This window comes from Fundulus heteroclitus, chromosome 20, assembly GCF_011125445.2.
Source record: "Fundulus heteroclitus isolate FHET01 chromosome 20, MU-UCD_Fhet_4.1, whole genome shotgun sequence".
NCBI lineage: Eukaryota > Metazoa > Chordata > Actinopteri > Cyprinodontiformes > Fundulidae > Fundulus > Fundulus heteroclitus.
Window position 1 is genome coordinate 33,866,974 of NC_046380.1, and position 72,089 is coordinate 33,939,062.

General features: G+C 41.5%; 2 protein-coding genes across 5 annotated transcripts; both read left to right on the top strand.

The window, feature by feature from the left end:
• The first annotated feature begins 20,612 nt into the window (after positions 1 to 20,612).
• Positions 20,613 to 27,911, top strand: kbtbd8 (kelch repeat and BTB (POZ) domain containing 8). The gene is made up of 5 exons (XM_012862221.3): positions 20,613 to 20,628; positions 22,733 to 22,940; positions 23,031 to 23,337; positions 23,429 to 24,248; positions 24,332 to 27,911. Exons 1-5 carry the CDS (start codon positions 20,613 to 20,615, stop codon positions 24,793 to 24,795), a joined length of 1,815 nt encoding a protein of 604 aa, XP_012717675.2. The 3' UTR covers positions 24,796 to 27,911.
• A 928-nt stretch (positions 27,912 to 28,839) lies between these two features.
• LOC105926049 (monocarboxylate transporter 2) lies at positions 28,840 to 51,760 on the top strand. 4 transcript variants are annotated; one of them, XM_012862217.3, is made up of 5 exons: positions 28,840 to 28,941; positions 31,879 to 32,099; positions 44,178 to 44,321; positions 46,945 to 47,751; positions 51,217 to 51,760. In XM_012862217.3, exons 2-5 carry the CDS (start codon positions 31,883 to 31,885, stop codon positions 51,492 to 51,494), a joined length of 1,446 nt encoding a protein of 481 aa, XP_012717671.2. In that variant the 5' UTR covers positions 28,840 to 28,941; positions 31,879 to 31,882; the 3' UTR covers positions 51,495 to 51,760. The 4 variants fall into 4 exon arrangements, with proteins under 4 accessions (XP_012717671.2, XP_012717672.2, XP_036007343.1 ...); XM_012862218.3 differs by having other exon boundaries at positions 28,867 to 28,941; positions 31,883 to 32,099; XM_036151450.1 differs by lacking the exon at positions 28,840 to 28,941 and adding an exon at positions 28,969 to 29,241.
• The last annotated feature ends 20,329 nt before the right edge of the window (positions 51,761 to 72,089 follow it).

A 72,089-nucleotide genomic window follows, 5' to 3' on the forward strand; every position in this document is an offset into this window, starting at 1 on the left:
AGTTCATGCAGTCACTCACAAAATCTAGACAGAAATAATTGTGTTTTGATTTTCTTTTCGGTCAAACATGTATTAAAATGTAATTTATAATCTACATCAGCTCTAACACCATGTCAGATTGTCCAGGTTTTCTCTTTCAAACTAAAATCTACCACTGTTGGTAAAACAACCTCTTTTTTTAAGGGTTTTGTCTGCGTGCTCCTGCAGTTCCGTGACTCACTGATAGATGGCAATGTTGCACTTTCATTAAAAGAAATGCTCATTTAGTGCCTTTGATGGGTTCAGGTATTTCCAAATAACTGCTTGTTGCAAGCATTTTTCTCCCAGTAATTGTTCAATCTAAGCCAATCAGAAGGCATTTTTAGCAAATTTACTGTTATATGAGAGCACAAATGAGGGAAATTCTGGTAGTTATGAAGGCTGGAAATTAGTGTTGGTGGAAAGTGAGACTTTGTGATCAGGGAGTTAGGAACAAGAGATCCGGTGCACCAGAGCTGCCACCATAAATGAAACTGTGATTTGGTTGCATGTCTGATTATTATGAATCACAACAGTGTCATTCAGGTCATTGACTGTACCTTTTCTGGTAAAAAAAATATCCGATTTGTCTTTATTTTCTTTCACAAACAACCATTATTGGTAATTTGCTTTAATTTCATACTGAAAGGAAAACTTTGCCTCATGCATCAAATAAGAACAAACCTACTGAGTCGTTTTGGTAAAGCTCAGGTTAAAGACCCAACTTTATACTAACTGGCAGAGTGTCAGAAATATTCACTTGAAGGCAGAGTCGGCCCACGGCACAAGAAAACTAAGCAGCTGTTTATGGCCTCCAAACCAACAGGGGGAACCCAAGGTCACCTAAAGTTTCATTTTGTTTTTCTCTTGAACCTTTTCTAAGTACAAAACTCTTTTCATTGTTTTAAATTGAGTTTAAACAACTTACTGCTTGCAAACAAAGAAAAGCATTTCCTTTGAGAGTTAATAATCTAAACTGAATGCTATAAACGTCATCTTATCTGCTGCCTGTGTCACGTTTTACGCACACTGTAACCGTTTTAAAAATAGATACAAACAAGACAAAGGTCTTGCAAATGTATTTTAACCCTTTGGACCTTTTATTACATTACAACCTAAAACTTTGATGAATGTTATGGGGGTTTTATGTGACCAACATAAATCAGTGCATTGTTTTAAAGTGGAAGGAAATGAACCAGGATCTTGTTTTGTTCTCCTTTAAAAAATCTTGAGCTCAGTCAGATTGAATGGAGACCCTCGAGTTTTCTGCCAGGACTGTCCTGTATTTATAGCGTCCTCAAACATCCCCTCCACACTGCAAAAAGGGAACTAAAAATAAGTGAAATTTTCTTTAAATGTGTGTGTTGGTTCTTAATTTGAGCAGGGAAATAATGTGATCTGCCAATGGAATGAGTATTTTGACCCCTAAAATAAGATAATTATTTTAGGGGTTTAAACTGCACTTGAAATAAGATGACAGAAATAAGTTGTTCCTATTTTAAGTGCAAAAATTATTCCACTGGCAGATAATCTTATTTACCTGCTCAAATCAAGGACAAACACACTGATTTTCAGAAAATCTTGCTTAGTTTTAGTTCAGTTTTGGCAGTGCACTCTGTCCCACCCTTTACATGCAGAGGATCCCCCCACTGTACAACCCTTCCACCAACATGTTTAACCACGGAGTTGGTGTCTTAAGGTTAATCTCAATAAATGCTAAGTCATGGTCTGATCTGTCCAGAGTTGCTTTTGCAAAGCTTTTTCATTTTTTAAGAAATGCCGTTCTTTTTGCAGCTCTTAGAGCAGAGTGTAAATGGACTGATCTCATTCACCCGACCGCACCCATGACATCTACACACTGCTACACAGATACCTTGTCAACTTAAGGGTTCAATGCCTTGCCTAAGGGCACATTGGCAGGTGGCAGGTTCGAAACTGAAATCAAATGGTAACTACACTTCCTACACACACACACACACACACACACACAAACACATTATAGAGTCCATGACGGTTATCCTGATGACACAGCTTTCCACCTGAGCAGTGATTCTCTGCACCTGCTCCAGAACTACTACGTACGTCTTGGCTGCTTCTCTGGGTTATGTCCTCCATACCCTGCCCCCTTTATTTTAGGAGCACTTTAACACTGTCTTCACTATTTTTCCAGTTACAGCTGTTATGTTTCAACACACTTCATCCCAGTTGATTTGGTAAACGATGTGACAGATCTGCATAGCTGTACCGTCAATTTAAGAAGTTTGTTTTTCGCTCTCTGGTGAGCTACAAAACAAGCTACATTAAATTCACAATGCAGCATGAGCGAGATATTAGTGTTGTGTTATAGCTGATATACTCAGGGGTCTGCAACCTGCAGCTCTGGAGCTACATGTGTCTCTTCATGGCTTGAATATAAAAGGTTGCAAAATGGCAATTTCACCCCTATATAATTTATCCCCTATAGAATGACCCTAATGGCACCATGATTTTGTTTTTAGTCTTTTCTTTTTGGCATGAGCCTGACAACTAGCTCTTTTCCTTTCTTAGTTTTTCCAATTTTCAATGGGGAACATTTTTTCCCTCTCTGCTAAGGCTGATATTTAGCTTTCTTATTGAACCTGAAGCTAGATATAAAATTGTAGGTACTTATTTATTTTACCTTTGAATAATCACAGTTTATATAATAGATGCTCATAGAATTTTATAGCATGTCTTTTTTCAAAGGTTCGTGCATGTTTTGTAGCTCTAAACAAACTTTGTTCAGTAGGAGTGAGGTCAAAATGGCTCTTTGGTTTGAAAACGTTGCCGACCCCTGGCTTAACTGTAAGTACCCAAATAAACTTCTGCTTAACGATTCATCAAAACCTTGTGTCCCCCCCCCTTTTTTCAAACGGTAAGGGCAAATGTAGAAAATGACATCAATCTTCTGAAAGTGATTGTCATATAGAAGTTGAACTGCGGGCCGCAGAGAGAGATTAGCATCATGGGGGGGCCAATTGCTCTCCGCATGACACAAATGAAGCAGCGGCCATTATCTCCCGCCTCATGAATAGTCTTTGCTTATGACAGAGAGGCTTTCAGTTGCCAGGAGAAACCACGTTAATTGCCTGCAAAGCTAAGCCCAACCTTGTTCATTTAAAGCTGTGAGGAGGAGAAAAAGGGAGTTCTGACTTTCCTTTGGTTTCTGGTTGGTTGTCGTCCCCCCCCCCCCCCCCCCCCCCCCTGAAGTCTTCACTTGAGGAGAGATTGTGAAAGAGGGTGGGAGCGAGGTGGAACAGAATGAGAATGAAGCTGGAAAAGATGCTTGGAGTATACGGAGAAAGATATGTCCCATATGGATATAGTTCCATAATGACTCCAAACAGCGTGAGAAAAAAAGAGGACAACTACAGAACGAGATGAAGTATAGCGCCGATAGAGAGGTTGCTTCCATAGGATGTTCAAATCCTCCCTCCTCCACTGATCCTCCCTCATTTTAGGTGCAAGTCAGCTTCTGGACTGAGAAACCCAACTTTTGAGTCCCTCAGAGAATGCAACATATCTAACAAATACAAGTCCTTGTTTGATGAGATATGATTAAAGATGTTGTGCCTCTTTTGCATTGCATTTCAGTGTAAAAACGCAAATCTTGATCCTTCTTTCCCTCATCTCCCAATATAACAACACAAAACCTCAAAAAAAAAATCAGCCGCAACCCTTAAAGCACTGACCAAGGCCAGTGGTAATACGCTGACCTTTCCGGTCTTGCTGCGGCAGACTGTTTTTGGGCTGCACACTCGGCCCTACAACTCCTCGGCCCGTGCTCCATCTTTGCACCTCAGGTCAGTAACTTTGACTCACTAACCACCCTCATTAGTATTCCAGAAAGCTCCGTGGCAGACATCCAGCTTCTGTGTGTGGGGAAAACAAAGGCCGGCGGTGTGTACTCACAGCACTGGATCCCGCGTACTCCAAAGTACTCTGATATTATTGCTATAGTGCTGAGGGTGGACAGGAGGAACACTGTGGAGCCCTGAAAATAAAACAAACAACCTGGCAAAAGTATTTTTACTCCTTGTGCTTTCTCCGTTTTTGTCAGGGTGCAAGCTCAAAATTCAATGTATTTAATTGTGATTAATTTAATATTTGCACATAATTTTGAAGTGAATGGAAAATAATACAGCGGTTTGCAATATTACCCCTTGCTGCTATTACAGGTGCAAGTATTTTGGTGTGTCTCTACCAGATTTTTTTACTCCCACACGTTTTCCATTAAAATTGTCTGGACTTTGACTAGGCCATTCTAATACATAACTATGCTTTGATCTAAGCAACTCAATTATTGCTTTGAATCAAGGTTTAAGGTTGTTTTGCAGCTGGAGGGGGAACCCCACCGCACCTTTTGCCACGGTTGTTTCCAGGCTGCCCTGTATTATGCATGCGTTCCATTTGTCCTTGGAAGTCAGAACTTGGAGCTGTGAACAAAGTCACACTCGAGTTAACAGCGTTCCAGTTAACAAAGTCGGAGAAGTCGGGATTCGGATATGACGGCGGCCAGGAAAACTATTGTTTTCTCATGGTACCTCTTTCGAACATCGTTTAAAGCTGTACTCTCCACCTGCAATCCACACCACTTTATTTGTTTGGTTCAGAGTTGCTGCAGCTACATGTAACACTGATTTTAGATGTGCTCTTACAACTGTGTCTTGTAAAATAGACTGCTCATATTAGCTGCCATATTAGAACCGAAAACTGGGCTTTAAACATGTATCCGAAATTCTGAGTGTGAAGTCCGACTTTAGTTTTTTTTTTTCAGTTGATTCTATTGACCCGGAAGTCATAATTTCCTAGTTGCTGGAGTATCGGTCGGCCATCATGAACTTTGTGGACTGGTGTGAGAAGAACCACCTGTGTCTAAACACCAGTAAGACCAAGGAGATGGTGATTGACTTCAGGAGAAGACCCCCACCTCACTCCCCCATGAACATCCAGGGGCAGGACATAGAAACTGTAGAGAGTTTCAAATACCTGGGTGTTCATGTTGATAATAAACTGGACTGGACTCATAACACAGATGTCCACATCCATCATGGACAACACCTTTCCCCCCCTGCACCAGACTGTAGAGGAGCTGAGCAGCTCCTTTAGTGAAAGACTTAGGCATCCTGTGTGTAAAAAGGAGCTCTACCGCAGGTCATCACACTTTACAATGCTGCACTATAACTGCAATAACTTGTGCAATAACTAATGTGCAATTACTGTTTAATAATTAATGTGTAGTTACTATTTAATACCCTGTGCAATAACCTGAGCAATAAGAGACTTCAGCAACCTCACTGTTGTTCTTTGCCTGGTACCACTGTAATGCACAACGCCAAATCCATATGTATATAAGTCACCTTAAATGTACATAAGTCATCTTAAATCTCTGCCTTATTTCTTTTTTTCCCTCTCGATCCACAGTATATAAGTGGACGCACTATATATACCTCATGCACCTTTTCCTCCTTTTGGCACCTTCTTTTGATTATTGAGCTGATGTGACACGTGAATTTCTCCACTGTGAGATCAATAAAGTATATACAGTATCTTATCTTATCTTATCCTATCTTAAAACTTCAGTCTCTGGTATGTATTTTGGATTTTAGCTTGCTAATTTGGAAGAAAGTTGGAGCTTGGGCCCATAGGAGCTTGTTTTAAAGAAAGAAAAACAAATCCACATTTATGATTTTCCCTGTTGGTGGTTTATTTAACTAGTTTACACACTACTATTTAAGATTTTCTTCTGTCTTTGCACAAAAAATATGGAAGATGACCATAAGCCTAATTCAACGATTGTCTTCCCTTACAAATAAGAGGTTTGCAGCTTCAAATTTCAACATACCAGTAACTACCAGATCACAAAACATTTGTGTTTTTTTTAAATGAAATAATAATTTCAAAAGATGTCTTCATTGTGGGGCAGCTTTTAGCTAGAAGGCTTTGATTTTGAGTCCCAGCCATTCTACATAGATTTTGGAGACTTTGCCTGGGTACTCCCAAAAATCCAAAAATCCTAAAATGTGCAAGTTAGGTCAAGTGGTGAGTCTAAACTATTCTTAGTTGTGACTTTTATGTGTCCTCTTTTGTCTGTAATGTGTGATGGACCGATGGCCCATTCAGGTCTCAGCCAACAGTCTATTTCACTGCAGAAATATTGACTTAAATGGGTGGGGAAAACGAATGTGCTAAAATTGGCCGCTTTCCATTTAGATTAAGCATTATTTCCTAAAGCAGTGTAAAGCAGTGTATTGTTAAGTGAATGATATTTCACTGATTTTTACACTGCCTTAATTTTTTACTCTGTCTAAAACAGTATAGCAATAAGAATTGTTCTCCTAAGTCAATTGCGCTGACCAAAAACACATTAGATGATCTGCTGTCAGTATGTGTGTCACACAGGAATCATTGGTGGTGCACCATGTCCTACTTTTATTTCAAATAAAAAAAAAAACATCAATTCAATTCAATTCAATTTTGTTTATATAGCGTTAATTCATTAAACAAGTCATCTCAAGGCACTTTACAAAGTCAAATTCAAAAAGATTATACAGATTGGGTCAGATTATACAGATTGGTCAAAACATTTCCTATATAAGGGAACCCAGTTGATTGCATCAAGTCATGACAAGCAGCATTCACTCCTCCTGAAGAAGCGAGAGCTACAGAGACAGTCGTCTGCATTGTCCATGGGTTTGCAGCAATCCCCCATACTGAGCAAGCATGAAGCGACAGTGGAAAAAAAAAACTCCCCATTAGCGGGAAGGAAAACCTCCAGCAGAACCGGGCTCAGTATGAACGGTCATCTGCCTCGACCGACTGGGGGTTAGAGAAGACAGAGCAGAGACACAACAAGAGAGACAAAAATGCACAGAAGCACACATTGATCCAGTAATCTGTTCTACATTAGATGGTAATAGTGGGTGATCTGTCTTCCCTGGATGATCACAGCTAACAGAACGTCAGACCAGGTGTACCTACTTTGAGGAAAAAAGAGAGAGAACTTAAGGTTAAAAGCTGAAATGACAACAAGCAATGCAAAACTGGAGAACAGTAGAAATCAGTAGAGTGAGAAAAATAGGCCCTGATGTCCTCCAGCAGCCTAAGCCTATAGCAGCTTAACTACAGAGATAGCTCATGGTAACATGAGCCACTCTAACTGTAAGCTTTGTCAAAAAGGAAAGTTTTAACATTAGTCTTAAAAGTAGACAGGGTGTCTGCCTCACAGACCAAAACTGGGAGTTGGTTCCACAGGAGAGGAGCCTGATAGCTAAAGGATCTGCCTCCCATTCTACTTTTAGAGACTCTAGGAACCACCAGCAGACCTGCAGTCTGAGAGCGAAGTGCTCTGTTAGGAACATACGGGGTAATCAGAGCTCTGATGTATGATGGAGCTTGATTGTTAAGGGCTTTATACGTTAGAAGGAGAATTTTAAATTCTATTCTTGATTTAAGAGGAAGGCAATGAAGGGAAGCTAAATTGGAGAAATATGATCCCTCTTGTTGATTTTCATCAGAACTCTTGCTGCAGCGTTTTGGATCAGCTGAAGGCATTGAACTGCCCATCAGGGGCCCGTAATGGTTTATTAAAGCGGGGGTGTCCAAAGTGCAGCCTGGGGCCAATTTGCAGCCCTTGAAATAATTTTTTGTGCCCCTGACTACACTTAAAGAATGGTATAAATTTGGCCCTCCATCAACATGAGTTGATTAACTTAACTGACACTGGTATTTTTTTAAGTGTTGTTGTATCAAACATTAATTTATTTGTTTATCTATTTTGTTTCTATTTTAAAAGACATTAACATCCAGCTACTTTTTACTCAGAAAGAGACTTGGGCACACATTTATTGAACTTGGCAAAACACAGCAAGGGTTTTCAGAGATTTCTTGTTTTTGGTGACTAAAAATGTCTAGACCAACAAAATTAACCAAACAATTTTGAAAAGTGCACATATTTCTTTTATTACAGCAAATGTCTGAGACCATTTTTCGAGTCTACAACAATTAGTTCTGCCTACTTTATTTTAATGAATGCTACATGTTTAACCTATTAGTGAGCATGAGAAACAGAAAATGAAATCATTCACAGTGAAATTATTTAGCACTTTTAATTGGAAACAAAAATGTTGTGGCCCTTGAGAAATTAAAACTTGGTGACTTTGATCCGTGGTGCAAAATATCTGGATACTGTTGGTTTAAAGTGTCATAAAATAGCTTTGCATTAATGATATATGATGGAGCTTGATTTAATCAATACAGGGTTTTTCAGACTGGAGCTGATTTAAAATGATGAAATCTGGTTTGGATTTGGCCTCAATCTGCACATATAGATAATCTCAAGTTACATTAGATCTGTATGACAGAACTAACTTTGGATGACAATTACATGAGTCACTTCACACGATTTACCCAATTAATAGTGTTTGGAGTAAACTGCTTCTAATTTATTTTATTTTCAATATTTAACTTTAAAACCAGTGGTAATGAGTGCAATATGTTATATCATAAAGTGTAAAATATATTTTGTATGGGAAGGAGTGGACCACAGATATTCCTCGCTGATATCTGAAATCAATTTATCCAGGAATTAAGGATGGAGACTGAGGAAGGGAAACTAATTAACACAGACAAGCTGAAAAGAGATACAAATAAACTATTAAGTCATGGGAAAAGTCTAACAGAGATAATTCCCAGTGCAAAAAGAACATAACACAAACAGAAAAAATAAACCTAAAGGAGTGAACTAGTATGGACATACTGAGAGGTGATAATGAGCACAGAAAGGAACCAGATATGGCAAGAAATCTGGGTTTGGTTCGTTTGGAAGGGACAAAACATTAGCTGCTTTTCCACTACAGGGATTTTCAGCCATTACCTGAAATTTTGAAAGCCCTGCACATTTCAACACAATTTTCATTTCCACACTTTCCCAGATAAAAGGTCCTGATCTGGGGATAACGCCACCAGGGGTTATGGTGGCTATGAGCAACAATGACTGGTGAACCCTCTCTTACAGTGTTCTGACTTTCGCTCATCTGCCATATTTAACAATCGCGTGTTGTTGTTTTCTACTTTATTTCAAATTCATCTCTAAGCCTACTTTTTGTGACTGACAATGGACCAAAGGAGGAAGATGTGCCAGTTGCGCATTCTCAATCGTGTTTTGTTGCTGTTAACGGTATATAACCTGCTGCTCATCTCATGGACAGTCACCACGGTCTAGTTTGCTGGGTAACTCACCTCAGGGCTGTGCACTTTCACCACTTTTATTCATTTTATATGCCGAGTGCCAGAGTCAGACTGAGGGCAGAAGCATCCTAACATTACCCGGGACGCTGTATATTTAGGATTTTTTGCCAGGTGCTGATTTAGCGGATTTAAGAACCAAGCCTCCACCGTGGTCTCCAGTTTCTTTCCATGAACAGGCTGTTGAAACTGTACATTATAAATTTCTTGGCACAGTTATCGACAATCAGATGTAGTCTGTGCATAGGCTCACTGGCGCATGTATTTTTAATCGGTAATTGTACTTTTGCTCTTCTTACCTGGCTGCAAAAGCAGATTTCCCCTAGGGGACAATAAAGCTTATTTTGATCTCAATCTGTCAACACAATCATAAATGTTTTTTTTTTTTTTTTTTTTTTTTCCAGGATGTGGGTACCTGGTGCATTTGTCAACCTGTCCTGTGTAAACGTCCAGCTCTTGTGACGGCCCCCAGGCCAGCAGGGGTCCCTAAGCAGCTGCAAAATCCACTTATACCTCAGGCCCGACCTGAGGTAAAATAAATCTTTTAACAGAACTTCACTTCAGAATCCTGAACTATCCATTTAAACTGGTTTAGAAAATTTAGAGATGGATGGTTTAAAAATGTGCTATGAAACATGCTTGCAAAGTCGTCTATTTCTTTTGCTGTCACATAGATCATAAGCTACAGAGCAGAAGAAACATAAAGTAATTATTACAGAAAGCTACACAGTGTTCAGTTATAACTGGGGTTTTTTTTGCATTAAAATGTATGCATATGTATATGTCAGGAGAGAGTCACTTAATATTACCAAAATGATTTTAAAAAACAAACAGCTTTTGGATAATTCTCCCATTTAAGTAACCTTGCCCCTGCAGTCAATGTCTCGCTCACTAATTCAGTGACTCGGCTGGAGGTCATGGGATTAAATGAGATAAACCCTCTTGAATATTCCAAGAGCGGCGACAGAGCTCCTCTATTCATCAGCCAGTAAAACCAGTGAATAATACATGGGCTTGTCCAGTCTACTCACAGTAAAGCAAGGGCACTTGTGTTAAAGCAAAAAAATAAATAAATAAATGAAACTAAAAAGTATTGCCCTTGTCTAACCAGTTAGGCCTCCCTCAGGCTGATTCCGACAGGTCTATTTGGAACGGTCTTGTTTGACCTCTCTCTGTGTCTTCCCTTGAAGCCATGTGTTCGGACGATCAATCACTTGATAATACACACACACACACCCCTGTTCATTTTTAAATGCATGTACACACAGATTCCTCTTTTGGTCTTTTTCCTGTATCTGCGTGTCCCCGGGCCAGCCCATTCATCCTGTATTGTATTTGTGTCCCGCCCAAACGTGAACTCTGCAGCCTAAAAAAAAAACATGCACCAGTAAAGTCTGGTAAGTATGTAAGCGAATACCAATAAATAAAAAAATAAAAAAAGCCCCTTCATCTCTCTGCCTTGGCACGTGTGGTCTTCCTCAGCGGTGCAGCATTGATCACACTAGAATGACTCTGATTGCAGAGCAGCTCTCGGGGGGAGGAGATGAGATTCATGAATCCAAATGTTTCGTGGGGCGTCGGTGGGTAACGCCGCACCCAGCCGGGGTCTGTTTTTTTTTTTTTTTTCTCTAGTTGAAAGGGTTAGATTGACATACAAACAGAGGTCTGAGTCTGTTCGCTCACAGATCTTTAAATCGGAAGAGGGGGAATTAGCAGAGCGAAAAACGCCTAACCATGGGGGACGCGCAAAATCCTGGCCCCCATCGGGGGGATCCGGTCTCATATTGCGTTGAATACCTTCCCGTAGATGGGTGCAGCAGGTACGGGGTGAGATGATTAAGTGCTAAAGTTGCATTTTCTCCACTGAGCAGGCAGCCCTGAGGCCAGAAAGGCTGCATGATTGCCTCTGTGTGCTACATCACATTGACATGATGGAGAATACTCTCCTGGGGCCCGAAATAATGTACGAGGAAAGTGGGCGAGAGGTGGGGGGAAAAAAAGCCCATCCCAGCCCTTTCTGCCAGGTCCAAAGAATGTTCTCCAAGCGGTGGGATTTGCTGATAGATCTCCCCGTGTCACCGCCTCGACGCTGATGACAGGCAACTTTTTCCGCACACGGTCGCACGCCAACGCCCATCGGGGGAGCGCCTTAATCCGATTCTGCTGCTGGAGCCCCGGAGCTTCCTGCTGGGCGCACAAAACCTCCAGGCTACACGAGGCGCAGCAACACAGTGCGCTGTGCTCAGGCCTGTGAAGAACACCCGCAAGAGGACGATTTAGTTCGATTTTTTTTATTTTTTTTATTTATAAAGTAGGCTGGTCAAACTGGACTAAATGCAGGAGAGTGCATAATTTTCTCCCCAAACTAATTAGCAGGAGGCTATAAAAAGCCAAATTGCATAAAACCAAATCCATCAGCCAGACAAGTGGAACGAACGAGTCAAGCTCACAGTGGGAGGCGGTTCAGCGTTATTTGTTTGTTTTTACAATATGAAGGGCAGACGTTGAGTCGCCCAGTAGCGGCCTACTCAAACTGTCCGTATTATTTATTCGGCATCAAGACTAAATGGTCTTTTGGCTTCCCGTATAATGAATCAACTCAGGAACGGCTCCAGCTGTGACAGCGGATGGCCCAAATAAATGCAGCTAAAAACCTAATGGGTTTTACTGACAAATACACAGTTTGCATTACTTTGTGATGCATTTTATTGCCTTCATCATTTGGTGTTGATCAAAAGATGGCCACAGCACAATAAACAAAAGACAGAATGTCGTAGATCCCCCCCCTTCCCTGCAAAAAATAATAACAAAAATAAAAATATATGGTACCCTGAGTTATGTTTGACTTACAAAGTTAATTCTATAGCTTTTTTCATGTTCAACTCAACAACTTTTTCCCTTCTGTATGCAAAGCAATGCCTTCAACACTTCATGTTATCATTAAAATTCCTATGTGCAGCATTTAGTGAAGCCCTAAAACCAACTTTGAAATTGTTAAGTTATGCAGAGATGTAAATGTTTCAGTTTGCTGGTGAAGATTCTCAGTCATCCAGGTCATGATCGTTCCATAAAAGGTTAAAAAACAAAAGAACTGGACTTTTTTTCCAAAGTTTGAAGACATTTTGCTTCCCATCCAGAAAGCTTTCTCAATTCAAATGTCTGGAGTAGTGTGGAGTTCCAAGCTTTGGGCAATAATATAAAGCTTGGAACTCCACACTACTCCAGACATTTGAACAGAGAAAGCTTTCTGTATGGGAAGCGAAATGTCTTCAAACTTCAGAAAAAAGTCCAGTTGTTTTGTTTTTTTTCCTTTTTTAAGGAATAAATGTTTCACTATTCTTACCATAACTGTAGATTGAAGTAAACAATCTCCCGTTCCCTGGACTGTGCTCCCGAGACAGCCCAAATGTGATGTGTTATGTAGCTGTAACCGAAAACTCTTCCTCTGGCGCTACAGTTGCCCAGACTGCTTTATGATCTGCGACTGAAACCAGAAAAACTTGTACGGCTGGAGCTTCCCCTGAAAACGTCCTTCCACAACTCTGTCGGCAGGTTTGAGCCCTTGTGCCGGGTTTCGTTCGGAAATTAAAGTGCTTTTTTGGGGAACCTCAGACCATCTGTTTAGCTCCTCGGTGGGTGTTGGAGACAAAGAAAGAGTCCCCGGCTCTGTATTTACCGTAGCCTCCTATAGTGAGCTTGTTTGTCTCCTTTAGAGCGGTGGGGTGGAGGAGTCCATAGCTTGCAGCATCTGCAGGCATCTTTCCACAACCCCCAGAGCCATATAATAACCCATTACCTCCATCTCTGACAGAATAACACATTTGGAGAACAATTACACTCCCCTGGCCTCGTATTCCTCATCCGTTCCAACTCGCTTCCTTGTCTTCCTTTGTCTTGCTATTTAAAAAGATGCCAAATGGCTGACGACAGTGTGTGTTTATGTGTAACAGATCACAGATCGGAGACGCAAATATAATTAACTCATAGACGACTTAGCCTTTTAACAGTGAAGTCGTTGTCTTTTCTTGGGATCTAATATTAGGGAAAATATGAACGATGAAAGCAGAGAGCAGCAATTTCTGTGTGTGAGGGTAAGCAGCCATGGAGTATGTCATCTGTTTCTATACGTTCTGTGGATGATATATAAGGCCAGATGGAAAAATCCACCTCTAACTTATTTGTTTGTGGCCTTTCAGTTCTGTGGGATGAAATATTGTAAATGCACACACTGATAATGATAATAAATCTCTCGTTCAGCGTTCCATGACAAGAAGATTCTGTGCAAGACGGCGGGGGGGTGAGCAGAAAGTGGAGATATCAGGCGATGGGTTTCATTGTTTCAAAAAGGGACATCAGGGGGAATGGATAATCAGAAACCAGAGCTATCATCAAATAACACCAGCCCCAGGAAGGCTTTTTTTTTTCTTCTTCTTTGATTCAGCTGCAGCGTAGGCCCAATTTCACAGGCCACACTGTGGCTGAATGGGAAGAAATTGGCAAAAAAATGTGAAATCGATCGCTAAGATTGCGGCTGTACTTTTATTTGTCTCTTCTTCTGTCATTTTACAGTGCTACGCAGCGTTAGAGCACATTTCAAGCCTACACAGCACTGATGATAGAACTGCGAAAAAAAAAGCTGGTACTTTCTGGTTCGAAGCAACCTTTTTGCTGCGTGCTGAAATAGTAAATGGATGATGTGGAGTTAAACATAACGTTGACTGCTGATGGGTTTTTTTTTTTTGCTTCACGCTTGTCTATGCATTTCATACATTTAGCAAAGCGAAGACTTCAAAAACACAGCATTCACCATGTTTAATGGTGTTGCTGTCCTATATTTACAATTGCCAGGGAGAATTTACTCTTCATTTTTGAAGTTTCATGATAAATGTGAGTATTTGAATAATCATGCAAGATACAATTTCAATGAATGTAAAAAAAAAAAAAGCAATTGGTTGCACAAGTTTCTATGTTCTTGTGGAGTTTGTCTAATCCACAGAATGGTAGCGAGGTGCCGAGAAATGACACACTTTTTGTTGTCATCAACCATCTTCTGGTATAATATTTGCTCAATATTTGACAATTGTTAGATTTCATTTAAACTGGTTGGATTCCTCACACAAAATTAAAAAAAAAATCTTCATCTCTTATCTTTAGACGAAAGGTAGTTAGCTGGGATTTTAAAGGACCACCCAGGCACCATGGATCCTATCATGAACGTGAAGCTGCTGGAATAACAGAGGCCCTGTTCAAAAGTGTAAGCAAATAATGAAATGCCTATTCTAAACTCAGCATCTTCCACCTTGACGGAATTTTTTCACCGCTATTATAGACAAGCAATTTCCTTCAACAGAAAAGATTTTTAAAGGAGAACACTGAAGCCATTTGGACAGAAAATTTTTAATATTTTAGTAAAGTGTGTAGTAAAGTTTGGAGGAGTAGACACGAGACTTAACAGTGTATGAAATACAAAGCATTGCTGTGGCAACCTCATGCTGAGGGCCGGTTTTGCTGGCAGTGCGTTGAACAAAGGGAGTGGAGTAAGAGAGAAGGAGTACCTCCTCACTCCTCAGTTTCACCTGATCTCAGCAGCTTGGTGGTTGGAACTTGGAGACAGCTGGACGTTCCGACAGGATGGAGATGGTGATAAAGCAATCATGTTGGACATTTTAAAACTGTGCTTAAAAGATGGGGCAGTGCAGGAAGAGCGACTGGTTATAAATGTTTCTGGGTAAAACTACTCAGCCAGTATTTTGCCATAGCTTAATGACAGCTACAAACAGTTAATAGTTTCCCTGCGACTCCCTAAAGGACATTTATTATTATTACTACAGGGGTATGTTCATGTATGTTAATGTGCCCATATTTTAACAAAGCTTGGATTAGAGAAAGTCCGCAGTAAATAAAAATTCATGCACCAAATTCTTGCTTTTAAAAATCTCTGAAACTATGTCTTGTATCATCAGGTCACTGATAATAAAATAGAATGGTTAGAAGCATTGTAAAACATCCAAAATTAAAATGCCCATGATGAGTTAAACATGAACTTCTCCCAGGTGCTCCAAGTATTTAAACGACCAAACATTCTTTACTTGCATATTCGTCCTGTCTGAATTTATAAGGAGATATATGCAGGGGTCCTATACTAAAACAGATACTTGAAAAGTGTCTAATGTATGTTTACTGGGCAATTAGTTGAGGTAAATGTGCCAAAGTCAGTTTTAGGGTTTAAAGAACTTAAAAGTATATATATATATATATATATATATATATATATATATATATATATATATGCTATATATATATATATATGTAATTAGTCATTTTGTATTTATTTAAAATACATATTAACAAGAAACTGTGTCTCTCTTGTCCCCATTTGGAAGGGGAGCAGCACCGGTCACATCTCTTGACAACAAGCAGCTTGCCCATCAATCTGCTGGACTTCTTCCTCAACAATGTCTTTACATCATCCTGTGTTGAGTCTCTATGGTAACCAACAGCATCCATTACCACTTCGGGGGTTCAGCTCAGATGAGTGACATAGCGTCTGGATGCTCCTTCAACTTAAGGGCTCGTGTGGTGCAACTACTGCCACTCGTATCTGAGTATCCCTTGTTACATATTGCTTTAAACACTTAACATTCAATGGATGCCGTTAGCGCCGTGTTTGAACAATGCCATTGTCAGACAGGCCTTTGTAATTCTCCGACGAACCTATTAATGAATGAATTCTAATTACAAGCAAAAAGTGATTAAATAACAGTGCCTCAGCACCCGGGGATTACACCGCAATCAAAGTGTTCAATAAACAGCAATTAGTCCATTTCTCCTGACAGCCTGAGTTTTGCAGGTGTTGCCGCATGAATGTGAAATGACCCACTGCAGCAAAGTCCCACCTCAGACTGACAATTGAAATAGTGATGAATTATCATCTGCCTCCGCCACCAGGAGCGTAGGGTTGTTCCTGCAGGCTGTGTGGGAAGGAGAGCCTGACATGTGCAATCTAGACAATAACATTAATTTTAGATGCATTGATCCAGTCTAACTTTGTTGGCAGATGAACAACTCTGACAAAAGTTCCTTTAGATGGACAGAACTTGTGTTGTTTTTTTTTTTCTTTCAGAACAAAACAGGCCACTCAGTGTTGGAAATCTTTATGTTACACAGAGAGTTGTAGTGTTTAAAACAGGAGCCATCACTCTGACCACAAGTCATTACACAAAGCCACGGCTTGCAAAATGGGTGTCCATCCATCTCTCCTGCCGCACCCAGCAGTCCACCTATATGTACCGTCACTCCCCACCTTCTCCATTCGAATTAGCCTATCACATCACGGGAAGGAAAAAGAAATCAAAGCCGATCAAACAGCAGATTGACATTCATCAATAATGAAATATAGTGTAAATATATCATTTATAGACATAAAATCTGCAAATCATTTCATGCCTCTTTTTATTTCAATTTCTACACTCACATGCCCTCCCCATGGTCAACCAATCAAATTCTTGCTCTTGCCTGCTCACATCCTGTAAAACAGCACCACAAGATGGCTGCCATGGCAGACACACCCACTTGGTGATGCCTGGCCCGAGGGACTCAAACCAAACACCCCACCGGTACACAGACGCACAACGAAACGTTCAGCGACCAGTTTACAAAGTTTGTGAACCATCACAGAGTAGTTCAAAGAAGAACATGGTGATTCCTAACACTTTATGTCAAAATTCGATTATTTGATGTATTTTACAGAGTAAATGCATTTTGATTATATCTTCAACGCTGAATCGTCCTCAAGTGCAGAGCTGGCGACCCGTACAGGGTGCACACAGTGTGGATGAGATTCGTTAAGAAAAACAAGTCAACGGGAAGGATTTATCCTCACTCACAAGAACACGAAAGCCCTTCAATTGGAAACACATTTTGCCCCAGAATTATAAAACAAATACAATCTTAGTTTAAAAGGAAGGAACAACCCAAACTTGATTAAAGAGGACTCAACTCAACTGTTAGCAGACCTATAGAGTTTGAGTGGCTGACCGCTAGGGCGATTTTAGTAATGCTTTACATTTAAGAGTACAACAGACTAATTATTTGGAGAAAAACGACACCTCCACAATCACTGCATGGATCGCTAATATAAGGTAGGCTGTTTTCTTAAGGTGTTTAGAGGAATGCGAGGCATACTACTGCACATCACAGTGACAGTGTTGAGTTGGAATTGGAGCAGAATGAATGTCCTGAATAGTGAAGTGAGAGGCAACACTGTGGTAAGCATGGAGAAGCTGTCTGAGGCCTTCAACAATAGGATTTTAGCAGCTTATGAGTCTAAACAAATTTTAAATCAGCAAATCCACTGTCCATAAAACAATCTACAGGGGCAGCCAGGCCAGTCAATCGCCTCCCTTTACACCCAGGCCCAGGCAAGTTCAACCTGAATGCGATTGCGGACCGTAAAAGAGTTCTCAAAAAACTCTTCGATTTCAACACAGGCCACACAGAAGGCTATACTGCTGATTTGAAAGAGAATGGATTTCAAACAAAGGGGGTTAGATTAGCTTTCAGGGGGGGTAGGGTGTCTTAACTTTTTCATAGCTATAAAACCTTATTGTTATTTTTTTTTGTTTAGTAAAAGTAAAATAAGGACAATGTTAGGTGTTTCTCTATATAAAGGACTGCATGTACTGGAGTCCGCTGCAGGTAAAGTAAACTTGGCCAAAGCTTAAACCGCTAGAACAATGATGTTAGCAAAGTAAAAGCAAACGATCAAAGATAACTTTGCAGGGCTAAACGATTATTTCTATAATGTAGGATTGTGTCTGATGTCTTAAAACTGGGTACATAATAATAATAATAATAATAATAATAATAATAATAATAATAATAATAATAATAATAATAAATAGAATAATAAAAATAATAATAATAATAATAATAATAATAATAATAATATCTCCCTTTCTGCATAAATATGACTGAAAACTATTTTTGATCTTCACAAAAAGTCTTAAAAGTGAGCTGAAATTGTACCTGCTCTGTTGGGAATATAACATACATTAGTGGGAGAAAAAGCATGTGGGCATCTTCAGCTTAATATTGGGGTGACTAATTCTGTGCAGCTACATATTTTCAGTACTTTAATCAGCAGTTCACATTGGAATAGAGGATATTTTGATAGAGTAGAGGCTTCTAGTTTGTTTCTTCCCATATTAACTCAGCATTTTAGGTACATTCATAACATTCAGATAATTACTGCGGTGACATTTATTTGCTGACTTCAGAACACTCCTTTTTATTTTTTCACATCATTAAAAACGATTATCTGTGGTTACTGAGGCTGCTTCAATGCATTTTTTAAATTAATGAAAGAAGCAATTATGAAGACTGTCGCCTACCTAAATACTGCTTAAGCAAGGCAAGTGTAATACCCATACTGATGATGGCCATGGTTGAAATTATTCTTCGGTGCTGTCATCTCTAAATCTTGTTAATGATCCTTCTTTATTATCTCGGTATAAAGAAGCTTATGATAATGAGTTTTTTATTCAAAGGAAGAAAACAAACGGTGGGGGATAGACTAATACGGATCTGTAAATCCGGAGTGCTATGGCAGTATGTGCTGGTACCAGTGGACAGATATTAGATGGAACTGTCAGATGGCAAACAGAGAATGCTGGTTACGTTGGCATCAGGATTTAGAAGAGGGCTTTTAGCTGCAATATATATTTTTCATTCAGCTGAAAGAAAATACAGCTCTCAGATAATACCGTTTAGGATTACAGGGTGTACATGATCTGCAACAATAGCCCATAGTGCTTCCTGGTGTAACGTGTTCCCCAGCAATATAAAAGAAAACGCGATTCCTCAGGCTAAGCCATCTTCTGCCGTTGCTCTGTGGTCCGGTTCTGATACTCGTTATTGGCGCTAGTAGTGGACCAGGACCCACATTGGCTCCCTGACACGTCTGCAGTCATGCTGCTCGTGGCACAACAAACGGCAAAGCATTGTGTTTTTCTGTCAGAACCAGTCATCTTGGGCTGCAGCACCATGTGTGCTGGCTCAAACCACGCCGGCTGGCCTTCACACCAATTCGTGTGCATCGGAACTCAGATCTTCCAAAGACATCACACCCAACTTAACAAGTCTTGCAGGTCAGGAAACCAGTGGCATTTGCTCCACATTCTGTGCTCAGTTATTCAGTAAGAAAGATGTTCACAAACAGATGTGCCTGATTACTGCAAAGAAACACTAGGGGAAATACCGAATTTAATACCAATTAATGAAATTTATTAAAGTGATTTTTCTGACTCTCTTGAAATCCTCAGATTGTTGATAGAAAAATGTCAACCTTTGCTCTCCACATGCACCAATGAGCCTTCGGCACCCAGTCATCTGTTCACCACTGATTCTTCATTGGACCACTGCAGAAGAGCTAATGCTCGAAGATGCTTTGACCAAGTCACATAGCCATCAAAATTTGGCTCTTGTCAAACCCTCTCAAATCCTGAAGTTGTCCAGTCATTTTTCTTTCTAACAATTTCAGGGACAAGACATTCACTCAGTGCCTAAAGTTTCCCACCACACTTTACAGCACTTGGAACTGTCTTGTTACTGAAATGTGTTATACAAATAAAACTTACCTTGCCTTACAGATGCTGTGATGATGAGATATTATATTATTCTATTCAGTGGTCGTAATGTTTTGTCTGATATAAGAATGTGGTGGTTAAAAAAATAAAAATCCTTTGTATCTTCCAATTAAACCACCCTGTGACATCCCAGATGAAACAATGACTTATAATGTAATAATGAAAACACAAACGATGCAACGTTGCAATAAATATCTGTTTTTCCATTTTACAGGACTGTTTTTTACTTTAGTCCTGAAAATTAATCAAGTGTAGCGCTTTCAAAATTCAGTAAACCACATAATTTTCCTCTTTTCTTGGCCCTATTTCCTTCTAGTTTAAAAGAAACAAATGTAAACACACCGATTGGATTTGTGGCTGTTTAAAGTACAACTAATTATGCCATATTGTAAAACAAGTATTGCTATTTTAATGGCAAAGTTTGCTCCCCTCTCTGGAGGACTTTGCACGCACCTGTTAATGAGCCTCAGCTCTGATTTGCAGGGAGAGTCTCATGTTTAATTCCACGCCAGAGGAAAACGTAGCCACTCACCTTCAACTTTTCTCCCCTTTGTATGAGACAAACTGGATCTGATTGGCTGTCAGCTGAGAGACCCGCGCTGCGATTGGCTGCTCCTTGTTTCCGTGGCTGGGATGTGAAGTCCCTGACGTTTGTCGGGGCTGCTCTGAGACAGACTGGGGAGAATGGCTGCCAGTGGAGGTTAGCGAAGTCTTCATTGTTTTCTCCTCTAACCCCGTTGAAATTACGCTTTTTAAAGTTGCAGCCTGCGCGTTGGACCCCTTGCCGAGCACGGCCCGTTGGTCGAGCTGAAAGTCGTGACATGTTGCGTTACTCGCGGGAGGAAGTCACGCTTCTTTAGGACTCCTCTACAGTTGTTTTGTCGTTCGCCTGGCTAAGGTGGCTAGCGTTAGCCGCGCGGCTAACTTTCGGCCGGTTAGCTAGCTGCCTACAGCTGATTGTGTAAACACTTGTTTGTGACAAGAGACTGGCGCTGACCGAGTACCGTTCATTGATTTTTACGAACACGTTCATTTAGACGGTATCGTTTCTTCAAGTTTTGTGTATTAAAACGTGGTGTGTTGCCACCAGAGAGACTTTTTTTATGCCCCTTGCTGCTCGCAATTTTGTGTCAAAGAAAGCTTGCTAACATTAGCTCTCTGCCTGTGCGCTGCTAAAAGTTGAGCTTACACGTCTACTAACCTAAATGGCAGCTTAGCTGGTCTTTTATGAGGACCACGTTGCGCTACTCGGTCCCAGGCTTAAGTCCCCCGATGCCTTTGGAGTTTGTCTTTACTCTTTATTTTTATTTTTTTTCCGCTGCTGAGACAATCCTAGCAGACGTCGGGCATTCGAGGTGTTAGCAAACTAGCTACCACCTGGCGAGACAGTAGTTTCTATTCATCCATTGCCAGCCTTTGTCCTGTCAAGGAGTTGGTGTTGCTCAACACGAGGTGTGTGTCGAGGAGTGCTGGCGCAGGTCTTGCTAAGACAGCAGAGCTGCGGGGAGAAAGTCTAAAAGTCGGGATGCCACTCATAAGGCTGGGGGACACATGTAATAATAGACATGTTGCGATTTGCAGTTTCTATTTTAGGGCAACGCCACAGAATTAACTTGGTTACGTGCTCGTATATCCCGATTTTTTGGGCCTCGGTCCGACGTTGGAAACGAACCCGAGACGAGTTTTAGAGCTTGCAATAATCCTAAAAAGTGCACAGAGTTAACTTTCAGTCCACTGACGCTATAGCTCCTGACTTTGATTGTTTTAATATTTGTTTGTGTCTGATTCTAACGTTAAAGTAGAAGGAAACCCAGAAAACACCTGCTTATAAAAAAAATGAAACTTTTAAACATCCCCCAGTGTGTTAGCCATAAATAAAAAAATAAAATAAAGAAAATGGTGCACACATTTGAGAAGTTGTTGTGCAGCCTTGGTGTCAACTAGTTGGAACGCTCCCCTAAAAAAAAAAAAATAATTGGAAAGAAATTTAAGCAATGATGCGCAACTTTTTTTTTATTTATGTACACATTTAATTCAGTAATTAACTATTCAGTATTTTTTTTAATAATGGTGAGATTTTAATATGGGCGAAGGATGAAATGTATCACCCTGTGAAATCAGAAATGTCTCTAATTGGCCAAATTTGTCTTTCTGGTAAGCGGGATGATAATATTTGAACCTCAAACATGGCAGTCGGAGGACTATGCACTTTACAGCGAGACTTAACTCTAACATCAGTACTAGCTTATTTAAAAAGGCCGTTGCAACGGCGTTCCGGAAAATCTGAGCCGTTTTGAAGCCGTGTCTTCTTAAATCCTTGGTACATCTTTAAGCAGCTCGTGCTGAAACATAATTGTACAGACGCGACACGTAGCTTCACTTTAAAGTGAATGATGTGTGTTTGTGTTGAATCTGGAGGATTTCTTTTCAGACTGAGGCATTTTGCTTAAACACAACTGAATTATTACCTTTGACTTTTACATTCTTTTTAAATTAGTCTTAAATTAGTTTTAGGTGCGCCAGTACAAATTCGTCTTAGAAATCCCAGTGTTTTCTGGGTGAAAGTAAGATCTAAAAGAGATGGCTGCGTGGTCTTCATCTCTAATCTGGGAACGTAACCTGAGCAGGCTGGGCGTCCCGCATAAATTATCCCAGTAAAGCAGTTTTGTGCAACTAGAAAGTCAGAACCCAGGCTGCCGTTAGCGCTAATCCGGCTTTGTTGCAAAACCCCCAGGTGTTTGATTATGTTGACTGTTATTTCTAAAGGTGAAATGATTTTTCTCTCTTTGCATCACTGTTTTTAGAGGTAGGCAAGCTGTTACAAGTACAGAATGGGACACCTCCAGCTACCAACTACAGCGGGGTAGATGCTGTGCACGCCTGCCACATCCTTCAGCAGCTCAAAGCCTTGTACGATGAAGCACAACTCACGGATATCGTCGTAGAAGTGGACCACGGCAAGACGTTCTCGTGTCACCGGAACGTTCTCGCAGCCATCAGCCCGTACTTTAGGTACAAAACGTCTCGACGCCAATTGTTCTCACTGCGAACGGTACCAGGGCGCCAGAATGAAGTGTGTTTGCTTCCTCGTCTAACCCGTAGGTCCATGTTCACCAGCGGCCTTACGGAGAGCAGCCAGCGTGAGGTCCGGATTGTGGGCGTGGAATCAGAATCCATGCACCTCGTCCTTGACTATGCCTACACCTCCAGAGTGGTGCTCTCAGAGTCCAACGTCCAGGCCCTGTTCACCGCTGCCAGCATTTTCCAGATCCCCGCTCTGCAGGATCAGTGCGCCCAGTTTATGATCAGCCGACTTGACCCCCAGAACTGTATAGGGGTCTTCATGTTCGCAGACGCCTATGGACACCAGGAGCTGAGGGAACGCTCACAGGATTACATCCGCAAGAAGGTCGGTTGAACGTTTTTGGATGCTTAAGCTGCTTGATTCTGTAAAATGTGTTTGAGGGCACGCTTAAATATTTTGTCTTTTTGTTTGGCAGTTCCTGTGTGTTTCGCAGGAGCAGGAGTTCCTCCAGATGACCAAGGAGCAGCTGGTCAGTATTCTCAACAGCGATGACCTAAACGTGGAGAAGGAGGAGCACGTCTACGAGAGCATCGTCCGCTGGCTCGAGCACGACCGGCACGGCCGCGAAGCCGACCTCGCCGAGGTTTTTTCCCAGTGCATCCGTCTGCCCTTGCTGGATGAGGCCTTTCTCAGTCGGATACCCGCCCCTTTCGCCGGCGCCCTGTCGCTGTCCAGAGACCCCGCCGAGGCAAAAGCGCGTCTCGCCGGCACGAACGGCTGTCCGCAGCGTCTGGGCATGACCGCCTCCGAGATGGTGATCTGCTTCGACGCAGCTCACAAACACTCAGGTAAGAAGCAGACTGTGCCTTGCCTGGACACGGCCAACGGGAGGGTGTTCAAGCTCTGCAAGCCGCCCAATGACCTCAGAGAGGTCGGCATCTTGGTGTCGCCGGAGAACGACATCTACATCGCCGGCGGCTATCGGCCGAGCAACAGCGAGGTTTGCATCGACCACCGAGCAGAGAGCGACTTCTGGCAGTACGAGCATGCGGGAAACCGGTGGCTCCCGCGCGCGCCGCTGCTGCGGGCGAGGATCGGCTGCAGGCTGGTGCACTGCTGCGGGAAACTTTATGCACTGGGAGGCAGAGTTTACGAAGGGGACGGCCGGAACGCATTAAAGTCGGTAGAGTGTTACGATGCCAGAGATAATTGTTGGACAGCAGTCAGCCCTATGCCAGTTGCCATGGAGTTTCACAGCGCTGTGGAATACAAAGACCGCATCTACGTCCTCCAAGGTGAGTTTATATTGTTAACGAAAAATCCTAAAATTCTTGTGTACACAACTTGGTTATTACATTTTATTTTTTGTCATCTTCAGGCGAATATTTCTTCTGCTACGACCCCCGTAAGGACTACTGGAGTCATCTAGCCCCGATGAGCGTCCCTCGGAGTCAAGGCCTGGCCGCCCTGTACAAGAACTGCCTCTACTACATCGCTGGAATCTGCCGGAACCACCAGCGCACCTTCACAGTGGAGGTCTACGACATAGAGAGCAACACGTGGAGCCGAAAGGGAGACCTGCCCTTTGACCAAGCCACGAGCCCATACATCAAGGCCATGTTGCTGCAGGGGAAGCTGCACCTGTTCGTCCGTGCCACACAGGTCATGGTGGAGGAGCACGTGTTTCGCACCAGCCGCAAGAACTCCCTTTACCAGTACGACGACGAGGCAGACGCCTGGCCCAAAGTCTACGAGACCCCCGACCGTCTTTGGGATCTGGGCCGCCATTTTGAATGTGTGGTGGCCAAACTTTACCCCCAGTGTCTACAGAAAGTGCTTTGAGCAGAAATGATGTGAACCCAATCTTATCAGGCGGGGGGGTTGTTGTTGACGGTCCCGCCCGCCCGCCCGCCTGCCTTGTGCCTGGTGTTACCGTGGGTTTTACACCATGCGGACCATTTTTTCTGTTGAGTCTTAAGTTGTTAAAACTTTGGTTTAACATGATCAAAATGGGGGTGCTTTTAAAGATTGCAGTATTTTTTTTCGTTTTTTTTGTTTTTTTTGTTTTTCTAGCCAGCACCAACTACACACACTGAAGCATGTTTCACAAAACGCTACAATGAATCATAAGTGCAATTATCCTTTTTTCGCTTGTTGTTGAGCCATGTTTTTCTGTTGTTGTTTGAAATGCATAAAAGGTATTGATTTTATTTTTCTCCTAATGTTAGGCATGCTGATGAGGGTGCTGATAAGATGAAACGCCCTTCTAGAGATAAGGATGCTATGTGTCACTATAAAGTGAAAAATTCTCTCTATATAAATAACTATATAAACTAAATTCATACGGGTAAGGTGAGTACCATGGCTCATTAGTAGGTCGCTAACTCTGAGGTTTTTGTTTTCGCTGTCCATGCCTCTCTTTAGCTTATTTTTTTTTTTTTAGAAACGTAGTTTTATTGTAAAGCGTGTTTGTGTTTTTACGTTCTTAGTGTTTGAAAATTCAAAAGCAAGTTTTAGTTCGTAGGCATGGGCCTCTACGGTAACCTGCAGTGAAAATAGTTTCACAGTATCACAATATTGACACAAAAATTTAAAACAAAAAAATCTCTAAAATCAAATTAAGTTTATTTAAAGTGGATAAATCTATTCTACTGCTGCAAAAATATATTTAATTCTGTTACAATGTTATCTGGACCATATGTTTATAGTCTGGTTTTGGTTACAGACTTCAACCCAAATATAAAATATCCTCTATATTTAGTAGATCACAAGTGCTTTTTGTGCAGAATATTGAACCTTTTTGTTATTCTGCTCATTATAGACTAACGCTCTATATTAGCTGACTAATTACTGTATTTTAAAGACTATAAGTGGCTCCGGGAATATACATCGCATCGGTCAAATGTCATTTAGAAAGAAAAAAAAACATGTTGCACCAGACTATACGCGTTTATTTAGACATTTGACATAATTCAAGACTAAAAACTGACGTTTAATCTAGTAAACCAATTTATTAAACTACACAGCTGCATCCACAACCGGCTGAATAAGCTGGAGCATACCTGGGAGCATAAATGGGGTAAATAAGCAGCTCCAACCAGTAAGGTTTTATCCAGCCCTTTCAGTGTAACATACCACACGGATATTTCAGAGCCCAGTAACAGGGTTCTGTCCTGCCAGCTGCACGCAACGCTCCACTGCGTGAATGCACACTGAAATAGTTAAACGGCATACAAATGTGTTCAGTCTTTTCCATAGCTTGGCCGCAGGATCGGCCAAACTATGGAAAAAAATAAACGTTCTACTTATAGTCTGAAAAATACCGTAGGCTACCTGCTCTGCTAAGGTGATACAGCTGCTACAGACGTGCTTCTTAGTTCGCTCCCTAGTTTTTAAGCAGGTAGCTAAAGGAAAACACACAGCAGCATCGAACAAGCGGCAGGAAAATGAGCAATTATTTCCCATCAATCAAGTCGCAGCACCAGGCGATACTTTAAACATTTTCTGCTCAGGTGCATGGACACTTCCCGATAAAACTGTCCGATGCCCGGGTCCAGTAATCTGCTGTCTCTGAGGGTTAAAGTTGCCAATTGATGCAAGGCGTCTGCTGAAATCCTTGTTTCAGCTGGCTAAAAGGCAGTGCACAGCAACAGGTGGGGGAGGGGTGCTGCTGCGTGGCTCTGCTACATGCCTGGGTGTACACCTCAGAGATGTTACTCAGAGGACTTACAGATGTAAGCATAAGCCTTCCTTGAACCCGGCGCTTTTTAAAGCCTTGTTATACCAGTAGCCGGCCCATGCCTAGATCGCTTTATGACCCCCCCCCCCCCCCCCCTTTCTTCACAAGCGTTGGAGCTAAACTCTTTCTGTGGTCCCAATAGGCCGTGGCTCGCGCTTCCCACTTTGTTGAGTTGGCTTCTGTTGTTTTTCATATGCAAAGATGTTTTAAGTGAAGTCTTAAGCGTATTCACTCTCCACATTGGAGAAATAAGGACAGAGTCAAATTTTGTGCTAACACTAAGTGGCAAGTTCCTACCAACTAACAGGTTACCTCAGATTTATTTGACTTGGAGTAAAGGGATGTTTTCAGGCCTTCTGTTTTTTTGTTTGTTTTGTTTTTTAAACAGAGCAGCTGTGTAAAAAAGCTCCGTTTGGCATCAGGACGTCAGGTCGGCTGTTGGCCTCGTGTTGTAATTTTGTAGAAGGTTGACAGAATGCCATAAAAAAAAACAAAAAACATTTGAGGTGTCGATAATAGTTGTCGTGGACATTTGAAACTAATTTTGTGGTAGCAATAAATCAAGGAACTGTGATTAGGCTTTATTATCCTGTATTACCGTAGTGCATTAATGTTTTCGTTTTGCTTGTCTCTGCTCGTGGAAGAAAAGGAAAAAAAAAAAATTGGTAGTAACTAGTACCAGTACTTGTTTGGCTGTCGCTTGGGTGCGGACTTGGACTGACGTGTAATTTGGTGCAAGATTATGTGTGATGCCAATGTGCCTGTGGCTAAAAGGAAGAAAAAAAAAAGGGGGGGGGGCATCAGAATCAAAAACCCACATCTCCTCATGAAGAACATCTGGAACGTCAGCTCGCCATTGCACTGAGTTACTGTTCACCTCGGCTGCAAACGTTACGGAGCAGCCTCTCAAACGAGACCCTGGGTCTGGAGTTTTGGGCCGTCTCGCTTGACGGCCACGGATCCTCGTCGTTTCTCGCCATCACTCGGGCACGAACCGTTGGTGCTGCTTTTTTTTAGACAATCTCGTGTAAAAAGAAACCCACAATCGACTGGTCCTCCCCGTCAAAACCAATTTGATCTTCAGCCTTCAGTTTTCTCATGCAGGTCTTATTTTTGTTTTATTTTTTTATTTTTTTTGTGTGTGTGTGTGTGTCTCATCTCTGCACTGCATGTGTTTGACCTAACCAGAGAGAGAGTGCCCCTTTATTTTCTAAAAAAAGAGAAGAAAAAAAAGGCTTCGGTAAATATATAGATATATAGCAATCAACAAGGTTTACATGGAAATAAATCTTTAACGAGTCACATCCAGCAAGGACTTGAAGATATATTTACTTCTCTGAGAGAAGATCCGCTGTTTGGAAGACTTTAAGCTGATCCTAATCGCAACCGCTCGAACAATAACCTCCGAAAGACACTCCTCACAAGTGATCTGTGGTCCGAGCTTCACCACCACGGCTCCAGAAGGCCGCATTCGAGAACCAGGAACGGAGAACTCTCAGGATTTCTACTGATACACAGTACTGTATTTAATTTTTATGTTTTTTTTTTTTGTTTTTTTTTTTTTTTTTGTGATGTGTAATATGCTGTACTATAGGTTTGCCGTACTTGCACAGTTTTCTAAACTTCTATTCAATTTCTTTTATAACTTGAAAAAAAAAATAGATGTGATTTCCTTTTTTTTTCTTCCTCGTCTCAAGTGGCTGTTTTATTTTTTTTTCTCTTATGTGATTATCTAATTTGTTGTTGTAGCGTAATCCCTTTATGCGAAAAAAAAAAAAATGACCCCACCTTCCCGCCGTAGAATAAGTTTTTGTGTAATGATTTTAAACAGCAGTCATGCCATACATACAGCCAGCTAAAGCAGACCGCTTTGTGTGTTGTCATAAACGACTCGTTCAGATCAGCTATTCATTGGTGCTATTCCATTGTTTTCATTTCTTTCTTTTTCCCCTTTTACTTTACTTTTTTTTTGTCTTTTTTGGGGGGTTTCAGGTTAAAGTGGTTGTTGAGCTCAACTGTGAACTTCACTTTGCACATAATTGAAAAAAAAAGTAATAAAAAAAAGGATGAAGATCGGAGTTTTATTTCTTTCGCTCCTGTTAGCCTGTATTGAGTGGGTCAGGAGGGGATCTGGGCTACTACCAGCGCAACATGTGACCTGGCGTCCAATGGAGAAGGCGGCTGCGTAAACTTGGCTCTTTTGTTCCACCGGGGCGCACAGACAAGGCTCCACGCGCGTCCACTGGAAGGTAAGGCAAACGAACGCGATCGCGGGGTTGTTAGAAGACAGCTGGCGGGGATCCACGCCACGCTTTGTTCCGAGGGGGTTCGATCACAGCCCACGTGGGGAACAACAGCCGCGTGTTCCGACTCTTAAAAGGAGCTTTTGAAAGTTGGTCAGCGCCATCATTTCACGGCCGCGGACCTGTACCTGTGTTATAAACGTGTCGCGAAGCATCGGCGGCGGAGTTGTTTTATCTCTGGCTGTAGTTTACTCCTTGGCGTAAAGATGACGCAATATCTGATGTTTTCTGTCTGCAACCGAAGCTGTAAGTTTTCATTTTTAGGCGGAACTTGTCAGCCATTAAAATTTAAATCAGCTCTACCTATGGCACTACAGCGTTCTCATTACTGGTTTGTTGACGTTACAACCGCAAATGGCTGAATTTAGTTTGGAAAAGTTTTGACGATGCGTGCTTTTTAGTTAAAACTTGTCTGAGTTGGTGTGTTCAGCCCGTTTACTCTGATCCCCTCCCTAAATAAAATAAAACCCTTTGCATTCAGAAATCTCCAAAATAGTAAATGGAATAGCCTATACTTTTGTTTAATTTAACCTCTTTATAAATGCAGCTGTTCTATGAAGGCCTCAGGGGCTTGCTTGAGAACATTATTTCAATTTATTCACGTTTCGTTTCAAATCAGAAGGCAATCAACAAGCAAGAAAAAGCAAAAACCCATCAGATTTTACTGAAATATATAGTCAATCCAATCACAGATTCATTGTCAAATATAATTTTTTATACTAGGCATAAAACAATAGATTGTATGGAGTCACTGATTGCATCATGCTGTTATCTTTGCTGCAATCCCTCACACTGAACACGCATGCGGGGAAAGTGGGAAGGAAAACTCCCTTTTAACAGAGAAACCTCCCGCAGAGATGTGTTCAGTTTGAGCATCTGCTCTGAATGAGGGTTAACAAGTTTAATGAACGAATAGGATCGCAAAGACCAAGCAACTCAGCACACAGGTTAGGGATATACATTTGGAGAACCTTAAAGCAGGGTTAAGTTCTAAAACAATATATTAAGCTTTGTACATTTCACATAGCGTTGTTTCATCCTAAAATGGAAAATGTATGGCAGAACTGCAAACGATGCAAGTGATTGTTAACATAAGACAGCTGGGCGACAAAAGCTTTAATCAGAGAAGCAGCCTAGATAGCCACATACAGTACATCTGGAGGGGCTGCAGAGAGCCGCAGCTCAAGTGGGAGAATCTGTTTACAGGAGAACTATTAGATTTTCAGTCAATAAATCTGGCCTCTATGGAAGAACAGTAAGAAGAAAAACCACTTTTCCTGTTTAAACGTTGCTACCATGTGGGTGACGCAGCAACGATACCAAAGAAGGCGCTCTGGTGAGATGGGACCATCCTGGTACTTGCTGTCTAAAGTGCAAAAAATTATATGTGGTAGGAAAATGAACATGTTGGTGGCAGCATCATGCTGTGGGAAGGCTGTCTCTCAGTTGAGGCAGAGACGGTGGTTACTTCACTCTTAAATAAATGCTGCTTGACCCTGTTTTCCACCGGCTCGGTTTGGCCGGTCTGCACTCGGCGTCGCCTGCTTGCGAGCATTTGAGCAACATCTTCTCTCAGGTTGGAGCCCGGGTTTCTCCGGCCCTGCTCAGGAGCAGGGTCAAACTGAGCGGACTGGAGCGGAGCTTTGATGTGAACGAGCTGCTTTTAAGTGAGGGGAAGAGAAAGGAGAAGGTTTTTCTCTGAGGAAGTAAAGGAAAAACGAAAGACTGAGGACATTAATATTAAGGACCACCATGAACGGAGTAGGCCAAACCGAAATATAATTTTACTATTTATAAACCACGAACCGCGCCTGAAGGAAGAAAAGAAAAGAGAAAGGACACTTGGGCTTTCTATGTGCAGATGCGCTGCATCGGATCTGCAGATTTACTGAGACTTTTTCTCATTTTACACACACTGAAAGCTAAGAAATCTTGTCTCTAATGCGTGTTTGGTTTAAAAATGTGTTTATAGCTACTGATTCAACCTGTACGTGCCATAGATGGCAGCGCAGCGGCCTGCCTCTGCTCGCTCCTCTGACCAAAGATCACTCAGTGCGAATACGCAATTTCCAACCTATAAAAATAATTTCACTGCGGTCAAAAGTCCGCGGTCAAAAACATCCTCATAAACCTCAGAGTTTTAACTTTTGCCTGCAAGTACCATGTTGGTCCCAAAACCTTGGAGCAGGTCAGTCTCATTTCCTCTCTCCGCTTCTGTCTCTCTTTATCCACTAGATGTCAAGACAATCTTGCATATACAATAATAAAAAACATTTGTGTTTCTTTGTTTTTATGGATGCTTTTATTTATGATGATTTATTTACTTTTCTATTCTTTACCATGCTTGCTGAATTCTTTAAAATGTTAATTTCACAAACAAGATGTGGGACGGGTGTTAAATGCCACATCTCCAGGTGGTGTTCTACTCTCCCAGGCCTATCTAGGCCGGTGTAAAAACAACCTGTTCCGATTAAAGCTGAGCGGGGCGGGGCCGAGTAAGGACACGGGGCTTTTGTGTCACTCTATCAAATAAAATCCCAATAAAATACACTTGCACTGTGAACTCGGTTGCTAAACACATACTCAAAAGCCATTTAGTACAACACAAACCAGCACATCTGACAGCATCTTTCTAAGTACATTATTTAACTCAGAATAGCACATGTTTCATGTTTCTCTGTGGAGGATCCGTATTCTCACCATAAGTAAAAATGTTAATGACTGTCACAGCAGTTGGTTGTTTAGCTTATCAATATTCATGCATCCTAGTGACAAATGCTCGACTTGTTCTTTTTAAATCATCCACTTTAAAAGTAGGCCATATTCTCTGATAGATGATAAATGTTTCTTTGAAAACTCATTCATGTCATACACTCTGGACAGAAAGATGCCTCCTGCACCGGCAGATGTGTCGGGTCCCAAACCCCTGGACGGGGGATGGGGCTGGATGGTGGTGTTCGGCGCCCATATTTCCATTGGATTCGCATATTCCACTCCCAAAGCCCTGTCCATTTTCTTCAAGGAGATCCAGGAAGACCTGGGGGCCAGCTACAGTGAAATAGCCTGGATTTCCTCCATCATGCTGGCTGTGATGTACGCAGGCGGTGAGTTTTTATTATGTTGACTTGTTCAAACGGAAAAAGTTATTAACAGCTATCAGGATCTTCTGTTGTCAACAAGCAAGTTTAATGAAGCTAATCGTGGGAGACGGGTTATAATGAACTCGCTATCTAGTCTGTTTAGATGTACCCACACGGATGTGAGGCAGGATTATGGGTTTTAAAGGTAATGGGGCATAAAACAGGCAATATTTGATATAAGCTGGTGTTTGATGGACACACTTCTGCAAAAAAGGTTTTAAATGGGTATATTGTAAACTGTTCTATGAGGTCTGAACAATTAAGTTCTATCACTGGGTTCAAATGATCTCGTACAAATTTCTGTTGTTCAATAGTGTGATTCTTATCAGCTGACTTTCACTTATAGAGCCGCTACATCTACAAACCACAAATGCAATGAGCCCTAACAAAGAAACATGTGTCCTCAAACCTGTGATCCATCACAAGTTCTAGTCAGCATCTTTAAATCAGTATTTTTTTTTTACACACAAATAACTTGCAGTGGTTAAAGCCAACAGTTTGTATACTAACCAAGTTTTTTCCATGTTGAACTGTAAAGAATCCTGTAGCGTTGTGAAACCTAGTTACATTATATTAAATTACAAATCAGTGTCATAACCTCCAAAAATCCCACAATCTGATAATCTAGCCAACTAATCCAGAGGGTAAATTATTTGCCTCTCATGTGCGGTTAATATTTGTCTTATATCATGAAGAGGACGTTCTCTGAGAATCCAAATTAAAGGTTATGACACAATTTATGGGTTTAACCTCCCTTCAATCTAAGACAAGGTGATTAAAAAAAACAAAAACAAGGCAAGCCCAAAGTTTCAGAGCGGCCAGTATCGCCCCGTCAGCAGTAGGGCGCCGAATGACGCCTTACTTTGATACAAACTTGCTGCTGTCTACCTCTCTTTTTGAATACGGGTTGGTTTCATCATATCTTCAGTTCCACACCTGCTAATGATGTCTACGTTTCTCTTGAAATAAACGGCAGATTTTTGGATGTCTGAGGGCTCCTCCTTTGGACTCGGAACTTAATGATGTGATTTAAAAAAAATAAATACATTAAAGAAGGCTCATTTCTAAGATGTGAAAAAACAAAAGAACAAACGGAAGTTCCTACAGAAAGTCCGGTTCAGTCCCTCAGCAGCTAAAGCTCACGGGAGAAGAGCCGTCATGAGGGACTGATCAGCCAATCAAAGAAGTGTGTGTTGGTGCAGCTATAACACTGGGTTAATGGGCCGAGAATTTTTCATTACTAAGTTTTGGTTTTCATTTATGACATCTTGGAGTCCGAGCAGAATATCAAACTGTATCATAATCACAGTAAGGGTGTGTAAGCAAAGTTGAGAAGATTCAAAAAAGAAAAAAAAAAAAACATTTATTATTTTTGAGAAACCAGCTCACGCTTATCCAGTGGTTTTGTCATGCCTCTGAAAAGCAAAGCAAGGGTTCATTTTGGCTAAATCAAAGCCTCCCGGCCAACTTTAAAAGAGGCGTCACTGTATTGCGTTAGATGTCACTCTAAAATGGTAGGATTGATCTTTTCAGCAGTGATATTTGTTAAGAAAGTTGCAGGTAAAATGCACATTAAAAAAAAGAGCTGTACGGATAGCCAGTGAACAGCTGACTGCTGATGATATATACACAGCCTGTGGTATGGATCTTCTTATGTGGTCTTATGATTATGAATTGTTTCAGTAAATGTTGAATTTTATTTTTTTATGTGCAGTCTTTTTCTCCACAAAGTGTGTGGTTGCACAGCCAACTCATTCCGGCGGACGGATAATAGATAAATTGGCTTCACATGAGAAGCTGCGTTCACTCACATAGTTCTAGGCAGCCTAATAGGAGTGTTGCCAGTGTGCATTAGTCACCTGACCCACATTTAAAACTCATTAGGAGAATGCCCCTTTTCTCATTTATCTGTATTCAGGGAGATGTTTTCAGTTTCTTAAACTAAAATAACTTGTTTGATTGCATCATGTCCACAGGCAACAGGAGCCACCTGGCTTTTGATGTTTCCTGGCTATTTATCGTCGTCATTATATTTATATATTTTGTGATTCCTGCATCTATTCATGTCTAAATTACAGATATATCATTTGTGTGGGAAAACTCTTAATCGAGATCCACTTTCTATTGCCCACAAAGAGTAGCGACTGGAAGTGTAGCATTTGTTGTATTTTCTTATGTTAAAAGTCTGAATGTAACATAATGCTTTATATGTCTTGTGAAGTTTTAAGCATGTCTATTACAATTAAACCTACAAAGATTTAACTTTTTACACATTAGGTGAAGTGTGTAGAAGAAAACCCGTATATATGCTCAGTCCGTTTTGATCATTTATTAGTACAAAAAGCTGTAAACTGTTAGAAATGATGGGAAAACATGCATCTGAAGTATTATTGTGTAACGAGCTCTGGTTAAGACCGTTATCTGGTTTAAAGAATATCCAAGATGATTTTGACGTTGCACAATGTGGCAAGTTTGGAAAACCTAATTTCAGTGAAAGAAATATCACAGCGTCACCACAGGCATTACATCTGCAGGAGGATATTTCTTAACAGTTTGTGAATTATTATTTAAAAAAATAATATGGGAAGTTTCTGAACCTGAACCTGTCATTTTTAGCTTAACTATAAACAGGAAATTACTGTTGTTTTCAGCCTATTAGTAGCATGAGAAGATACAGTTGTAGTTCATCTAGAAAACTAATTAGTGCTCAGTCTTTAACTGAGGCTAATATCTGGATATGTTGCTGTAATAATTCATATAATGTTCTCTCTACATGATGCAATTAATCTATTAAATTGTACCGCTCCTTCCTACAGCTAAAATACATGCATAAAGTAATTATGGCTGGCAGTATCAATATTTTTGTGGTTTCTAATGAATCTGCTGAATATTGATTTCAAAATTTTAAAGTGATTACCCCACCATAAACCTGCTTATTTTTATATTTATTTATTTTTACAAAATAAATCCTTTCATTTCATATATCTCACAAATAAAATACGGGCAAAAGTTTACAATTCAAGTTTACAATTCAAGCAGTGATTATATGTAAAAAGTGCCACCTCCTGCAGGACAAAAAATAAAAAAGTAAAATCATGCGCTTATTGGTTTATTTACAAAAAAAACCTGTATATCTTAAATGTCAAATAAGATGAGACTGAACTGGACACATACAAAAGATATAGGTCTCAAGCCATTTATAGAGTGATTCCAATGGAAAACATCTCTCTGTTATATCTTTATTATTTCTGGCTCATCATCAGTTTTGTGCCGACCTGTTCTGCTCTCTTGTGCTCTGCTGCTGCGACTCTAGCAGAGCCTTCAGACCTCCTTCCTCATCTGCTCAGCCTTTGAAAATTGTTGAAAGACTTTTAACAGATAAAAGATATTCCAAAGAGTTATGTGCTAAACCAAAAGGGTGACGTCAACAGACCGTCATTGTGGATGTTGACAAATTGCAGCAGCGCTACGGTTTCTCCTTCCAAATATAATAGAACCACTTTTTGCATTTAGCAAATAGAAATAATTTTGGCGGCCATGAAAGTGAACTCCCGTGGAAGTTTTATGCACAACTGTCTTGATCTCTCATGTTCCAGAGAATCAATCCAAAAAAGCCTGTGTAATTATCTGCATTTAATAGTAAAGGAAATATATTTAATATAAAAGGCTTTTCAATATCTTGCCATCCGCTCCGTACGGTCTGGTTTGCACCAGTGTTTTTGGAACGTGAGGTTCGGGGCCTCTGGAAGCGTTTGCGTTTGTGCAACTCTGTGGTGGTGTTTGGGGATGGCCTGTTGGCTGCAGGACGACGGCAGGTCCGTTTCTTTAGCCAGGATATGCTGTGTGTGGACATAGTGGGTGGAAGTGTGTGTGTGTGTGTGTGTGTGTGTGGGGGGGGGGGGGTGCTGCAGGTTCTTGGCCCACATGCTTCCCGTAGTTTGTGCTGTACCTCGAGTTGGCGTCTCCTCTGTGCTGATGCAGGATTTGGCCGCAGCTCTAAGCTCCGCCCCCTCTGTGGCTCCTCCTACAAATTTACTACGGATGGCGACACAGAAAGCATACAGCTAAAACAGCCTTAATGTTTTCTGCTCAGAGCGCTGGGTGCCATAGACACATTTTGTTCTTTTTTTTTAATTAATTTGGTTTTCTGATCACAATATTTCAAGTGTTGTGTGGCAATATTATCACTTTCGTTGTTTGGTTTTTAGTTTCTCATCGTTGTTTCTGTTGTTTCTCTGGTCCCCGTCTCTTTATGTCCACCCTCCTGCCTGAACCAGTAATGGCCTGTTGTGTCATTAATTTAATGAAATTAATCAATTAATCAAATGTGCAGCAAGGGAAATGTCTTTTCACCCCTTGTAATAGAGCGGATCTGCCTCTGACGCTACAGGTCAACCACACACCCCTAAGCTGCCAGGATAGGACACAGAAAAGTGCGCATCCCATTTCACTCCGTAGGGATTTGGGTCACAGGTAGATGACACAAAATGTGACTAATTCAAAGTCTTGTGGAGGGTTCACGTGAGCTCATTGGTGGCTGCTTTCAAGGTTGCAGGAAAGCGGGGTGTGTAATCTGCCTGTACTCAGCTCGGGGAGGCCTAAGCGGTGAAATATACCTCTCTGCTGTGGCTCAGGCACAGGACTTTATCATATTGTCCTTGGCAAGGCTTCAGCAATGTCACCCAGTGGAGGAGAGAGACAGTAGGATATATCAGAGGAAGGTTCAGCACACTGGGGTCTAACACCAGGTCCCCATGGGAGAGACATGACAGCCTCTTCAGAAAACCTCTGACTCAAGGAGTCTGAATGATAAACCTATAATGGAAATGGAAATGGTTGCGGAAAGAGAGCTGGTCTGTTGGGACTCGGCTGCACTGAGAATGATGAGCTATCTTTGACCCCTGCTGCCACCTCCCTAACGGTAAAAACACGGTATACACATTTTTATGTACAGTAAATAGAGTTTTGAATAAATCTTTAAAAGCTCAGCTAGAGGATCGCACAGAGAATTTCCTATTCGGTCTTTGCTCTCATATATGCCAACATGCAGGGCAGTTTTAGGCAAGCATCAGGAAATCATTCCATCAGATACCCTTAAGACATCGGCCAATCTAGTTTTATTTATAGAGCACTTTTCATCCACTCAAGTCTGACAATGTGCTTTACAGAGTTTAAACACGAATGCATTGATTATCCATCCATTTTTTTAGTGCGACCCGTGTTTAGAATGTAAAACAGCGGCGGACTACACAGATTTTAAGGTGCTTTTTTCTTAGCTTAAACTTTTTTTTTGTATGTATAACTGCCAGTGATTTGTCAGTGATCACTAGACTCACTGATGTATTTGAATTTTTTTTTATTTACTACAATATTAATACAATTAAATACAAACATGTTTAGTTTTTTAAAATTAAACACATATTTCAGTGCATTAAATGTACATTGAATACCAATTTAGGAGCCACAAAACCTCCATTCACTGAAGCCACAGCTGCTGCTAACAAAAAAAACAGTGATGATACAATTTATTTATTCCATGGCCAAATAGTGGACACGAAACAAAGTCTCCAAATGGCTTCAAAAATCTCTTGCAATAAATGTTTGGTCATCCCCCACCATCGCAGGGCCACACAGAGACTCAGGACAACCATACACACATACCATAGGGTGGGTTTTATAGACCTAGTATTCACTCAAGATATTTTGTGCTACTATTATGATAAAGATAACAAAAAAAAAATAACTATTTACAACTTCTTTGCAGTCTTTTTCTAGTAACTTTATTGCTGTGACTGTATGCCTCAGCAATTATAGCCCCACAAACAGAAATACTGCTCTTGGAAAAAAACAACATACATTTTAAACAGGCTTTATTAGGACACCGGTAAGTGCAGTTAGTGTTATTTATCCTTATTTTATAATAACTGTCCATAGTAACTGCATTTGATCATGGATTAAAATGTGTTGATATTTACTGTTGTTCTCATGGAACCAAAAATGCACGGAGGTGGTGTGGACAGCAAAAAGCAGAAAAAGCAAAGCAATTAGGAAATTTGTCAGTTCTGATTTAGGTGGTAATAATTACCTTCTAGTGACATGCCGTTTTTTTGAGTGGTGGATTGTAATAGCTATTACTAATAATATGATTATTACATATATTTGGCTATCCCAATTCAAGCCATCCCAATTAGCAATTATTCAGTATACTGTAAATTATTCAGTATACTGTAAAGGTTCCATCTGTGCATTTTACCACGTCGTCAGTCTGTACAAACATTCAAATCCCTGCCATTGGGAAGGTTTATTTAGTGCTTGTGCCTTTTTATCGGTGTTAAGCCCGGTTGGGCTTAAACGAACAAACTGCCCACTAGTGGGGGCCTAGTGGAAAGGCTGCAAGTTCCCCAGTTCAACTCCCACAGACTGCCTCTCTGGGTCGCTGAGCAAGACCCTTAGCCCCAGATTGCTCCCTAAGGGATGGGTTAAATGCAGAGGATGAATTTTGTAGGAATGTACAAAGTTGCGTAGACAAATATCTGTTATTATTATTATTATTATTACTATTATTATTATAAATAGTGGCGTGGCAGGGAAATCACACTATTTTATAAGCTCCGTGCACAGAAATCGTAATAAAATGTTGTCATTCAGATTCGTTAACAGAAACAAAACAATCCTGTTTTTAATGGATCGTTGTCCTGTAAACAGGGCCTTAGCGTTAACTCGGGCTAGTTGGTCCTAAAGGCCGAAGCTAACAGCTGGTCCGAGAGGTTCATGTAACCCTAGGGTGGTTACATGAATGCTATTTTATGAACCTTTCATTCAAAGCTACTGGTGATTTACACAGAACCTGATCCCGATGATCAGCTGATTGGTGAAACCAGCTTTTGTCGGATTAGCTTATTGTCCACAACGCTAAGAATGTTTTTACTTTGACGATGGGGGACAGTCAGCTAAAGTTATTTAAGAAATTATTGGACTTCTCACTTCATTTTGAAGCTCAATGTTTCATTAATTAGTCTTTAGGGTTAAGGATTAGGGTCTTTGTCTTTAACTAAGCAGACTATTTGCAGTACTAGCTTCTTTGATTATAAACATATTCCTCACAAGATTTTTGGCTTTTTGTTGGTCGTCTGAATCTGTATTCTATTAAAACACAGCAAATAACCTGTTTGGATTTCAACAACATCATAGAGCCAGGTACGTCGGTGCTGAAGGTCAGTGCTATTAGATGTTGAAATATAAAAAAATATGAAAAAAAAATGGATAATAAGCAAACACTGACTCCAGTCCAACACCATAACCGGTTTGGTAGACCAAATCTCTGTTTGAAGCTAACGTCCCACAAAGGATTGTGCAACACTGACATTTTAAAGCCATGAAAAAAAAAAATTTTCAGGGACACTCTACTTCCTTGAGATAGGTTTATTTTTAAATTCACCTCCAGTGCATCTACATATACCATGCACTTATTCAGTCAAAATTTTTAGATGATTTTAATCCAAAAATGTAGCATTTCCTCCTGTAGAAATCCCATTTTGTTGTGTTTGTGGCTGAATGTAGAAATCATAAATATAATGGAAGGAATCTTTAAACATGCATTCTGTCAGGACTATTTGATGAAGTGAAATATTTTATGGATTAATTTTTTTTTTTTTTTAATTAATGCTTATCGCTTGTCGGCAGAACTTCAGTAAGATGGATGAATTTCAAACACCTTGTCTTCATCATAGAAGGCTGTAGAGTGACTGGTGGTGCAATATCACTCTTTCAGGCAAGGTTATAATGATGGAAAGGTTGACAGCACATAAAGGACCGTTCAGTTGCTGATTGATCTCTAAGCAAAGTGCTGCACATTATCAGAGGGGAGTGTAATGAGTCACTGGACTGTTTTTTTAGTGGATACACAAGTCTGGAGGTTTTCCATCATCTTAGGGTGAATGTCTCCCACTTATGGTTTAGGTACGTGAATTTACTGGAAGCTGCAACTGCTTTTTTAGAGAGAGACTATTCATATTTCTTTTGCAGTTTATGTGTTCGTTGCATAGTGGCAACATTAGATTATTTGATGGGGATTCAAGACCCAGCTTTGACAGCTAAACAGAAGACAGAGGATGCAAGGATTTGTATAAATGATGAAGGGCATCATGAAAAACGCGTTGCTGTCTTATTACCAACTGGTTGAGAAATGGCAGATGAGGCAGCTTGCTCCTTCTAAAGCGGCAGAGGTTAATGTCCTGACATAAAGGCTTTCCACAAACTTTTAGAGATGAAGCCCATGGGTAAAATTGACACTGCAACCACCATTCCAAAAAAGTGTTGGGAAGTTATGTAAAATGTCTTGCATTAACTGTCTTATTTCTGCACTGGATTCACAAAGCAAATTGCAATAAATGCATAGCAAAGGAAGCAACCATAAAGTCAAGCAGAGGGCCAATTTGCACGCAGTTTTGCCTCCTTTTGCAGGTTTTGTCTATAGCCACAAACTTCTCAAGTCTGAAAGTGATAAAAGGGATAGCGAAAGATATTTCTCCAACAACTAGAACAGTCATTTTGTCTTCAGTTATCTTTGCCTTCAGAATTATCACCAGCTTTCAGCAGATGGTGTAGCTTCAAGGCAATCTATTGGACAAAAACATCTCTGGTCATTGAGAGTGTCACATTATTTGCTATTATATGTTGTAATTGGCATTGATATACATATTTTTTTCCCTGGATCATTGCTGTTAATATTGCTTGCTAGAACTTTTTTTAGTAGCAGATCTGCCTTAATGACCACTTACGCTTTGAAAGACACAGGTTCGCACACATTTGACACAGTCAAATAGCTTTGTAAATTTAACCTCTTTTCAGACAGTGACAGGTCTGAACTGCAGACTGTTACCATTTGTTTAGTGGGCCGGTTGATGAATCGAAGTGCAGACAAGAACTGGGTGGTCGCATAATGACCATTTAATGAATGAAAGCAATAAAACATACAGGCAGGCCGGGCGATAGTAAAGAGCAGACCAGACACAGGTGTAGCACAACGGAGGGTCTGACAATAACGGAGGATGGGTGAAAGTAATTAACGACACAAACCACTGGTGAACCACATGAAGGGAAAGACTAAGGATTGGAAAAACAGAGAATAAACACAAGCAAGATACAAAGTCTAACATAATCTACTAACTAATAAACATAAACAAAAACTGAAAGATACACAATCCCAGGAACCTAAAACTAACAATTACTGAAGTGACTAGGGATTGTGGCACAGGTTGTATTAGCACCAGTCTAATTATAGAGCCCTCCTGCTGGAATAATCTCCACATTAACCCGATAGTTTTCCCTAAAAACAAACTTTCTGAATGAAAGCCCAGGTTACTATGAAACTTTACTATCGAACATCTTTAATCCAGATTTACTAATGCACCTTTTTAATATATCAGATGTGTCTTTTAATCTGTTCTGATAATAGACCGAATGGCCTCTATCTGGTGGAATTCATTGTTGTCTTAATTAATTCTAATACTTGATTTGAAAGACTAAGTAGTGATTTTTTTCAATTATATTTCAGCACATCTAAAAAAGGGTTTTTTGGTTATATTTTTCACAGGTTTTCTTGAGGGTCATTTCTACTGTTGTATGTTGCATGTTTGTTTCCCAAGGCATCTCAATAATTCAGTCATAAAAATATGGGAAAAAAGTAGTAGGTGCTTCTACTACTGGACGCTTCTTTGTTAAAACATTTCGTCTCTTCTTCAAGAGACTTCTTCAGTCTGAAGAGTTTTAGGTAAACTCAGTGTTTTTCATTACCTCATATTGTTAATATTTAATAATAATGATAATAATTTTATTTGTATCGAATCTTGCGACTTCTCAAGGTGCTTCACAGTTCTACAATAAACAAGGTTTAAAACAATCTATCTCAGGGGTGTCAAACTCATTTTGGTTGAGGGGCCCCATACAGCTTAATCTGATCTCAAGAGGGCCACACGAGTAAACTCATTGCAAGATTAAATAGAACTAATAAATGTGGACTTGTTGTTGATTTTTATATTAAATGAATTTCACTTTTACACAATATATTATGAATAACCTCAGCGTTTTTAAGAAAAGTATGTGCAATTTCAACAATACTTTTACTCAGTTAAACATTTACTTAAGTGCATTATGCAAAAGAACTGATCACAGTGATTATACAATGTTGAAAAACATTTATTCACATTTTTTGGAACTTAAAAACACTGTCCTGCCTGACAAAACACATCAAACAGATAAAAATTAAGAAATTATTTAAAATAAATTTTCCACATCTGAAGCTCAGTGCTACCATCTGCTGATTAAAACACAGCGTGTTTTAATCAGCAGATCGTGGACAATATAGTGGACAATATAGGAACTGCAGATTTTCAATTAAACGAAGTACATGTTTTTTTTTTAATAATTGTTTTATCATTCTCTTCCTTTTATCTCCTCTTTCTTTCACCTTTTGGTTTTTTCTTTTTGTTCTTCCTTTCCTCCTACTTTCCCATTGTAGTGTCCATATCATTTGAGATATTCCCCTCATAAATAATAATAAAACTATTCACATTCATAAATCAAGCGGAGCACTATGGCCAAAGCCGTACTGCTCCACTTGTGAAAGTCAAATCTGATGAGCATTTTTTGGCATTAAGACAACAATTCTTATTGCCTTATTGCCAGACAGGACACTGGAAAAAAAAAAAAAATCATTGTTGAATAATGATAATGCATTTAGCCACCGGGCCGGACTAAGTTGTTCGGCGGGCCGTATGTTTGACACCCCTGATCTAGAATAACAAATCCTGAAATAATCAAGATTAAAAAACACAACAAATCTAAAATAATAGTATTAAAATGTGGCCAACAATTGCAGTTAAGAACAGTCCTGACTGTTTCATGCAGCTGATTCAGGCCCCAGGGAGGAGAAGGCACGGCCACCCATGGTTGATAGCCTGCGGTGATATGGACAGATTTCCAGGTTTTGGTGAGGATGCGGTTCTGGACATATTTTAGTGTCTTGATGGATTTGGAGGGGAGACATGCTAGTAGGGAGTTACAGTAGTCAAGACGAGCTGTGAAGGTTCGGATCAGTCCTTCAGTGTCCGGTTGGGAGAGTGAGGGTTTGAGTTTAGCGATGTTTCTCAGATGGTAGTAAGAGGTCTGGCAAACTGATTTAATATGAGCAGTAAAGGAGATGGAGGAATCAAACTTGACAAGACTGGTGACAAATGAGGAGAGAGGGACCTAGTGATTTGTTAATGGTGATGTGGGTGATGCCAGCTTGTTTAGTTTGATGGCGGTTGCCGATGAAGATGGCCTCGGTCTTACTGCCATTTAACTGGAGAGAGTTTTGGCTCATCCAATGACGCATGGCGCTGAGACATTTGGTGTCTCATGAGAGAGCCAGATGAGTGTCAGGGGAGGTGTGGAGGTAAGTTTGAGTGTCATCAGTGTATGCGTGGAAGCTGATGCCATGACTTTGGAGGATATTACCAAGGGGGTAGTGGGGGATGTAGATTAAAAAGAGCAGGGGACCCAAGACTGACCCTGTCCCTGTCCAAGTCCACAACTAAATCCAGTTGAGATTCGGTGGAAAAAACTTGAAAATTTGATGTTCACTGATTCTCTCCATTCAATCTGACTGAGCTTGAGCTATTTTGGAAAGAATGACAGACCCAGATCTGTCAGTCTCCAGGTGCGTGAAGCTGGTAGAGATATGCCCCAAAAGACTTGCAACTGTGACTGCAGCCGAAACTGGCTCAACAAATACTGACTCAGGAGGGCAGAATCCAAATTCAGGACACATTTTTTCACATTTTTATCTGTAATGTTTTAAAGAACGTGTCTCCTTTTCATTTTATTCATAATTATACCTCAGTTTGTGTTGGCCTAGCACATAAGATTACAATAAAGTACTTTGAAGTTTGTGGTTGAGACGTGACAAAATATGGAGAAGATCAAAGGGGATAAAGATTTAACTAGGCACTATAATAAAACACTAACCCAATTGTTGCTTTTGTGCCCGTTTTTTTCCAGGACCGGTGAGCAGCATGTTGGTCAGTCGCTTCGGAAGCCGACCAGTGGTGATGATGGGTGGACTGATGTGTGGGGTTTCTATGGTAACAGCCTCATTTGGGAGCTCCATCGTTTACCTCTACCTTTGCATTGGCATCATTGGAGGTATAGTTCATTTTTTTTGGGAGGCATACGTTTAATTATTTTTTTGCATGTTTTTTTGTGTATGACAACACGGGCTCAAAAGCTTTCGACAAGATTTATTTTACTGCTTGCAATCCTATTTGTAAATCAAAAGCTCCTTATCTCGTTTGCCGTTTCACTAACTATTCCTATTCCCCACGGATCAGTCGCTTGGGGGCAGAGGAATTTGCAGTCTTTTTTTTTTATTTGCTAAGAAGCTCTTGATGCAGACCTGCCTCCACTGATTTGGCCTCTGTTCCTTCTTCTCCCGGGCTTTGGGTATCTGCCTCAGCTCCTGAAGTGCAGTTAGAGCGGCAAGGGGACCAACGCCATGACAGTAATTAAGACAGAACTATCTCTGATCCCAGAGAGCATAGGCTTTAATCGCCCTCCGTCGCTTTCCCGCAGACTCCAATCACTGCCGTCGCACGGGGGCTCTCTGCCACCCTATGAGGCTCATTACTCTGCCAAAGGTTCCTATGAAGCATTAATAGTCCCAGCAGGTGGCTAAGCTGTGTCCTGTGCCCAGGGGCAGGTGTCGGCACTGCTTTGCTCCCATGCGCCCTGGCACAGGGACAGCGTGGCATCATTCAGTTTTACCTAGCAGGGATGCGAACATATGCTTACACATAGTACGGTCTACACCTGCTAAATAGATAAGCTTGTGTTGCAAAAAAGTTATTTTATACTTTTTTTCCATTTTCTTCTTACCTGAATGTACTTTCTTTCCTTTGAGGTTCAAGAAAAACAATAGTCGTTGTTTTCTGACAGAGTATTGCTGAAAGTTGATACCGAGTGCCTCCTGTGGGTGAGGAAGACGAGCCCAAAGTCACATAAACAGCAACAAATATAGTTTTTGACTTCTAAATTATCCTTACCTCAAAAGATGGAAGAAAAAAAAAGATAGTTTAAGAGACCAAAAGACTTACCTTGTGTGTATTGTTGCTACCAGGCATGAGCTTGTACGAAATTCCCATAATACCTTGACAAAAAAACAAGTAAAAAATGTTTTATTTGAAATATTTATTCAAAAATTCAAAACAAAAATGTATAACATTATCTAAAAACTTTCCAACAGAAAAGCAACTTTTGTTCCTCTTGGTGTTGAAATAATATAACAAACACCATGTAATTATTACAGTTTTAACAGGTCATTTTAAAAAAACTGGTTAACTGGTTAACCTACCATACTTGTTTTAAAGAATGATGATGATGTACCTTCGTCCTGTTCCGCTCTATTGTACGTAGAGTCACACTTGGACTATAACACGCTCATGATAATGGAATAATAATAATTTTGTTTCAAGCAAAGGAGAAGTGGTGCAAGCATACGTATAGTGTGGTGTGGGAGCCTTCTTTCAGCCAGCTGACCGGCAGTGCGCAGAATCCGAACGGCGGAACAGCAGAGCCGCCCTATTCTACGATGTACACAGCAGGAGGAAACGCCAGTACTTCCTGTCCTTTCTCTGACATCTCATTGAAAGGACTTTAAGCCGTAGAAATGGCACGATGGAATATTTTAGACATTCTGAAGCTGTAACTTTATTAAACCTTCGTATACTTTTGACAACTGTTGCCAACACATGCCCACAAAATAGGGATTTAACAATATAAAAATATTCTTTTGTGAATATATTGTGTGCAAATCCATCTATTATCAGTTTACCTATAGCATAAATCATCATTATTATTATGACTATTATTATTGTTTTAATTATAATGTCGACAAACAAAGCAAAGGGGGTACTGCAAATAATTTTACTTGGCTTTAAGATATTTTTATTCCAAGCTAGTGCCCAGGTAAACAGACGACTCAGACCGTTCTGAAAACTGCATACATGCAGCTGAAAGCTAGTTTACTTAACATATGCAGTTTTGCTTCCTTTTTGTGTGTGAAGACAAAAACAGCTTTAAAAAAAGCTTTCCTCTTTCTCTGTTTAGTGGATGAGATTAATCCCTGCTTTACTTTCACTGCCTTCTCCTCACATCTTTGAATGGGCGAGAGGGACATTGCTTTTTTTTTTTAAATAGGTACCTTAAAAAACTCACCACAAAGAAAATATTAATACTGAATTTTACCATCTAATTATTAAAACCCTTAGCTGTTTCTCTGCCACGTAAAAGTTAGTTTATGAAGCTATAGCAGGGGGAGCAAAATAATGAGTTGGAGCAAGAGCTTAGAACTACAATTCTACAAACTTACCTGAACTTAGACCGGAGCAGTAAATTGACATTGGAAAGAGAAAATATGGCGTTGCAACCATGTAGCTGTAGCTCTTCATCTTCCTTAAATTAAGGCGGTATTAAATTAATATGTTCAGAGTGGTAGGCGGGAGAGTGGATGTATTACTCAGGCTACCTAATTTATTTCTACTTAAATGGAGAAATTATTTCAGAAAAAAATTCCAGCATTCTGTAATGAGATTTTAGCTGGCAAAAGTGAAACGTGATGAAACCGAAATGAACACGGAGCGCAATCAGTCCTGATTTAATTTAGGAAGGACCCTCTGGAGTTTAGCTTCAGCACAGTTTTCCTTTTTAGGCATCTTAAATGTGACTCTCTTTTATTTTTTTTTCCCCCCCTCCACATTCTTTCTGCGTACAGGCTGGGGACTCTGCTTCAACCTGAATGCATCGCTCACCATCATCAGTAAATATTTCCTCGCCAAACGACCGTTGGCCAATGGACTCGCCATGGCCGGCAGTCCGGTTTTCCTCTGTTTCCTGGCTCCCGTCAACCAGTTTCTCTTAGGACACTATGGCTGGAGAGGAAGCCTGCTTATCCTCGGGGGTATGATGTTAAACTGCTGCGTTGCGGGGGCATTAATGAGACCCGTAGCTCAACCTTGTGACCCGAGAGCTTGTGCGCCACCACAGGAAGTGAAGCAGACAAACAATACAAAGTCAAGCGGAAGCTGCATGAAGAACGTTAAGACGTTTGTCGATCTGTCTTTCTTCAAGGACCAGGGCTTTATCATTTACCTCGTTGGAAATGTGATGTTCATCTTTGGCGCCTATGCACCCATCGTGTTCCTGTCCGCGTATGCAATCAGCCTTGGTGTCGAGGAGTACTCCGCAGCCTATCTGCTCTCCATCATGGGCTTTGTTGACATGTTTGTTCGGCCCGGCACCGGGCTAATCGCCAACAGCAAGTGGATCAGGCCAAGAATCCAGTACCTCTTTAGCTTCGCCATGGTCTTCAATGGGACGTTCCATCTACTTTGCCCTCTGATGACGACCTACACCCTGCTGGTGGCCTACGCTGTGTTCTTTGGCGTGGGGTTCGGGATGGTGTTCGCCCTGATATTTGAGTGCCTCATGGACCTGATGGGAAGCCAACGCTTCCCCAGTGCTGTTGGACTGGTGACCATTATAGAGTGCTTCCCCATGCTCCTGGGACCACCTGCTGCAGGTAACATACCCTAAAAGTAATTTATCCCTTCACAGACATGGCAAACTTAGGCTGATGTACCTGAATGCTCCTCTGCATTAATGCTGAAAAGCAACATTTCACCATGTGTACAGATCTCACTTTTTTGACTCTGAGTTACACAACTAGAGTTGCTCTCCGATCGCTACAGTTAAATATTGCAACATCATCGGCCAAAGATCGGGTCAATAATGTAAACTCAGATACATCTGCGGGAGCGTGTGCACTTCTGCAAGCAAGCTGCTGTCAAACATGCACCAAATTGATTTTATAATCATGTGTGTCTTAGCTTTTTTTCAGCTTTAGCATCACTTTGATCTTTTGTATTACTGTAAGGGAAACCTGGATTATTACTTAAGTTGAGATGTTTTGGGTTTGCGTGAAAGTCCTCTTATGGGGTATCTGCTTGACATGATTTTGTTTTGTATGGTTCTCTGTATTTTTATCTGTGTCTGCAAATGCTGGCTGCTTGGAACTCCCTTCCAGTTGAACCACAGCGTTACGCTCAGACATGTACAGTTTGGATTATAGCCTAGTAGAGGCTGATAACGTGCTGGTTTATCAACTGCTTTTAACTGTGTGCAGAATTAACACGGTCACAACAATCTGAGTTGTGGTTACCTACGGATGCCAGAAAGTCTATGCCAGAGCTGCTTAGATAGGTACATTTTTTTGTTTCTTTAAGATTAACAAATTATTCAGAAGACATTTCTGAGGTAAGGGTACAAGGCAAAACTTCAGATATTACTAGTGTTATGGCTTAACCCCCAAACCGCCCCAACCAAAAAAAAAGACTGCAATTTATTTAAGGGTTTCATACAAAAATTGTGTACACAACTTTTATATTTGCTGAGGTTCACCAGTACTGCTACATTTATGCTTTGTGCTTTAGTGATATGCAATAAAACAGTGAGTAATACAGGAGCACCGCCTTACTACATATTTACTATTGTAGTATGCAAATTCCGATTGTCAGTTAAGCCAGGCTCCCACACATGCCGTCTGATCCCAAGTCTGATGTTGCACCAATGATCTGACAATAACATTATTCAATCCCATGCTACACTATGCAGAAGCTCTGTCTGCTCTAATGAAGAGTCACTCAACTCACCATGCTAAATGCTTGAAGTTGAATCATTAAACAATTTGGATGTTCTCACAAAGCATTGAATTTCCATCCCCATCTGGTCAATAAATATGGAACACAAATGATGCACATTTCTTCACCTCTTCTGGTTGTATCCTCGGATCATAAACTCCTGCCTGTGCTAAAATGAGACAGACTTATAACCATGTGCTCCTATTGATTTTATTATATTGTTTTTGACCTTGAACCATAAATCCTGAATATATCCTAAATATGAACTTAGAGCATTGCGGTAAGGAGTCTCTTGCTTTATTTTCCAGCCCTCAAAGAAGCCAGCTTTCCTTGTGGTAAACAAGGAACATTGATAACTGATGCCCGACACAAGGAAGGAAGAATCCACTCTGCTACAACCTTTAGCCGCTCCTGAACTTTCTGAGGCAGTTTATTAAAATGGATTTGAACCATACGAGCGGCATGATGAAAGATTTCTATGGTTTGGAAACTATAGCTATTTAAAACCTTGGCACACTTTGAGATTTGTAACAGGCCCAAAGTGTAGTGTTTTAAATGAACCCAGTGGTGTGCTCCAAGAAGTCCACTGCATACAGCTAGCAGTTTGAATCTGTTGAATAGACAGATTTACTTTCTGAGTCATATTTTTTATTTAGAAACTTTCACTCCTTAGAAACCAAAGGTTCCTTCAGAAGCTGTTCAGTTTAATGAACATATAAGATGAAAGCATGATCGTTGAAACCTCACAGATACACTTGCCGTCTTCCTTCACCTCTGACTTTAAATAAACTTAAAAGTTTTAGCCCCCCACCCCTGCCCCCAGCAACCCTGTTCGGAGGGGCTCATTTAATGGGGTAAATAAGTGCCTCCTTGCTCGGGTAACATTCTCCTCCAGAGGGCACAATCGTTATGTATCCCGGATCTGCTTGTTACTGCTCCTCCAAACCTTCAGGTCAAGCCAATTAGGAGGAAGTGAGGTAAGTGAGGGTAATTAGCCCTTTGTGTTGAGTGTTTAATGACGCTCAGTTCAAACTCTCGTCATTAAAGTGCTGTACCTGGGCCATAATTAGGCTGCGAAGGCATTAAAAAAAGAAGGGGGTGACTATGCCAGATGGACATAATTACTGCTCAGCCAATCAAGGGCTGTCTTAATGAGGGTGGTGGTCATCTGAGCACAGGCACCAGATGAGTGTTATCAATCAGATAATGCATTGAGAGGCTTGAAATAATGGCCAGAATGAAAAGTGACCCCTCGCAGTGCATGCACATACACAGATATTATGACGATCATCATCGGTTGCAGAGTCAGAAAGTGATGAGCTTAAAGAGAACTATCAAAGCAACCTTTTTAATGGAACTTTGACCTTTGACCCTAAAAGTTTTGATTTAAGGTGATAGGTTCAGTAATGGGGCGGGAAGTATTGGGGCTTCCAGTATGTGGGAAAAGTTACAATGCAAGTACAAAATAGTTACTAATTTGTAGAAAAGACTTGATTTTTCAAAAATAACATCCGGTTTATACAGTAGATCATCTTTACTGTGATCTGCCAAGCATGGTTCCTGCAAACATTTCCATGTTTCACTCCCTGATTTTATTTTCTTACCTCAGATTTGGATTTCCTAAGTTCTCAGTTTTATTCAACCAATTTTCCAAAGTATAAATACAAAATGGAGGGATGGACAAGACTGGGTTTGTAGATTGCTTGACTCATTGATAGATCGATGGATGATTGGAGAACTGGATATGGAGAATGAATAGATATGGATGAATAGGATATTAATTAAGTCTAGAATTGTGTCTCCTTAGTTTGGAGTAAGTTTACTTTGGAACCCTGTAAAAACGACTTTGTAAAGACAAGTATGCAACCTTTATGAGCAGAATCCCAATTAGAGTATTAGGGTTTTAATTGTTCAGAGTAAGGACAGCAGTACGCTCACAGATGCTAAAGTACTGAGAGATTGGGTCACTGTTATGCATCTGTTGGAGATGATGTTCTGGGCACTTAAGACTCAAAAAAACCTGGAGGCTTAAACAGGCTGATAAGAAGCACATTTGTCATCTTTCTGCAGACCTGTGCTGTGTGTCTATGACTCTGAGAATGGCCTTCACTTCTGATTTGGTTTTAAAGCGGCCTTCCAAATTGCCTGCCCATAAATGTAGGGGAGCCAGGAAGGGTGCAGCGGCTCTGTTAGTTCCAAAGCAGCCCTTCTCACATTGGCCTGTCCTCACTCATTTCCTTCTGCACACACATAAATCAGAGTTTCTGTTCCCCTTTTCAAGTTATAAAGCGTTTAAATTGTGTTTTCTTTTTCTTTTCTGACTTGGAATTTGCATTCTTCTGTTCTAGGGTTTCTGGTGGACATCTTTGGGGACTACAAATACCTTTTCTTCATGTGTGGAGGGGTGATCACGACTGGTGGGCTCTTTCTCTTCGTCATGAACGTCTATAACTACAACAGATTGGACAGAGCAAGTAGAGGCGACGACGCGGAGCAGAACCAGAACACCACTGAGAACCAGGAGCAGGTGAGCAGCTCAGAGGCTCAGATGGAACTGATGGACCCTGAGGCCAAAGAGACGAACACGGCCCAACTAGATCCAGAGGACAGACAAGAAACCGGCTAAGCCATTTGCCGACTGATAGTAACCTGTATTGTGTAATAATTGCGTGGTCGACGAAACAACAGAAGGACCTTCACTGCAGCTCCAGATCAGGGAAGTGGATCCATACACAGGCAGACGTGGACAAATTTGTAAGCATTCCTTGACAGAGGCATCCTAAGTGCCTGAGAGTTCATTTATCCTTTATTGCCAGTAGCATTATCGCAAACTAAAAGTCTGGCGAAATCCAGCCTTTAATTTAAGTAAATATATTTAGTGGGGGAAAAAAATAAAGAGATTTAGGAAATGACGCTTTCAACTACATCAAACAGAGAGCGGGATCTTTAGCTGTGTCTCAACTCACAGGCTGCGTCCTTCGAAGGACGCATTTTAAGGCCAGTGACATCACAACGATGCGCGGAGGCTGTCCCATTTGGCAAAAATTCTGAGGATGCTTAAAATGCAGCCTTAGTGGCCTCGCCTGCCATAAGATTTCCCAAGGTGCTTTGCGCGCTTTTTTAGTATTAGTAAAAGTAGTGATTTAAGTCAGTTATTTACAGGGTTTGTACACATTTAACTATTCAATTCAAATTACTAAAGTTACAAACATAAGCTTATATCAAGTCTTACAAATAAATATAAAATATTATATTTAAACATATTCGCCAATCTGCTGACAAGCGTTTGTTTAATAACTGGTATATTATGATCAGTAGCAGAACCCTGGGTGAAAATAATAGCAGGTAAATGTTACCTCTCCACTGCGCTCTCCCAGCCTGAGAAAAATTCGTCGCCGGTTTTGTTGCCGCCGAAGCCGTCTAAACCGACTCTCCTCCTCCAATAACAAGTAAATAAAAAAATAAAATATAAATTTCCATTTCCATTTTTTTGTCGTCTGGCGCTGTTTTTCCCGGGCTTGGGGTAGACGTGATGACGTCGTGTCGCAACCAGGAAGTGCTCCAAAGCCTAGACCGTCCCATTTACCAACGGTTGAGGATCCTCCGGAGCATCCTCCGAAGGCTGGGTCCTCCTAAGGCTGTGTAGGCTGGGTCCTTCGAAGGACGCAGCCTGCGAATAGAGACACAGCTTTTGACCATTTTACTTCCTTATTCCACCGTCCCAGGGCATCTTTTCTCTGCAGCTCATCCACAGGGTTTTCTAAAGGTTTCAGGTCTGGGGACAGAGATGGCCATGGAGTAAGGTTAACGTGGGGTCTTGATTTTGCCATGTGTTTTGGATCATTACCCTGCTAAAGGACCCGTTGACGACCCATTTCCAGTTTATTGGTAGAGTCCACCAGATTTTCAGTTAAAGTGTCCTGCCGTATTAAAGAGTTTATGATGCTGCGCACTGTAAGATTGCTCTTAGGTTTAGAAGAGAAACAGGCCCACAGCATCACTAACAGCAGGCATGAGGTGCTTCTCCAGATATTTAGCTTTTGCTGACACATCAGGAGTGTTTGTTGTTGAAAAAACTGTAACACCATATTTATACCTCAATTAAAAAAATAAATAAATAAAATAAAATATCGTAGGAATATCAAAATTGTGAAGCAAAGCATCAATCAGCTTTATTCCTAAAGAATAGTTGGGAGCAATAATAATTACGCCATCTATGATTTCGTTGAAAAGGGTTGTGTGAGTTTTTCCACAACTGATTAAATCCCAGTGAGCTATAAAACATACATTTGTTTTATTTTTTGCACATCTCTGCCTAAGGTGCCTGCAAATCTGTCTGTTTTTGTAGATTTTGTACACATCCGCCAACTGAGCCTGTTGCTAAGATACCTCAACACCACAGCCATATTTGAAGGGGGACAGATGTTTTATGTGAATAGCGGAGGTGTTATTTTAACAGCGTTTAAAGTATTCCACATTTTCATTTTGCAATCCTAGATTTAAGGGTTTATTCTGTGTGGGATAAAGAGACATATTTTTTTTACCCCGTTATACAGAAGCTTAATAGGGAGGCGGTTAGTCTGCTTACACTTAAAAAAAAAGACCAAAAGAACACAATCTAAATACTGGAAAAATGTTTACAAAAATCACAGAGCTGTAACAAAAAATAAAATAAAAATTGCTGTATCAAACTTTCTTTTAACCTGGTTGAATTTCTATTTTTCAAATTCTATTATTTTAAATACATTTTATATATTTTTTGTATAAGTCATGTACTGTAGACAATTTGGAAGAGAAAAAAAAACATTTGTGAAATAAACTGCTAGAGAAAAATATAAAAGGGGAGTTTCTCATAAATATTTTTTTATACGTTTAATTGATGTTTTTACCCGTGGAGCAATATAAGCAGTCTGGCAGCATGCTAATCACAAATAACACATTAACACACAATTATTTAAATTATTTAAAAATCTTTTAGGGGCTATCAGATATTTGACGATGTTTAAAAAGATTTTGTTTTTTACGCATTGTGTATACAAAGAACTACATGTGATTAAAAGCTATCATGGCAGCTTCAACATGCAGTGCTAAAAGCTCAAAGGCTGGTTTTTCAAGAGCAGTAATATTAGTCTTGACAGAATTCCCTGCCCAGCATGGGGGTGTCACTGATCTACAATCTGCCACATAGTGTCCATATTCAGTCTTTTTATTGGTGTGTAAGACGGTTTTCCCCTGCTTTTACATTGTCGGTGCACCTCAGGAGTAAACCAATGCAGACTGAGCCGATTTTCAGGTCCATGTGAAATATTAGCACATTCCAGCTTTAAACACAGGTGTATAATAATATGTGATTTTTTTCAGAGTTCTTTTTTGTAGTTAGCAATACAAATAATCAGTGTCTTCATCCATTCTATATGAGTTTCTACACCATTTGGAGACAGTAAGCAGTGAGCCATTACGTTATGACCACCTACCCAGACTCTCAGCTGGGTTTACACAAACAAAGAATCTCATACAGGAAAGGTCTTAAAAAGGACGCTCTTCCAGGAGCCTCAGAGTCTTGGCTTCTTTTCGACAGCAGAAATTGATGGGGACGTTTCAGAGCAGCGGAGGTTTGATAGACTCGTCAAATGGATGTGAGCTTTCAGAGCGTTAGGAGAGAGCATCTGTGGGTGTCCTGGGCTGGCTGGTGCTGGGATTTTAGCTTATTTGCAGTGTACTGATGGGTGGGGGTCTGAGTGGCGGGACTTCTTTTGAGTCTGTGTAACATGTTTTCATGATTGCTAAAGACATTTTCACACATGCCCAAGCTTTTCTGAATGGTACCCTGTTAACCTTAATAAATCAGTCACGTAAAATTCTGCTTTCGATGCCTCTGCAGTTTTTTAAGCCCGTCTGTCACGTCATGTCGAGATGTCCTTCCCCCTCCTCACTTCTTGTACCATCAGGGACGCTTGAAAGCATGTTGTCGCTCCGCACGCTCGCCCGGGCGCACCGGATGACACCGGGACACATGAGAAAATGCCATCGAATCAAGATCTAGCGCGCGAGCTCCTCGGCATCGGTAGCTCCGTCCAATTTTTCACGACAATTAGAAGACTGGGGAACAAGTTTGGAAATGTCAGCAGCTTAAGGGTGTGAGCGCCTAATGAAGCGAGGCCCCCACGTTCCAGGCGAGTGCTCGGAGCTGCATGCAGCCTCATACACATCAGCAAATCATTGGGCCAATAAATTAGAACTGCGGTGGCAAACATACACAACTTTTTTTTTTTTTTTTTCCCGTTTCCTGTCCTTTTGTGGAGTACTGCACAAGGTCTTTGGACACGACAAGGTGGAAAGGTCCCCCTGAGACAAAGCTGCCGACGCTGTGGCCAGGGGTCTGTTTGTCATTATTATATTCTATCTCACCTCCTGTTCCCCTTCTGGCCCGCTGACCCTCCTCTGGCGGTGCGGGGTTTGTTTCAGCGCAGCTCCGTGGCTGTAGTCCTCTCTGCTTAGTGATGAAAAAAAAAAAATACAACTTGTCTATCTCTAGAGGGTCTGGAAGAAGATCAGGTCAAAATATATAGAGCAACAGAAACATCAACCGTGGTCGTGAATAACATGCCGCGAGGTTGCTTGTTATGGTGCCCCACAGTGGAAATGTCAAGTCACAGTATCTATCCAGTCTAGTTTACTTTAGCAGAACGAAACCTTCAATTTGTAAGCATAGTCCTGATATATCTATGGCTGTGATCCATTAGTATGATTAGAACTTGAACCAAAAAAAAAAGGTTGCGGTACCCTGGCCCATCAACATGGACCAGGAATTAGGGAGTTCGTCTTGCAAATGGCAGGTTGACGGTCCAATCCCCCACTCTGACCGTCTCAGTAGTTGTCTCCTTGGGCAAGACACTTCACCCAAATTGCCTGCTGGCGGTGGTCAGAGGGCCTCGCTTCTGTCAGTCTGCCCCAGGGCAGCTGTGGTTGCTAACAGCTCACCACTGATTGTTATATAAAGGGCTTTGGAGTCGGCGGACTAATGCGCTGTATAATTACAAGCCAATTACCATTTATGCAACTTGCTCTTGTTTTTAAGTCATACAAACATTCAATGTTTTAATTGCTTGTATTGTCGCTGTGTTTGTGAAGTTGCATCGGTATTTTTATTGTTGTTTTGTCTCTCTTGAAAATAAGATCTTGGATCTCAATGAGAATACCTTTATAAATATATCAAGAATCAAGAAGCTTCATTGTCATTATGTGTAACCATAATTATTTTATTTATGAGGCAGACGCCTTCTCAGGATGCACATAATTACACATAACACCTAGCTACAACAAGACATGATCTTTCCAACAGTTGATTGCACTTGGCCAACAATAACACTCCCTGAGGGGCTTAAGCGTGCAAATAGTCCTTAGCAGCTAACGGACTAATTTTCGAGTCAAAAAGTCAGACAGCAGGCTATAATGCAATTAATTCAGTTGTAGAACTGTGCAATTTGCATGTGTGTAAATACAAATTTGCCAGTGAGAGGCAGTGTAAATAATTCTCACCTGGTCAGAAACCTGTGGAACCAGTGGAACTGTAAAATTTTTTGCGTTCCTAAACCGTTCTGCAGATGGGTTTTGCTGTCCTGAACACTGATTTTTTTATTTTATTTTTTTTACTCGTTCATTTGATGTCCATAATGTTCCGCGAAGCCTCAGGGAATCGTAAGTTTACTTTAAAGCAGTTTTTGAAAATAAATCTCATTTGGTATTGATAAAGTTAATTTGGATGTGTTCTTTCAGCTTGTATTTTAATAGATCCTAAGAAGATCTAAAGAACTAGACTGAAAATTAGTGTTGCACAGATACCGATACCAGTATGGGACGGGGCTCCGATCCAGCACTAAAATGGTGGTATCGGTATCAGCGAGTACCAACAAATAGGACACCGATACCGTTTTGATGTTTGTATGTCACTTGAACGCAGCCTTCTCTCTCCCGACTAGTATTATACATGTTATATAAGTTCCTGAAAGTTGCACTATTTTGGCATTTGAGAGCCAAAACTCAGGGTTTAAAAGAGATTATTCAATTATTAATGTAATTTTACTGTCTTACTGTTGCACTACTATTATACATGTTATAATTTCACGAATGTTGCACTATTTTGGCCTTTAAGAGCCAAAAGTTTATTCAACTATTGTCACCCATTCCAGGTAGACAATAAAAAGTTCTACTACCCTAAGTAGTATGCAGTTCTTCATATATACATACACACATCAATTTCAAACAGATGGTATCGGCATCGGCCAATACTGCACAGCCAGGTTTCGGGCATCGTTATCGGGGCCAAAAAATGGCATCGGTGCAACACTACTGAAAATTCAAAACCTCTGAGATAATTATGCAAATAGTTTAATGATGACAAAAATATTTGATTTATTTCCCATAAAACCAGCTCTTCAATACAGTAAATACGTGATAGAAAGAAGCTCTGGTCGCATGAAACCAAAATTCAGCTCTGTGACCTACAGGCAAAACACTGTATGTGGTGCAAAACCGCCACCGCACGTGACTCTGAACACATCATCCCCGCAGTGAATCATAGTGCGGGCAGCAACCTGCATTGGGGATGGGACAGGGAAGAGAGAAGAGAGAAGTACTAACCAATCCTGGAAGGAAACCTGTTAGTGGCAAAGACTTGAGACTGAGGCGCAGGTCCATTGGTCTTTCACGTACAAACCCAGTAAAGTACTTAGAAGTTTGTGGTTGCACCGTGAAGACCCGTGGAGAAGTTCAAGACGAATGAATAACTTTCATAGTACGGTGTCAGACGGAGTGGACACTGCCGCCATCCGAGGCCTTGTCTTTACGAAAACTAAGCTAGAAAGTCAAGCGAGAGGATGCAGCACATTTGTTATTTGGGAGAGTGAGGCAGAGCTACGACGTCATTGTTTAATGATGCATGTATACATGCAGCTCTCATGTATACACTGAAAAACGAAAACGGTGTTTTGAAATGCATTCACCCCGGGACTCTGTTTCAAAAATGATCGTTTACAGTCCTAAACGCCGCATCCGTGCCGCCTGATCTCGACTCCGTGGGGACGGGGGCCTTAATTTACCTCCACACAGCTGAGTGACATTTGTGACTGAACGGAGGGAGGGAGTGACAGGAAGCCTGTTCCTCACCTCCTGATGAGGACGGCAATTAAAATGTAGCAACATTTACTAACCATAACCGACAGGTCTCAGTTTACTGTCATCTCCTTTTTGAAGGAGTTCCCACTCTGGAAGTGGGTGATTGTAATTGGCAATCACTCTTCATAAAAGAGCCCGACTGCCAAGCTCTCATAACGCGCCGCCTAAAGAAGCAGAGCACGGACAAGAGAGTGGCGTCTGGATGTTGATTATCAGCCCTTCTCCTGACCTTTAGATCTGTGCGAATCTCAGCTCAGCTGTTTACACAAGGGGGGGGTGGGGTGGGGTACTGACCTGATGAATCTGAAGTGGTCTTACAAAAGCGAAGGGCTGGAGACAACTAAAAGAGGAAAGAATGTGGTCCCAGAGGGGCTCAAAGAGCACCGGCATCTATCAACAGAAGAAATTGAAGGGGATGTTTCGGCGCAGCACAGATTAGATAGAGCTGCGGTGTTGAGAACTAAGGGTCGCCCGATGCAACGCTTTCCTTGCAGAGGTAACATCAAACGCACAGAGCCCAGGAAAGCAGGGAGAGGTGTGCAAGTACACATAAATATTTCTGTATCCACTGATCAGCCTGCCAGGGCCTGTGGGATTGAAAAGGAAAAAACGCGTTGCTTTGTTATTCGCTCGGCAGTGCTCACGCTGAGATAATGTCAGACATTATCTGCTGTTTCCACGTAAGCAAAATATTGAACTGGGCTTTTCCTTCATTTGGTGGCTGCTCATAACGAGCTGATAAAGCAGATTTAGCAAAGTGCTAGTTATCGTGCCAAAAACGCCGTTATAGTCGTGTGTGTGAGGGAAAAGTGGGACACCTGACGAGCGGTTGTGTTGTTCGGACATTTAGAGGTTTAATATCAGTTAACAAGACAGAGAAATCCAAGTTATAAACAATAAACAAACCATTAAATCTGAAGAAAAGACTTTCTGAAATGTTCTGTATAATTGATGAGAGGAATGATGAGTACATGACCCCGTTTAAACCTCAGACCTTCGGTTTGTGTGCTGCTGACTGGTAAAGTGAGAGTCAACCCCGTGGTGAGACCCAAAGAGCTGCCAAAGACTTCCAGAAAGTTCACTGTAGCTGCTTATCAGTCTGCTAAAGGGATTTAAAGAGGTCTTACAAGAATTTGAAATCAGCTATTCCACTATTTCTATTCTATTTATATTGTATGGAACATAATTCATGTCGAGAGCATTGAAAACAACTGCAAACATACCCAGGTTGGCAAGCAAGTTTACCATAAAAGCAGACTGCAAGATGTCAGAAGAGGTCTCCGAAAACCCTGAAATGGCATTATGCTGGTCGAAACATGCATGCCTGTCTGGGTTTGCCAGAGAGAACATGGACAAAGAAATAATGTTCCTTGGACAAATAAGTGTATTATTGGATTATTTGGACACATGAACAGAGGACATGTTTGGCATAAACTAGATATAGCTTTCCAGGAACATAGCCTTAAACCTGCGGTGGTGTTTGAAAGTGGAAGTCTCGTGGTTTGGGGATGTTTTTGTGACGCAGGCCCCGGCTGGTTCACCATCAAAGAATCCACCTGGACTTTCTTCTACCGTGTGCCAGAAGATGCTTGAGGGAAATGTGAAACCACCTGAAAGTAAAAAAAAAAAAAAAATACTAAAGCTGAATCAGAATTGGACCCTGCATCCTGACAATGACCCAAAACATACCAGCAAATCCACCATGAATCTGAGAATTAAGAAATACTGTAGATAGTCACTCTTGAGTTGAAAGATTAGGGCACAATAAAATGTTTTTGTTTGAAAGAACGCCATATTTAACGGTGTGTCCTGTTTTTTTGTTTTTTTTGTTTTTACAACTCTACATTCTAATGACTTACTTTGCAACCGCAACACATCATCTCCCATATAAGAGGCTCCTTAACAAAATGCTTTCATCTTTCTATATTATCGGGATACCTTGCATCTGGAAAGTCTTAACTCTACGCTAGTTCATTTTCCCCATCAAACAAACCAAAATAGCTGCAAAAGCAATGGTAAGGATTGCCGACCACTGTCTTTCATTGGTTTCCGCAGTTTTTTTGTTTCTGGATAATTCATCTTCGTTTATGAGCTCCAAGCCTCCTCCTCATCCCCCTGATGTTTCGCTCCAACCGAGATTCTTTATGAGACGTGAGTCAGGACTCCGGCCGAGCCACTCCTTGTGCTTCATTCCAGTTTCTTTCACTTCTGCAATGTCTCGAAATTAAAACCTCCAAAGTTTTGCATCTTAAAAGTTTGCTTTAGCCGCCAGAATAACAAAGAGTTGTCCCCGCCCGACCTCAGGTTAGAGACATTAAACAGGAACCCACAGATGGGCTCGTATCAGGGTTTTTCAGTCATCCCCTCCCGAGTTACCAGTACATGTTGAAATACATTTTAAAAACGATGGCCCTGACTTTTGGAGCCTTGCATGGTGAAACTCATCCTTTACAAAGCCCATATCAAAACAGGAAGTGATTGATCCTTTGCAGCGGGGGCAGCCACAGTATTATACAAAATTTTACCTCTTTCCACTTTTTACCAAGATGCTGTTGATTCATTAAAAAGGAGTTAAATACTTTAAAAAAAAAAACAACAACAAAAAAAACAGGCTTTTAGCCAAATATGTGTCTCACTGCTCTTGTCGTGTTTAGTTCCTGGTTTACTGCACCACGTCTTTATTTTTTGCCTTATACTTGTGCCGCCTGGCGAATAAAATGCACTTACATTTAGTTACCTAACTAAGCCCTGCCGAGGCCAGATTTTTCATTTGGATATCTCACGTTACAAAGACCAGGTTCCAGTCTGAAAAGAGAGACGAGCGCCCTGCTCGTGGAGCGACGGATGCAAATAAAAAAAAAAAAACCAGCGGAAGGGGAAAAAAGGGTTAGACAAAGCAAAAGGAGGGACGTTCACTACTCGGGGAAACATAACAACCCCCACTTCCATCCATCATCTGTGTCTTTGTCCTGACCACTGAATACGGGAGGTAATGAAAGTAATTTAACGTACATCTATAATTAATATGCTCTCTTTGGGCGGTGTGCTTGGGACGAACTGGTGATGGAGTATGTTTATTATGCGCGTGTGAGGGAGCTGGCATGATGGGGGCACGGGGCCGTCGGAGGGGGGAATTCAGCAAGCGTCACTCCTGCAGTGCCGAGGTCAGATTGCTGCAGCCATGTAGGGCGCCACTACATGCGCTCCTCTGGGGGCTGTGATGGAAAGTGGGTTTCTGTTCTCTTTTTTTCCCCCCCTCTCTAAGTCTCCTGAAGAGGCAGGGCACGTAGCAGTGCCCCGGGCCAGCGTTCTGCTTCTATGTGTCCCTCACTTTCTTTCTCTCCTTCTCTTACCTCGCGGTCCACAGCTCCCTCCTTGCCTGCACATATTCCCCAGGTCGGTTGGTAAACCGCCTCTCTGGCTGTCTGACTGAGTCCACCACCTTCTCTTTATGTCTCATAATATTACACCCCCACCCCCACCCCCACCCATCCCTCCGCCCCGCAAGAAAACCCAGAGAGTGCACTTCAGGAATTTCTTTTCCTTTCTTGAAAAGAGCAGGCGCCTTTGCACAAACACAGTTCAAACCCAAGTGCCCTCAGTGCTGTCTCCTTTTGAAACTCCCTGCTCTTTGAATACCGTCCGTTTGAAGAGAATGCCCTCTGCATTTCATTTTACACAGCCAGTCAAGTGCGCTCTCAGGCTTTTCCTGAATTTTAAGCACACACACACACACACACACACACGCGCGTGCACATTCATATTAGGCTCACACATGAACAAAACCCAACGTATTTGCATTCACACACTTAGAACGCTGACTTATGGAAGTGCTGGCAGTGCAAAGTGAATTTCTCTCAACTTTTAAGCTACTTCATATGATTTCGTCGTTCTTCCTCTCTTTAGGCCACACTTTCTACCGGCAGTCCACCAGCGAGGGTCTAATGCAGGTTAAACTGCCTCTGTGCAGGTATGGGAGCCGACAAATCGTCGTTTTATTGTTTGACAAGGCAATCGACCGTCTTAAAGTCACAAAGCATAACCCGAGCATTTAGCAACAAACTGGTTGAATACGGTGTTTAAACTGTTCACACAACTCAATAAATAGCTCTAGAAGAATATGTATGGCCGTTTGACTTAAAAGATGTGGAGATTTAACTTAGTGTTATATTGTCAGTGTAAAATTACCCAGGACTAACTAACGTTAACTTGGGTGTAAAGACAGCAGTATTTAATGAGTTCAATCTGAACATAAGCATCCTCAAGTTCTCTGTTAATAATTTCACACCGCAAATGTAACAAAAGATCACAACAACACTGACCTTCTACTCCAAAACAGTTTTCCTGTATTTAACGTTCATCTCCCTGATGAAGAGAAGCACTCCCTATGTTTCAACATGTTTACATTTTGGTTTCACCTGACCAGAGCCCCCTGGTTATGGCTTTCTTTCAACAACGACTTTCTTCTTGCCTCCTATCCTTAAAGGTAAGATCTGTGGAGTCCACGCCTACTAGATTAAGTCAGTATTCCCTGTCCGTTGATGGTACAAGCAGCACATCTGGCACAAAGAAATTATATGAACTATTTTTTTTTTCAGAAAAGAACATTACCCAACTCAAAGTCCAAAATGGCCATTTTGTAAAACAGGAAAATTTAGTTTTCAGCACAAAACATGCATGAATAGAAACATGCTATTGATCCAAACGTTAAACAGAATGTATTTAGACTGGAAAACTTACATTTTGACAATTCTATTACAAAGTGGCCACCAGTTTTAAGATGGCAGTCATTGCATGAATCATAATCAATACTTTTGGAGCGGTCCTACAAAAGTATCATACATTTGGTGCTTGTACCATCACGTAAAAATGTCTTATAGTATATTGAGTTAATCTGCTGTGCTAAATTTGCAAAACGCAAACTGGAGGCCCTGCCAACTGGGGTGGCAGCAAGATGGTGAAGTCTGGCAAGTCTTTTGGACGACCCTTCTTCTAATTGCCCAGAGCTGTCAGCAGTTGACAAAATGTGGCTGCAACACCGATTGGGTGAGGGTGATGCAAATGTTATTGCCTCTGCCTCAAGCGTACAAAGTTTTGTGTATGCAAATGTGAGGACTAAATGATTGACTAACCCTCCACACGAATCAAAAGAAAATCCTCTTCTGCTCCATAAGCTATGTTCTTCACATTTTTTACAAAAATCTAGACAGGATGTTGACACCATCTTACCATTCAGGAAAAGTGTAATCATATGTCTAATACACCAGCCTACGCTTATGTTGTTGAAATGCAACATGCACAGTACCACAGTCACTATACATATCTCCATACAAGACACTCGTTTGTTCAAATTAAAAGTATCGCTAAGAGAGTGTTACGTCAGGTAAATTCCTGTCATATCATCTTAGTTTTCAATAATGACGATTTTATACATGCGTAATTATATTTTTCAAACTTAGAAACATAGGTTTTGATGTATAGAACATCGGAATTGCACTATTCCATTAAAACCTTGCTCAAACACAGTTTAAAACCACTTCAAATGTCGGCCATCTTGAAAGATTGTGACCATTTTGTTTTTCAAGGTGGGTAACGTGGTTTTCTGAGTGAAAAGGTGCCAAATGTGGTGCTTCTACCACCAAGGGAAGCATGATCTGCAGAACATGAGCAGAATAGTCCATTTTTTTATTTATTTGCCTTTTTTTTGATGAAAAACTGAATTAGTGCAGGTATTATCCTGTAAAGCTTGGGGTCAGAGATTTTTCCAGAAGTTCCCCAAGTCCGTTTCTTGACGACCTGTCCCTGGTAAAAGCTGATTGGTTAGAGTTTTTACAGGCCTGCAGCTCCCACAGAGATCGATTTTTTTTAACGTCCTTTTTCTGAATACATAATGAATTGACTACTGTCAGGATGGAAGGACCATTTCACCTAGTATAACAAAAAGTGTTTCAGAATAGGATTACTTACCAACTATAGCTTTAAGGAAGTATAACAGTAACAGTGTTTGCAAATACCTATCAGTACTTTTTTAATGTTTAAGACTCTGCCTTATGAATTAAAATTCAAAGCAAGCTAAACAATTTCACTGAGCTGCTGCTGATTTCTGTCACATGGACGGCAACCTGCGTGTTTTTTACAGAAAGTACTTTAAATCCAAGTTGACCAGTCAATTTTCAACAATAGAGAAATGTTTTGAGTATGAAGCGGGCCTGATCGGTGGCACTCCTCTGTTAGCGCTGCATATGTTTAAGGCTTCGAACAGCAGATGTGCAAAGGGTCACCAGATGCCTGGACTCATGTGTGACTCTTAATGGGCAGCATATGGAGCGCGTAAGTGATGAGTGGGCCTCAGCCGGTGACAGGTGCCGAGTCATCTGTTGCGCTGACCCCTGCCTTCGCAAAGGACCGAATCAGAGGACACCTTCGTTCAGGGGAGGCCTGACCCGAGCGGACTCGCACATCAGCACAAGGTGGTTTTACTGTGTGCTCGCAAACTGGGATAGCAAGTCCTGAAAAAAAGTGCTGGGAAATACTTGTTGTTGCACAAGCGGTTTAGATTTTTGGTTGTTCTTTCTCCGCGTTCCAGGGCTGCTGCGAGACATGAAGCTCTTCTGGGGCTACGGCTCATTTTTATGATGTGAAGTGTGAAAGAAAACTTGTTTCATGAACTTCTGATTTGTAATCTGAACCTTTCTGAATGTATGACAATACTCTGACTGAATGTTGGAAAAGGCGAAGGCAGTTTGAGATTCTTCTGCGTCAGTCAGTCATTGAATGCTGCTTGTCGGAACTTTGACGCAATCAACTGGTTTCCTTATATAGGAAATTTTTGACCAATCTGTATAATATGATTGATTTTGACTTTGTAAAGTGCATCGAGATGACATGTTTCATGAATTGGCGCTATATAAATAAAATTGAATTGAATTGAATTGAATCAATGTTCAAACTTGTGCCACTGAAAACCTAAACTCCCTCCATAGATGGTTCTGGCTGTGCAAACATTTGTGCCAACATACACCGCTGCTAAAATGCAACCGCGCTTTAATGTGCAAGGATGTACATCACCAGACAGGTTGGTTGAAAATAAGCTTTTGCAAACATATTTTAACGTCAAAATGCCAAATGAAATGTATTACGCCGTTCTCCTCCCAAATGTTGTTGCAAACAAATTTGAATGATTATAATATCAGTTCACAGGAAGGCAGTCACAATTTAGCTAACCTCTGATGTAAAGATTTATAGTAGAACTCAAATGGAGGCAATGCCCCCCAAGGAGACTGGTAGAGAACACCTTTACTTATTTAGAGGTTTAATATAACTACAAGACACTTGCAGAAAAACAAAACTTCACACTGAGTAGGCAGAAAATGCAAACCTCTCATTGCTTTAACTACACAAATCTGAGTGTTTTATTGTGTTTTATATGATAGACCGACAGAGAACTGGTAGGAAACCGATGAAGGGTTTCAAACTTTTGCAAAGAAAGCCTGAAACATGTCGGTAAAGATCATCGGTATTAACCCTTCTTTACTCTGATACCTCTCAAATAACCGACAGGACAGGTCAGATGAGACAGAAGCTCAACTTTTTGCCCTACATGCAAGACACTTCATTTGGTGTGAAACTAGTCCTAAACATAACCGTGAACCCTTCACTCACCATCCCAATGGTTAACCATTGTGGTGGCAGAGTCGTGCTATGATGATGTACTGTTCAATACATTCAGGCTTCTCCGCAGCGCAATTCAGAGTAATAGACCATTCAACTGAGAGTTGTCAAAGTTCCGCTGAAATTACGAATGCGACACGGATAGGAAAGTCAGTAAAGCTCTTCAACATGCATCAGCACAGCTATAAATTTCCGAACAACATAAGGTAACGCTAGCTTGTTATAACGCTAGCTTGTTAAAAACTCGATGAACAGCCCCATTCTAGCAGCACACACACCTACACACCTGAGGAACGTGATATTGTTGGAAGAATACGGCTCAACGACAAACTTACCAAGACATAACCATCCAGATATATGAAACAGGGCCACGGTGACTCTGGAGGAGCTTCAGAAATACCCCAGCTTGGGTAAAACTTCTATCCTGACACATGGTGGAGGCAGCATTATGAACTTGTACTTGTACAGCACTTCATCAAGTTCTGAGAACCCCAAAGCGCTTTACACTACAATCATTCATTCACCCATTCACTCACCTGCTGACAGGGTTGTAGCCACAGCTACCTTGGTGCAGACTGATGTAAGTGTGGGCTGCCAGACAATAGGCACCAGCGGACCCTCTGACCACCAACTGCAGGCAAGGAGGGTGAAATGTCTTGCCCAAGGACACAACAACTGAGACGGCTGGAGCAGGGGTTCGAACCTGGCAGACAAACAGGACGATCTACTTGTTCCTGCGCCACCATCACCCCACGACTCCAGACTCCAGGGGTTTCAGTGGTTGGGTTTGAAATAAAATGCATTTTAAATGTTTTATCTACTACTTCTATAACTACTACTAATAATAATAATAAACAATTAGGGTTTTTTTGGAGGGGTGGGGGGTTATGTACGAATGGAAAGTTATTACAGCAGATTTACCTGGATTTACCCAGAGCTGCTTATCCAACTCAGTCAGCAACAACAAGCAGTAAATTATTTATTCCTGTGTTTTTTTTTTAAGGCATGCACATATCTGTTATCTGCTCAATATTATGTGGTAGAGTTTTTAGGTCACCACCTACCAACGCTGCCCCAGCGTTTCATTCGACTCCAAACAAGTGGATGCAGTTCGGAGCCGAGCAGACGGGGTTAGACTCTATGGCAACCGGCGCCTGCAATAAGGTCGCATGGGAGGTGTTTAATTAGTGGGGCCACAGCCGTCTCTGTCGTGGAACTTTTCATCACCGCGACATGTCGCAGGGTGCATCGGCGACACAGGCGCATATTCAGCACAGGCGTGTAGGGACATGGAAAAAAATAAAAATAAAATAAAACATCAGTGCCGCTCGGTGGGAGCAAGCCATGATGGGAAATCCAGAGTTTTCAAGGAGTTTTTTTTTTTTTTTTTTTGTCTCTGTGAAAAATGAGAGTGAGACATACAGAATGTCAAAATGGCATAAGGGGAATAAAAGCGGTCAGCAGAAAGAAAGATAGAGGAACCGAGTCAAAGGTAGAGCGAAAGGACAAAGCGAACGCAGCAGAGCCAGAAAGATGGCCACCGCAGTGATGCGCCGCGCCATGCGTCCGTCCGTCACCCAGCAGACCATTTCTCTCATTACCAGCCTGCTTTTTTAGGTGCTTGGCCAGCTCCTCCCTAGGTCACTTTGGCCAGCAGAAATGAGTGGCATCTGTTCAGCCCGGACTGTATGTGCGCAACCAAGCCAGTTGGATGTATCACTTAACTGGAGGCGTGGGGGTGCCAGGGCCGGTAACTACGGCCAACGCTGTGAATGGCTGCGAAGCCACACGCACATGCCAACGCACCATTAACGGGGGGAGGGGGGGATGACTGTAAGACAGGCGGGAGGGCTGTCTGTTGTTTAAATTGTATCTAATAGCTCCGTTGTGTAATTTGGTGCAGCTGAATAAACGCATTAAAGCTAAGCGAGCGATGTGACTGTGTGCAAACTTGGGCGGGTCTGTCATGATCCCTCACTTCTCTGGAAGATAAACTCAAGGTCAGTTACATCAAACACCCCTTGCTCCGTTTGGCTCTTGTTGCACTTCTTTTGATGAGCACGGCACCGCAGCTTGTTACACAGCAGACCTACATTGCCTCGCAAAATAAAAAAGAAAAAAAAAAGTTCACATCCCTTCGACTGTTTTACGTTATGTCGCACTTACAACCCCGCGGCCTGTGTGCAATACTTCATGTCAGTGGGATTGTACGTGGTGGCCCGAAACGTGTGGTGCTTGACGGTTTCTAATCCATCATGAAAAGGGAAAGAGTGCGGCGAAACTGCGAGCCATGGAGACCCTTCTGAGCTAAGCTGGGCGAGGAGAGAGGAGCTGCAAAGATCCGCAGCTCAGGTGGGAAAATCGGTCAACGTTGCCGCTAGTAGTGGGCCGTTTATGGGAGAGTTGTTGAAACAACTGCTTTCTTCTTGCCAGTTTACAGTTTACCAAAGGGCATACAGAGGGCATAGCAAACATCAGCAGGAGGGTCTGTAATGTATGTTCACCCTGGACATGTCGTCTCCACGGCGACACATGGTGGGGCAGCATCTTGGTGTGGGAAGGCAAATCTTCAGCAGGAGCAGAGAAGCTGATTAGAGCTGGCACAAAGATGGACGGAGCTAAATACAGGGCAATCCCGAGAGGAAATCTGTTGCAAAGGATATGAGACAACCCAGAGTTACAAATCAAAGCGTCTACAAATGTCTGAAAGTCCAAGCAATCCCCACATAAATCTGACAAAGCATCCACGGCGAGGCTTGAAATTTGACAATATTTCAATCCGACTGAGCTCGAACTATTTTCTAACGGGCGCAGATTTCAGTCAGAGATATTTCAAAGGACCTGGTGGCTGCTACCGCTAAAAAAGCGTGGTTGGTGGTTCCAGAAAGTATTGACACAGGGACGCTAGAAAGATATGCACACCGCACTTCAAAGATTATTTCTAAAAGATTTCAAACGTTGGCTCTTTTTGTCCCACTACACCGTTGTACGCTACTCTGTTGGAGTGCCACATAGAAATCTCATTAAAATAAACTAAAACCCAGAGGTTGTAACACGTCAAGGAGAGATACATAGTTTTACAATATGCTCCATCTCTTACCCCCCACCCTCCAATTTTCTCCTGAAAACACTCAATGTCTGACGCTGCAGTTTCAGTGATGGTTACTATTTACCACTCTTATGACAGGAAGTTAATAGATAAAGATTGACTGGTCCTGTGGAAACGGGCGCGTTTCCCTAATCCGTACGTCTAATTTCCGAGTGCGCTTAAAGTAACATTAACAGGTGACCCCCTTTTTTTCTCAGTGCCTTTGTGCTGAACTGCTCGCTGCATTGTGTGTGGCCCACATTGGGGCAGGTGATTGATTACATTTTTATAAGAGCAATGTAGAACCTGAACCCATAATTGGCACGGCTCTTTGTGTTTTATCCCCCCACCAACACCCACACACTTCACCGTCTCTGCTTGATGCATGGTCCCGGTTGCTCATAAGGTTGATGACTTAAAGAAAGCAATCTGAAAGCTGCTCTTGGTGACTTTAAACGTTGTAGGCAAGGAGGGACGTGCCTGCCGGCAGAGGTCAGTGTTGCTCCACTGATGGAGTCAGAGCCAAGTTTTCTCTCTCTCCCCTCCCCTCCCCTCCCCACCTCCACTCTCTCTGTCAGTCATCCTGGCTTCATTTTCTCTCTTTTACTTTCTCATTCGGTTCTCTCTCGCTCCCGCTTTCCTCCACATTCATCTTACTCCGCGCGTCATGCCGCTGGAGTACCGGGAGCATTATATGATAATCACAGTATGGCGTACGCATCTCCTGGCCTCAAACGCAGCACTCAGGCTCACGGGGAACAGCTGTGTGCCGTAATTGCATTTGACTCCACTTAATCTAATAGTTTTAGGAACAATGGGACATAAAAGGTGTGTTTTTGTTTTCTTTTGGGTTGTTTTTTTTTTAAACTCAGGGAAACCCAATGAGCGTGCCTCCAGGAGACGCTAATAGAGTTGGGTGTGAGAGATATTAAGAGGATATCGACTCAGATTAAGACGCGCGCGGGCAGCAACTCAAACGGAGGAGAAAAAGAGATTAAAATTCCTCCATCAAAAGGATACCGCCCGCATCCTATTATTGATCGTCCGGCGTGTTGGTGTCAACGTTTAGACTTGATTAGTGCTGACACGATTGGGCTCGGGCTGCAACACCAGGCTCGGCAATAATGGCCGCAACGCCTTGTGCATATCAAATATAGCGTGAATCCTGCCGGGGTAATTAATATCGCGCTGTGGCTTTGCGTTTCCGGGCATAAGCGGCCAATCGGATTTTGCACGGCGGTAATTAAGATGGCAGGAGGGGGGGTTGTTAAGTCTCCTCTTTGTGTACCTTCTTCTCTCTCTCTCTGAGATTCGGCCCAGAAAATGTGCTGTTGACATTTTGCAGGGAGGAAAACACAAGGGGGGTAATTTCTTCCCAACACCGAGGCCACGGCGAGTTACTTGTGGCAGACATGCTTTACTCTTCCCTGAGAGGCGAAGCGAGGCCTTCAGGCTGGCAGGGCGGGCTGCTTCACGGGTCCTGGTTGATGTGTTCAGAAGCTTTGTCATGCTGCACTACTTCACCCCCCCCTGCATCAGAGCTTTTCTTTTTTGTTTCTAATCCACCTCTGTCCCATGACACACTGCCTTGTATTTCCCAATGTGCAGTCGTCTCATCAGAAAGCTGTCCGTGCGGTTTGAAATCACCCGGCCGCCATCGGGCAGGTATATTGACCTTGGCGACGAGGAAGCTGCGCCCACACGCTGCTATTTTTGGCCCGTCTGGCGCAGATGTGGTGATTATCTGGCCGTGCTGATTTCGGTCCAATCGTGGCGTGAACAGGAAAATTGTAGGGCAGCGACTGAACCATGACTCTGATGGGTTTGACTGGAGTTCAATTCATGTTGGATCAGGCTAAGATGGCCTGTTGTTTGTTATGCAGTCATTTATGGTAGAGAGAAATCCCTTTGTTGTCCATAATAAAATGTGAATACATCTATTTTTAACTTCCAGCTTTATTTGGCCTTCTTACTCTAACTAAACAAGCTATAAGACACTAATAACCGTTTAATGATACACCCAGCCTTTAAAAATAAAAACATTGTTCAGCAGGACCAGATAAGGTGGATTTGAGCAAATATATCTGGGAAGAACTTAGAACCACAAATGGAGGGAAATAATAAAATAAATCCCTGACAGGACTGTGGAGAATCTGTAATCAGCGTGGAGTAATTCAGTCCAGGTTAGACCAGTTTATAAATTGTGCTCTAAAAAATGACTGTCCCCTTTCAGATTTCTTTTTTTTTTTTTGTCACAATTTCGTCTTAAGGATCATTAAATAAATTGTAATGCCAGGCAAAGATAATCAGAGTAAACAAAAAAAAAACCCAGCAGTTTTCAAATGATGATTTCATTTACCAGGGGAGAAATGTTATTTAATCTATCCTGGCCTAAGTTTATTCACACTACTGGGAGATGCGACCCAAATCCGGTCTTTTTGCCCATATGCGACCAATGGCTGCCCTTTTCACGGCAGTATGAACGTCCCAATCCCAATTCCCCCCTACCCCCCCCCCCCCCAACAAAAACAACAACAAAAAAGAAAAAACGGTCTGTGCCACCTCGTGATACTAATTTGGATACGTATCAGACTTTTTTCAAAGCGTCCGCTGTCTGAACGGAGATGTCACATATTATCTGTCTTTCAAATCACTCTCCTGTTTCTCACTACACATCCAGACACAGTAGTAGCAGTTAGCGCTAGGCCGTTATTTTTATATGAAATGGGAAGAGGATTCATCCCTCAGCTCTGAACAAAACACCTGATCTCAGATATGTTTAAGAACTTTCAAAATGACTAGAAACCTGATTTTACAACCAATACAATAAAAAAAATCCTTCCTAGAGTACACTATACAGGTCAAAGATTATCCAAGATGGGTTTTGGACAATCTAATATATGTTCACAGTGCAGAGGCAATAATACTGACAATTATATCCATGCACTATAGTTATGCACACTTGTTCAGAGGCATAGGGGCTGATTTGAGGCTCTGGGGGGTATCCAGAATGGGGTGTCTGGTCGGTCTGGCGCCGGGGTCTGTGGCCCCCGGTTGGGCAGGGCTTGGGGAGCCTCCGGGAGGCCTCCCGCGGCTGCTTGTGATGCTCTTGGGGGGTTCTCCGTCAGCGGGTGTGGGTTTCTGGCCTGGTAGCTGTGCTGCTCCTTGGATGGTTGGGGTGGGTCTGGGGTCCTGGGGTGTGTCATCCTTAGGCGGGTGTCCTGGCAGGACCTGGGGGCTTGGGTTCTATAGAGTATGTCACTGGGGGTTTGGGCTGGTCTATGGACA

Bases quoted from the DNA above. Each gene is read 5' to 3' on its own strand.
- kbtbd8 (XM_012862221.3), top strand. The intron at 22,941-23,030 runs GTACAAAACGTC...TCTAACCCGTAG, and splicing joins GCCATCAGCCCGTACTTTAG to GTCCATGTTCACCAGCGGCC. The intron at 23,338-23,428 runs GTCGGTTGAACG...TTTGTTTGGCAG, and splicing joins AGGATTACATCCGCAAGAAG to TTCCTGTGTGTTTCGCAGGA.
- LOC105926049 (XM_012862216.3), top strand. From the start codon at position 31,859: ATGTCATACACTCTGGACAGAAAGATGCCTCCTGCACCGGCAGATGTG. The intron at 32,100-44,177 runs GTGAGTTTTTAT...GTTTTTTTCCAG, and splicing joins GGCTGTGATGTACGCAGGCG to GACCGGTGAGCAGCATGTTG. The intron at 44,322-46,944 runs GTATAGTTCATT...TTCTGCGTACAG, and splicing joins TTGCATTGGCATCATTGGAG to GCTGGGGACTCTGCTTCAAC.